The following is a 67,962-nucleotide window of genomic DNA, read 5'->3' on the forward strand; positions in this document are numbered from 1 at the left end:
CATCTCAGTCTGATCCTCTCGTCACTTCTGGCCTCTTGCAGTGGCCCTTCTGCTGGTTTCTCGGCTCCCATCTTTCCCCTTACAGTTTGTTCTCTCTCCACACAGAACAGCCAGCTTGTTTATGCTAAAATGGAATTTCTATCAGGTGGCACCTCTGCTTAAAATCCTTTCACGGCTCCCCACGGATCTTAGAACAAAACCCAAACGTCTCAGCCTGGCTTATAACACCCTCCTTGACATGGCCTCAGATGTCATCACCAGTGTTCTCCCGTCCTCACTCCTCTCTTGACTACACAGACTTCTGCCCTCTTCCTCAGACTGGGACTCACACTCCCAAACTCCCAAGGCCGTGCACCTGATGATTCTTCTGTTCGGAATTCCTTCCCCCATGTGATACATGGCCTGCTTCCTCACTTTTCACATGCTGCTTCCTCAGAGAGGTGGTCCCTGACTACCTCACAGGGAGTATCTGGGGAGGTCTCTCTGAGGTGAGGCAAAAGATGAGTAAGAAGGAAAAGACCTGATGGAAGAGTGTTCTTTGTTTTTTTTTTAAGGTTTTATTTATTTATTTGACAGAGATCACAAGTAGGCAGAGAGGCAGGCAGAGAGAGAGAGAGGAAGGGAAGCAGGCTCCCCCCTGAGCAGAGACCCTGATGCGGGGCTCGATCCCAGGACCCTGGCATCATGACCTGAGCTGAAGGCAGAGGCCTTAACCCACTGAGCCACCCAGGTGCCCCTGGAAGAGTGTCCTTGACTATTGCAAGGGCAGTCTCCTTCATAGGTTCTCTGCTGTGTTCCCAGTGCTCTGCACTTAGTAGGCACTCAAGAAATCCTTTTCACATGAATAAATTTGGAGGTTGTTGACAGGATATGAGGTACAGAATTTGGGATAAGGTGATAAAGATATTTTCTGTGGAACACCTTTGCTCGAACATCACCTTCTCAGCAAGGCCTTCTTTGATCACTCGAAAAATGCAACCTGACCCCACAGATTTCCCCTTATCTTGTTCTGTTTCTCTCCATAGCACTGATAGTTGTTACATACATATATGCTACACGTATTTACATGTATCTTTAATTGTATATTCACCTATGAATATAGAATACACACAATGTATTTAAGACATTTATTATATACAGATGTAAATTAGTTACATATGGACACTAGCTATCATGTTATGTCAACTGTGTATTTATATGTATATTTTATTACATACAATTTATATTATACAGTCACATGTATTTATCATAATAAGTATTTATATGCAAAACTATGATTTTTACTCATTTGCTGTATTTATGGTCTATCTCTCTCGCTGGACTGTCTGCTCCGTGAGGACAAGGAAAGAGTCCTAGTGTGCCTGGCCCACAGCTTGAACTCCATAAATGTCAAACGAATAAACCCTTTTGGCCATCTGAGCCTCAGCCTTCCCATCCACAGGATGGGTGTGCCTTTACATCTGGAGGCACCCCACGTTCCACTCTCTTTTCCCATCCCCCAGAGCACAGCTCCAGGAATTCCACAGCTCAGGTTCACATTTTCCCATACTCTGGGCGCAGTAGCCCACCACGTGCACCAGGCACTGGCCAGACAGGACTACCACCCCCAGCATGCCTCGCGCGCTCGGGAAGTACCACAACCTGTAGGGGTGTCTGGGTCTGACACGGGCGCCGACGGCACGGCAGCAGGGGCGGGCGTCCCTCTAGCTAAGCATCTGTGGTACATCCCCAACCGGGGGCCCTTCAAGGCCCCGCGCTTCCGAGCTCCGCGCAAACTCTGGCTCTGGTACGACGGAGGTGGTTTGCTCTTCCGTTGCCCCGTGGCTTCGGCTCATCTCCAGCAGGAAGGCGAGGCTTCCGCCCGGCGCAGGGGGTGAGCTGGAGCACGGTGCCCCCAAACCCTAGACAGCATTTGGGGGAGGGGGCTCAATTTGGGGGATCCCCTAATGGGCACAGTTGGAGCTCTGGGCCCGGGGTGGCCGCTTTTGATGGGTCCCTTAGGAAGTGGCATTTGGGGACACCGGGACGGGATTTAGAGTCTGTTTTAGGGAGTATCACTGGGAGGCAGGATTTATATACCCTTCGGAGGCAGGCTTTACACCCCTCGGAGACAGGGTTTTGGGGGATGTTTGAGGAGACCCTTAAGGTCCGTGTATGAGTTCTCTGTCCATGAGGCAGGATTTGGGGGTACTCCCCAAAGGGAGATGCGAAGTTTGAGGTTCCTGAAGTCAAGGTGAAATTTTGGGAGAGCTTGTTTCAGGACAGGTCCTGTGACAGTGGTAACGTTCGGGACCGACGTGGCATTGTGGACGTATCCATGGCCTTTGTGACCTCTGGTTCTATGATGCGGTCCCCCACTCCCCGCCCTTGGGTAGTCGGGGCGAGGCGACTGGACAGGTCGGAGCCCACACGTTTTTAGGGAGAGGGGCCCCCTACCCCCTCCGGGCCAGGCTGTGGAAGGCACGCTGGAACCCAGTGTGCTAGGCTCTTCCCGAGGGGACAGCGTGCTACCGGGCCTTAGTTGCCCGCGGCTTTTTTCATTATTCATGAGGAGGTGGGGCTATTGAGGAAGCCCATTTTTGCCTCTTTCGCACCTGGTCCGGGGGAAGTATCGGCTTGTGAATTATTCACAAGGGGGCGGGTCAGCGTGCTGGAGGGATGTGCTGAAGGGGCGTTCTGCAGTCCGCCGGGCAAACTAGATCTCATTGATTAATCGGAAAGGTGAGTAGCGCCCCGAGTTTTCTGTGGCTTTTCTAGGGGCGTAATTGTGCATAATTCATGAGGGGCGTAGCTTTTACGGTTTCATCTGCATGACCTGCTGTTAGCTTTCCCCTACAGGTTCCAGGATTTAAGTAACCCTTAACTCTAGCGAAGGGAGGAGGCCGCCTACACTGTTCATTCCTTATGGCCCAGTAATTCCAGGTTATCAACACAGGCTCTAGATTCAAATCCCATCGATCCTTGCCAGCTGTGTAATCTTTGGCAGATCTTTCTGTGAGCCTGAAAATGGGTATGGGCATAATGATAATCAGATGAGTTTACACTCATTTCACACTTTATTAGCCCATTTAATCCCCACAACAATCCTAGGAGGTAGGTTATTATTATCCCATTTTATAGGTGAGGAAACTGGGACACCGGGAGGCTAAGTAATTTGCCTAAAGTTAGTCACAGTCAGTGAGTGGCTGAGCCAGGATTCATACCCAGTCAATCTAGTTCCAGAGTCTGTAGTCTTAATCAAATACCACAATGTCTCCCTCCACCCCCATCACTTTAATGGCATGTACTACTACTAATATTAGTCATATAGTACTTGTGTCTGGCACTGTTCTAAGCCCTTTCTGCCCATTTACTCATTTAAACTCTGATCACAAGGTAGGTTACTATTGTTCTCATTTTATGGGTGCGGAAACAGTGGTCCCGAGAAGTAAAGTGTCTGGCCCCAGGTCACACAGCTAGTCATTGGTGGGTGGAAATGATTTTTGTGAGGGTTCAAGAACTCTCTAAGAAGGTCACCTCTGAGCTAAGACCTGAAGGCCAGGAAGGAACCGATTTCCTGCTCTGCATTCCTGAGATCAGTGGCACAATGCCTGGAAAGGACACATCCCCATCATATGCGATCTGTTAATATGATCTGTTGTTATTTGAGAGAAGTGTGTTGAGTGCTTATTGTGTACCTGAGGCTTTGGCATACAGTTGTATCTCTGGTGGCCTGGTCCTCTTGTCCTATCTATTCAGTGGACATTGGTGGCCTTAGCATTCTGTTTTCCATTGTCCTTCTGGGCGGTTGGTTGTCTCAAGACGTTTTTTTCTTTTTCTTTTTTTCTCTCTTTAGTGCTGTGTAAGATTTCATTGCCTGGTCAAGACATTGTTTTTTAAATAATGCCCCAAGCTGGGAGTTTCTGTTGTGACTGAGTATACCCTCAGCCATAACTAATTTTATATTAATATCAATATATATCTACATAGTTCTTTTATATTAATATAGAATACTTAAATTTAACAGCGCCCTGTGTTAGCACTGCTAGCTCACACCACGATCCATATTCTCTGATTTTCATAATAACACACTTTGCCTTTATGAGGTAAATGGGTTCTATTACTATCCCCATTTTACAGTTGTGGAAACTGAAGCACCTGCCAAAGGCATATTAGTCTAAATTCGGTTGGGCCAAGGCTGCCCTGGTGTTAGTCAGGGGTGGGGAGAAGGCGGCTACACTTCCCCTGGGTTTCCCCTGTGGCCCTGCAGCATCGTCTTTCATTATTCATGAACAGGAAGGCGTGGCTGTGTTGCCTTGGCTGGAGTACTATAATCCCTGCTAGCTGGGCAGGGCTGTCTTGAGTGTTTCTGTCCATCCAGCTTCATACATAATTCATAAGCAACTAGGTGGGACCTTTCTTGACCTCTCTGAGTTTCCAGGTTGAGCTGCCGCATCATCATCATTCATTATTTATGAGCCGGGGGAGTGTGTTTTCCCTACACTTTTTCCCTGCTTACAGGGTAATAGATGCGGCAGTAGGCGGGCCTCTACCTTTTGTTCCAGCCCACCGGGCTTCATGCATTATTCATGATAAGATGTGGCCTTGGTCTCCTTGGCTTCCGGGCTGCTGTGAGATCATTAATTATTCATGAACAGGGGCGTGGCCTCCATGTTTTAACATTCGCTTTTTGGTTGCAGGGAGTTAGTCCACCAACCACCCGGCCTCATGCATAATTCATGATCAGGAAATGTGGCCTTTTGAGGTCCTTTCTTAGTTATCTTGGCAACCTGGCTGCAACAATGAATTCATTATTCACGTTCCATGGGGCGTGGCATCTATGGTTTTTGTGTTTTGGTTTTTTTTTTAAACCTGTCTTCCTAGTTGCTACCACTTTCGCCACCAGGTGGAGATCTTCCTCTTCGAATGGGTCACAGCGGGCAGGGACCATTTATACATGATTCATGAATGGGCGCGGCCTGCCTGCATCCGGGTTCCTGGGGGGTGGGGCTCAAGGTTTTGTTCCGGCCTCGGGCTCTCCGGCCGCCATCTTGTGTCGGCGGCGGAGGTGAAGGAGGTGGCAGGGTCGAGCACTACCACTACGGCCGGGGGAGGAGAAGGCGGCCCAGGCGGCGGCGATTCTAGGCGGCCCAGGCGGCGGGGAGGAGGAGGAGAAGGAGGAGGGTGGCGGCCGGGCTTGGCTTCGGCTCCTAGAGGAGTTGGCGGCGGCGCGACCCGGGGAACCGGCATTGGTAACAAACGGCCTTTCTCAGCGCCTTGGCCGGGGCAGGGGTTTCGGGAAGCATTGGAGGAGCTTGGGTCGGCGCTGGGCCAGGCTGATGTCGGGATGGGCGGTGGTGACTCGGATGCTAGGGATCTGTGGGGAGGGGGACAAGTCTTGGGGCGGGGTCGACATTTCCCATCCTGGACCAGCCCTCGGGCTCAGAAATCTGACCTTGGGGTCAGACCCCCCCCCCACCCCAGGATCTGATCTTAGAGTCTCAGGCCCAGTATCCCTAGTCAGGGACCGGGACTCTGACCTGAACCTTGTATCGCAAGTCAGAATGTCCCTCAGTCGCTAACAGAGACTTAATAGGACTGACATTCCTGGGCGAAGCCCCCCCACGAATGTGTGCCATGAAAGCCTTACCGCAGAATCTTCTTTCAGACCCTCCTAGTCCTTCAGTATTTGTTCTCACAGCTTCCAAGAGGGGCTAGACCCCGGGGGAAGGGCCTTCATTTCTGTAAGTCTAATCTAGCAGCTTCTTTCAGATAGTTCTCCCTCCTCCCCCAACTCACACAGGCATTATCTGCTCTCAGAGCCTCCAAGGAAACTAGACCCTGTGGAAAGACGATTTGGGCCTGGCCTCCATGTCAGAGACCTATTCTCTACATCGCCAACCCCAACCTGGCCCTAGTATCTTCCATGAAAAAGCCCTCTGGACCCAGCATTTCTTTCTTTTTTTTTTTTTTAAGATTTTATTTATTTGACAGAGAGAGATCACAAGTAGGCAGAGAGGCAGGTAGAGAGAGAGGGGGAAGCAGGCTCCCTGTTGAGCAGAGAGCCCGATGCGGGGCTCGATCCCAGGACCCTGGGATCATGACCTGAGCCGAAGGCAGAGGCTTTTAACCCACTGAGCCACCCAGGCGCCCCTGGACCCAGCATTTCTAATCAGAGGTTCTCTTCAACGTTTACCTTTAGAGACTCTTTTGCTTTTAGAGGCGTTCTCTACTTTAAGGGAATGCCCTTTTTTATAGTTTCAGTATTCTCTCTGGAGACTACCGCTCATGGGCCTCAGCAGCTCCCTGGTCACACAGTCCTCACTCCAGGATGTTCCATCACAGATTCCCCTGGCCAGCACTGCCTTTGCAGACCCTGTTGCCTTCCAGCCCCCTCCATCAGACTCTCCTCATACCCCACCCTTCACTCAGCCACTGCCTTCAAAAGCCAACCAGTGTTGCACCTTCGCTCCCAGATCCCTTAATATCACATCAGTCATGCCTCAGAATCTGCCCTCAGTCTTTCAAGGCCCCTAGCATCAGTTAGAGGGCTTTAGGTTCGTAGGACCCCAGCATCATTGTCAGATGTCCCTTCCCCCAACAGGCCCAGTTGTCTTCATTCAGAGTAGAAAACCTCCTTCTCAACATCTACTCAGAGTGTCCGTGGGATTCCACACAATTGTCAGAGAAACCCAACCCTACTTGGAAATCTAGCCAGTATCTGCTTGCTGAACTTTTTAGGACTAGAACTGTCTGGGCTCAGCCTCCCGTTTCCACTCTGTTAGAGCAGCTGCTGTACCTAGCGTGTACCAGAGATCAACACAAGGCCTTTGTGCTCCATTAGAAATCCCTCCCCAGCCCTACCCTAGGACTCACCATTCACCTTATAGCCTCCTGGGACTCTGACATCAATGTCAGAGACACCTCTCTCCCTGCACATCCCTGTTATTTTTGGTCAAAGGTTTTTCTGTGCCAATAGCATCCATCTGCAGAGACCCCTAAGGCCCGAGCATCCTTCTGATGGACAACACACCTAGCCCCGGACCCCAGCATCTTTCTGCAGCCTCCTTGGGTCCCAGAATCCCTCACCTGTTCCTCGTGTAGCTTCCATGGGGCCCAGCCACTGCCCTCCTATCTCCTTGAGCAGCCTCAGGGGACCTCTAGTGCAATTTCCTGGCCTTTCCCTAAAAGATCCTTTCCAAAGACTCAGGTATGAGTCTTAACAACCTGGCCTGGCCCTGCCTGGCTGCCTCCCATGACTTCTGTCCCCTTCTCCATCTCCCTCTGAGCCTCCATGGGCTCAAACAACTACCTCCTGACTCCTCTTTCGTGTTCCCAGGGACTTGTCAGTTAATCCCTCCCAGGAGGCTTGACAGGCCCCAGCTTCCTGTGCCTTAGCTTCTCCATCTTGATAACCTGACCCTGTGTCTGCCCCCTTTCAAACCTGCTCCCAGACTCCTACCTCAAACCTTCTTCTCTGGTTTGGGTGGTAGAGAATGCTCAGGCTTCAAAATCACCAGTTTGGAGACCTCAGGCAAGTTTTGAAATTCTCTAAGCCCCAGTTCGGCTTTGCTGAACAATGGATCATAAATGCATCCTAAGTGGGGCCTGAGCATATGTTGAGGGAGAAAGGGTATCGATTTTGCACTGGGGGTGGGGAGTTTTTAGCTTGTCTCTGGGGTTACTGCCCCAGAATCTTGCTTGCCTTGAGACTGGGCTGTTCCAAATCTCTGCAGTTGAAATCTTTTCTGGAACAGTCACCCAAAACCTGCTTAGACCCTTGCTGGCAGCAACAGGAATCCGGAGATAAAAGTGCAGATATTAAAGATGTCTCTGACCCTGGATCATCACTGATTTAGGAAGCAAGGGAGATGGTGTGTCCCCGACGAGCAAACCAGTGACAAGGCAAAGAAATAAAAGTAATGGAGGCCACTGCAGGTGTCCAGGGAGGAGCTTACTTACGTCTTCAAGTCTATGAGTTCTGACCACAGAAGTAGACTTTTTTAACCTTCCCAGCAAGTCCTTGGGGATGCTTCTGTTTGTCCCTGCTTTTGGAGAAAATGGGGCTCAGTAAATGAGATCCCTTTCCCAGGTCAGAAAGCCAGTAAATGGAAAAATTATGATTTGCTTCCGTACTAATTCACCAACTTTTTCTTGTCTAGGTTAGTGCTTTGCATTCCCAGTATTTAGGCTGGTTGGCTTCAGGGCCCTAGCCAACCTCCTGCCTTCTGGGTCCTCCTCCCTCACACCTCATCCCTTAGCCCCATGGGCTGGGTCTTGAGCTTGGTCCTGACTCTCTTCTCCCAGGAGGCATTTGGCAAACAGGCTCGCACCAGCTGCGTGACTGTGGGCAAGTGATTGAGTTCCCTGAGCCTTTGTTTTCTTACTTGTGATGTGGGCATGAGGTTATCTCATTCCGTAGGCATTGTTGGGATTAGACAAAGCCTTTTACCCTGTGATTGACAGGCAGTGAGCTCTTGGTAGATGATAGGGTGCTCCTGTCTTCTTGCCTAGCGTCAGAGGGTGACCGGTGCCGAGATAGAATCTTAGGTGCACTGGGTGTGCTCAGTGTGATTGGGAAGGGGGGTGGGTCAGAAAAGGCCCAGTGTGGGAGGACAGTGGCTTAGGAGAGCATTGGTGATAAGGGGAAACGATTGAGGGTCCTCTTGTCTCCGCCATGTGGATCCAGTCACACACACAAATTTCTCTGCCACAGCAGGCTCTATTGTTCTCTCTCTGAGACCCGGTGTGTGATGTTCGGCAGGTTAACTTGACCTCGTGAGCTCAGGTTTTCTCATTTGTCTGGCAAGGGTGCTCAACCCTGGTTGAGGGGATGAAATGGGACTAACACTAGGCGGCAGCCTAGGCTTCAGGGTCCACAGATCCTGGTCAGGGCCTGGCCACTGTGTTTGTGGGAACCTTAGTCAAGTCACCAAGTGTCCCTGAGTGAATTTTTTTCCTCCAGTGGGAGTTGGGGGATGACACAGTAGTAGTCCAGATCTCAGGAAGACACCGTGAGGACAAAGTGAAGCAAGGCTCATAACGTCCTTGGTCTAACATCTGGCCCAGGGAGGATTCCTAATCAATACTCATCCACCATCTTTGTTAACCTGTTTCAGGGTTCCACATGCAGACAGGGCTCGGGATGTGTGTGTGTGTGCGCGCGCGCGTGTGTGTGTGTATGTGTGTGTATGTGTATGTGTGTGTGGTTTCTCCCTTGACCTCTTTCATTGGCCTGGGCCTTTCCCTTCCGGCTGGAGGGGGGAGGGCTGGGGTGGGCTTTGGGAAACTCTCCTCCCTGAGCGCCTCCGGGGCTGGGTCTCTGGCAAGGTGTCTCCCGCCATCATGCCACCCTGATGGAAGTCTAAGCTGCGTTTCCCTCCTGTGCCCCTGTCGCCGGGGTTAAGGGGGAGGAGAATGGCTGCTTGTGGTTGCCTGCCTGCTCTGTGCCAGGCTCTGTGGTCTGGGCTCTCTTTCATCACTTCGGCAACTCCGTGGGGTAGGTAAGTGGCCCTGTCAGCCCTATTGCACAGGTGAGGGAACTGAGCCCACAGGTTAATGCTTAAATGAGGTCTGTCAAGGAGTGGCAGGGTCTGACCTGAGCCTACACCCTCCTCTGACTTTCCCACAAGGACATTCTTCATGTCACTCCTCTCACCCCGCAGGACTGGAGTCTCTCCCTCATGCTGGGCTGGGGAGAAAGGCGAATGGCCTAGTGGTCAGCAGCATGGATTGCAAGCCAGACCACCTGGGTTCAGATCTTAGCTCTGACAGCTGTGTGACCCTGGGCAAGTCACCTCACCTCTCTGTACCTGCCTCCTCTTCTGTAAAATGGAGATACCAGCCCTTAAGTCTTCCCTTCCCCCCGCCCCACGGTCACCACTAACCAACTGCAATACTCACATGCCCCAGGCTCACCTCTGACCCTCCTTTTCCCTTCCAGATGTCCAGCTCGCCGCTGTCCAAGAAACGTCGCGTGTCCGGGCCTGATCCAAAGCCGGGTTCTAACTGTTCCCCTGCCCACTCCGTGTTGTCCGAAGTGCCCTCGGTGCCAACCAACGTAAGTGTCTTCTTCCTGGACCCTGGCAGGCAGGGTGGTGGGAGTGGTGGGTGGGAGAGCCTTCTGTATCACAGTGCATCTGTCCACACCCTCCTCTGTATCTCCCCAAACCTGTTCCTCTCCTCTGTGCCTAGGGAATGGCGAAGAACGGCAGTGAAGCAGACATAGATGAGGGCCTTTACTCCCGGCAGCTGTAAGTGGGGCCTTGGTTGGACCAAGCAGCGGAAGGGGTACTGGGAGGACAGGGTCTGGAGGGCCAGACCTTGACCCGGAACGCCCCCAACCTGGCAGGTACGTGTTGGGCCATGAGGCCATGAAGCGGCTTCAGACCTCCAGCGTCCTGGTGTCCGGCCTACGGGGCCTGGGCGTGGAGATTGCCAAGAACATCATCCTTGGTGGGGTCAAGGCTGTCACCCTTCATGACCAGGGCACTGCCCAGTGGGCTGACCTCTCCTCCCAGGTACTTCTTGGCAGCCCTTCTCCCTGGCAGAGGTGCCAGTCCCCTGGGCTCTGCCTCCACTCCCTTCCTCTCTGGCTCCCCTTTGCAGTTCTACCTGCGGGAGGAGGACATCGGTAAAAACCGGGCTGAGGTCTCCCAGCCCCGCCTCGCCGAACTCAACAGCTATGTGCCTGTCAGTGCCTACACCGGGCCTCTGGTCGAGGACTTCCTTAGTGGCTTTCAGGTACCCTGGGGGCGTACCACCCAGCCTCCTGTCCAGTTTTCTCTGAATCTGTCTTTGCTTATTAGTTCTCTGGTAAATGGGCTGGCCTCTGTGCCAGGTTTCGTGTTGGGGATGCAGGTGGGATTTAGACTCTGGACCTGCCTTTTCCGGGGGCGGGGGTGTGGATGGGCAGACCCACAGAGCCTGGTGGTCATTGGCACGTGCTGGAGTCACACTTCCTAGTACGGGTCTCCAGTTGAGGTCACTCGATTTCCTGTTTCGTTTTTTTCTTCCTTGCGGACTTGGGACCCATAGTAATACCTAATTCTTAGAGTTTTTTGAGGGCTAAGTGCTTAGAATAGCAGCTGGCACATGATAAGGGCCATCTGGTTATTTGTTAAATAAAAATTTTGAGCTGGAAAGAGGAGCTGTGGGAGCTGAGATTCTGCCCTGGGGCATCCCGCCTCAGAACCTGAGGTAGTTGTAGGAGTTCCTCCCGGTGGGGAGGGCAGGGGAGGGAGGGAGGGCATTCGGGCAGAAAGCAAAATCCCAAGGCACGTGTTTCAGCAGGCATTGTCTGGAGAATTGGGAGCAAGTGGGTGTGGTAGGAGTGAGCTCAGACTTTGGCTGCTGAGGGAGGGTTACTTCTGTGTCTCGCTGGGTGAGGCAGGGTTGTAGGCAGGCTGTGGTGGGCGTTGGTGCGTAAATGAGTCAGCTGTGCTCCGAGCTCTGCTCCTGGCTGCCTCATTACCCAGCCAGCTACTGTGCCTGCCCTGATGGAGGGATTGGCCTTTCTCTTTCCTCTGGGTTTCACCCTGGCTGAATCTGCTACACGGTAGGTCCTTTGTGAAAGTCTCTACTGAGCCAGGGGAGATAGTTCAAGTCCCTGGCACGAACATTCCTCCATTATTCTTTCCCCTTTGGCCCAGTGCCGGGCCCGTGCCCTGAGCCTCCACCTCTCCACAGGTGGTGGTCCTCACCAACACCCCCCTGGAGGACCAGCTGCGGGTCGGTGAGTTCTGTCACAACCGTGGCATCAAGCTGGTGGTGGCAGACACGCGGGGCCTATTTGGGTGAGTGCCCCCACCCTGGTTTCCCGACCCCTGCTGGGCCCGGGGCCGAGACCCCTGAGCTCTCACCGCCCTGCCCCTCAGCCACTCGGGGTTTGGATTCTGTGTGTCCTCCTCTCCCCACGTGACATGAGCGCTGTGTGATTCCCAGCAGTGATGGGCAGAATTTGCTCAGCAAGTATTCGCTGTATCTCGAGGGACACGCGGGTCCCCGGGAGCATGGGACTCTGGGGCATCAGCCCTGTTGCCTCCCTTTACAGGCAGCTCTTTTGTGACTTTGGAGAGGAAATGATCCTCACAGATTCCAATGGGGAGCAGCCTCTCAGCGCTATGGTTTCTATGGTCACCAAGGTGAGGAGACCAGCCTCAGGGCTCCGGGCAGGTGGATGGGCAGCAGCAGGCCTTCCGTCTGCTCCTGGTACCCTGAACCTGCCTCTGAGGCTCACTTCTCCTTTAACCAGGACAACCCCGGTGTGGTCACCTGCCTGGATGAGGCCCGACATGGGTTTGAGAATGGCGACTATGTCTCCTTTTCAGAAGTACAGGGCATGGTTGAACTCAACGGAAGTCAGCCCATGGAGATCAAAGTCTTGGGTGAGCTAGGGCTGTGGAGGAATTGGGTGAGAGGATATGACCCTGGGCTCAGGGTGAGGGGAGACAGACACATGCTGGGTGTCTGAGATGAACCAGAGACAGACCTAACCCCCCTCCCTGCTGGGGTCCAGCCAGAGCTGGTGGGCCTGGGGTAGAGGTGCTGTCTTGAGTTTGAGCTGTTTGTAGAATAGGTCTCTGGTGTCTGCGCTGATGGGGAAAAGGTCTCTGGCGTTTGAACAGAGCAGATCAGAGGATCCGTTCTTGTCTGAGCTGATGTAGACAAGGAACAGAGAATGTCTTCTAGTGTAGACTTGGATTCAAGAGCACAGGGTCTCGTGGGTTCTGAGCCTGGGTCTTGGGCAGAGTGGAGATGGTTTCTGATGTCCGAGTAGAACCTGGCATGGCGTCTTGGCTCCTGATGACTGGGCTCCCTGAAAATCCATGGGTTTTTCCCTTATCTTGAGGGTATTGTGGGCTTCAGGGAGAGTGGGTAGCCTGACCTTTTTCTTGTCTACATAGGTCCTTACACCTTTAGCATCTGTGACACCTCTAACTTCTCCGACTACATCCGTGGAGGCATTGTCAGCCAGGTCAAAGTACCTAAAAAGATCAGCTTTGTGAGTGTGGTGGGTAGTAGAGGGTGGGGGGTGGTTCTGGGCATTTCTAGGCTCTGATGCCCTGCCCCCCACAGAAATCCTTGCTGGCCTCACTGGCAGAGCCTGACTTTGTGATGACGGACTTTGCCAAGTATTCCCGACCCGCCCAGCTGCACATTGGCTTCCAGGCCCTACACCAGTTCTGTGCTCAGCATGGCCGGCCCCCTCGGCCCCGCAATGAGGTGGGTGAGTGGGTGGGCCAGCCAGGGCAGGTGACCTTGGCACCGAAGGCCCGCTGTACCTGTCTACTTTTCCTCCCCTTTGCCCCTCCCCATCCCTCTTCCCACAGTGGCCTGACAGGTGCCCTCTTGGTTTCTTCTGCCCCACCAGGAGGATGCAACAGAGCTGGTGACCTTAGCCCGGGCCGTGAATACACGAGCCCTGCGAGCGGTGCAGCAGGACAACCTGGATGAGGACCTCATCCGAAAGCTGGCCTATGTGGCTGCTGGGGATCTGGCGCCCGTAAACGCTTTCATTGGGGGCCTGGCTGCCCAGGAGGTCATGAAGGTCAGCGTGGGTGGAGAAGCTCAGGGTTGGGGGCGTGGGCCAGGCACTTCTCTAACTCCATCACTTTTTGTCCATCTGCCCCAGTTAACCACTGACTGCTTCCTCTCTCCTCCGCAATCCCCAGGCCTGCTCTGGGAAGTTTATGCCCATCATGCAATGGCTGTACTTCGATGCCCTGGAGTGTCTTCCTGAGGACAAAGAGGCCCTCACGGAGGACAAGTGCCACCCGGTATGTGAGTAGGGCCCACAAGGAAGACGCCACTGGGGGCATTTCTGGTGAGGCTCCCTCTGACTCTCCTTCCTTTGCACTCCTCAGCGCCAGAACCGTTACGATGGGCAGGTGGCCGTGTTTGGCTCCGACCTACAGGAGAAGTTGGGCAAGCAGAAGTACTTCCTAGTGAGTGATCCCCTTAGATGTCCTCTACCTGCACCTCCCAGGCCTCTGGCCACCTATTCTGGAGTCTCCTGCCTCCCAAGGGAGAGTCTTTTGGTTCTGGTACCTCTGTTGTGTGCCTTTTGCCACGGCCTTCCCTCAGATGGCTCTGGGTTATTTCTTGTAGTTCTGGGACTTGAGGATGTGGCACTAGCCCCACTTCGCCTCCCCTGCTGTCTTCAGGGGTGGTGGGGAGTGAGGAGTAAGTGTATCATCACACTCACCTGTGTTACCCCAGCCAGTCTCTGTCTCTCTTCTCTACTGCCTCCTAGGTGGGTGCAGGAGCCATTGGCTGTGAGCTGCTCAAGAACTTCGCCATGATTGGGCTGGGCTGTGGGGAGGGCGGAGAAATTGTTGTCACAGACATGGACACTATTGAGAAGTCAAATCTGAACCGGCAGTTTCTATTCCGGCCCTGGGATGTCACGGTGAGTGGGGTGGGGGGAGGGGGTGGGATTTTGTCCTCTGGCTTTCCTCCTGTCTTTTGTTTCCATTTTTTCTGGAAAGGAGGGAGGCCTTTCCACCTTTTTCTTCGACTCTTTTTCTCAGCTTCTCTGCGTCACTCATTCAGCAAACATTTCTTGAGTATCCTTGCACTGGATCTGCAATTTTTCATCTTTCTCTTCTTTTTTTCTTTTTCCTTGATCTCTTATCCGTGCTGGTTGGGACAGTGTGTTGGGGGTCCCCTAGACCACCCCCAAGTTTGATGATTGACTAGGAAGACTCAGGACTCAGCTTATAGCTGTATTCATGGCTATGATTTCTTCCAGCAGAAGGATGCAGAGCAAAATCAGCAAAGGGAAAAGGCACCCTGGGCGAAGTCTGTGGGAGACCAGGCACAGGCTTCTGAGACTCCTCTCCTAGTGGAGTCGCACAGGATGCACTTAACTCCCCTAGTAGCGAATTGTGACAACACGTGTGAAATGTTGCCAACCAGGGACGCTCATTAGCGGCTCAGTGCCCAGGGCTTGTACTAGGGGGTATATGTACATACCTAAATTCCAGCTTCCCAGAAGGGAATCAGGAGTTCAGCAGAAACCACACTTTGCATAAACAGTCTAGGCACAGTGAGCCACCCTTATCAGGTAAGGCATGGGGAGAACCCTCCCCAAATTGAGGTTCCCAGATGCCAACCAAGGGCCAGCCTTGCCAACAGGCCTTCCCTAGGAGAACACTTGTGCTAGGTTCACTCTCCCCTGCCACATGGACCCTGGGCCATACACAGCTCTAGCTGTGAAGCCTTCCATGCGGACAGTGCCATGTGTACCTGCCCAGGATCTGTTCTCCTTTACGTTCATGGACTTTGTCACCAGGTAGCCATTGGCCTAGGCACTGTGCTCGGCACCTGGGATACAGCAAGGAAATAAAGGTTCTAAGGTTCTAAGGGAGCAAGGGCAGACCGGAAGCAATCAACACAGTGTAAGGGTGAGGTTTGGGGTTTAACGTTGATAAGCGCCCAAGCAAAGGAAGTTGGACATGCCCGGAGGATGGGTTGGCAGGTTTGATGGTAGGGGTTAGGGAAGGGCTCAGTTCTGCAGACCTGGAGGGTGGAAGGGTGTAGAGCACCCCCCACCCCCCAGAGCATTCCAGGCCAGGATCCTGATGGTGGGGAGAGGGATAGGAGGCGAGCTAGGGGAAATGGGGGCCAACTCCTTTTCCCCTCTGTGGAGGGGGTGGGGAGCTAGGGGAGAGTTTTGAGCAGAGGAGGGATGTGACCTGACCTGGGCTTTGGTAGGATCCTGTTTTGTTTGAGAGGATGGATTCCACCCCTGAGTCCTGTTATCTGAAAGAACAGTACATGTTGGGTAGGCATAGAAAAGAGAGTGGCTGGCCTCTTGCCTCGGATCTGCATTTGTTCACAGTTTCCCTTTCCACTGAGCCCCTGCCATCTCTGTCACAGCTTTGGCCATGTGGCGCTGTCGGCGACTGTCTCCTAAATCAAGGAGCCTTCTGAACTCAGAGCCCTGGTTCTTCCTAAACTAAGTAGTCCATGTTTAGGAGAACGGTTGTATACAGGTTTGTTGGGTGAATACACGAATAACTGAGCCCCATGTTCCCATCCCGGCCTTGTCCCCCTAGAAGTTAAAGTCTGACACGGCTGCTGCAGCTGTGCGTCAGATGAATCCACACATCCGGGTGACAAGCCACCAGAACCGTGTGGGCCCTGACACAGAGCGCATCTATGACGACGATTTCTTCCAAAACCTGGATGGTGTGGCCAATGCCCTCGACAATGTGGATGCCCGTGAGTTTGGAGGCGGGTGAGGAGGTCGGGGCAGAGGTGGTATGCGCGCGCGTGTGTATGTGTATCCGCTGTCTTGTTTTCCTGTCCTCTATTGACGTTCTTTTTTCACACACACACACACACACACACACACGGTCTCCCATCCCCCACCCCTCCCCATAGGCATGTACATGGACCGCCGCTGTGTGTACTACCGTAAGCCGCTGCTGGAGTCTGGCACACTGGGCACCAAGGGCAACGTGCAGGTGGTGATCCCCTTCCTGACAGAGTCCTACAGCTCTAGCCAGGATCCGCCTGAGAAGTCCATCCCCATCTGCACCCTGAAGAACTTCCCCAACGCCATTGAGCACACCCTGCAGGTGATCAGCTATGGGGGGAGAGGGGAGGGAGCAGGCTCCTTCTTGGCCGCTAGGCCCCCTCAGGTGTCACCAGCCTAAGCTCAAGATGAGCTTTCTCTTGAAACCTTCCTCCCTCACTTCCCATCCAGCAGCCTGGGTTTCTAGAGTGATACATTCATTTTCTTTTATTTTGAGAAGTTGTCAACGTGTAGAGATACACAAAGAGTGGTATGATGAATACTCAAATATCATTCCTCATCCAGATTTAATTGTTGTTCAAGTTTTTGACACATTTTCTTAGATTGCTGTGTTTTTCCTTTTCTGCTGAAACGTATCACAGATATCACAGCACCTCAGTCCTTAATTGAATATGCTTCTGCAAGGGACACGTGCTCTGTATAACAGGGTCTCTCGACCTTGGCATTATTGGCACTTGGGGCCAGATATTTCTTTGTCGGTGGTGGGTGGCGTCCTCTGCACCAGCCAGCGCTTAGCAGCATCCCTGGCTTCCACCCATGGGATGCCACTAGCATTCTCCTACAGTTGTAGCAATTGGGAATGTCTCCAGACGTTGCCAGGTAGCCCCCTCCCCTCCCCAGGGTGGGGGCAGAATCGCTCCCAGGTGAGGACTTCTGCTGTCTAATCAAAACCCTGCTTTCATGCTGAGCGAAATTAATGGTCGTTTCTTACTGCCTCCTGCAGTTACCTGGGTCTTTAATGCCCCTCTTCAGGTGTCCCCAGGTATTGCTCAGAGTGGCTTCAACAGCTAGTTTCTCAGGACGATCCTGTTTGTGTGGTGCGTGTGCGCACAGCCCAGAGCTCCTGTCATCAGACTGACTTTTTTACAGAGTGAACACACCTAGGCGTCTGGCACCAGGGACATGACCCAGAACCTGAGGCGGACCGAAGGAGAACTCTTGTGCTATGAGAATGACCCGGTAGTCTTTGAGAACAGACTTCCGAATGTTTAGTCAGGAGTGTGGGGGTGAAAACCAAATAGGGAAGAACCAGTTTCCTTGGCCACTTTCCCTTCTGCCTGGAGTTCGAGAGTGGGCATGTTGATATTTGTGTCCCCATTGTGATCCCATGGGGTCGTGTGTGACTGGACACGGACAGCTCTCCGTGCCTGACTCCTCTGAAATGGGGCTGAGAGCGGTGTTGGCCTCTTGGTGTGGAAAGCACTTAGTCTTTACTATGTATCTGTAGCAGGTTTAGGAAACTCTCCGTTACTTCGTAGTTGCTTGTTTATTTTTTCCAACCCCACTCTGTAGCTGTTACTGTTACAGTATCTGTTTTAGAAAGGAGGGTGCAAAGGTAAGTGTTGCTGCGTGTTTCTGAAGTCCTCAAACTAGGTACTAGGTAGCAGAGCTGGGGATTGAACCCAGACTCAGGCACTAGTGAATGCATTTACTGTCCTTAGGAATTTGCATAGCGCAGAGCATCTGTCTTATTTCCAGCTCAGCCCAGAGCCTGTATGGTGGCGGCTGTTTTTGATTTGGATCTGAATTTTTTTTTCAGTTATGGTAAAACGTAACTAATTTTTTTTTAATCGAGATATATCTCTAGTAAGGCATACAGATCCTAAAGAATAATTTTTTTTACACATACACTAGTGTAATCATTGCCCAGATCAAGTTAACTGGTTTTTAAATTAAGGTGCCAGAGGGTGGGGAAGGTTGGGGAGCCAGTGGCAGAGGGCTTCCCTGTTCTCCGAGCAGCAGTGTTCCAGTTGGATGCATTCGCTGATGGTCTGTCTAATGACAAGTCCCCGGTTGTCAGCCCTCACTCCATGTTGTTCATCTGCTCTGTCTTGCAGTGGGCGCGGGATGAGTTTGAAGGCCTCTTCAAGCAGCCGGCAGAAAACGTGAACCAGTACCTCACGTAAGTATCCAAGCGCCCCTTTGGCCTGTCCCCTGCCTGCCCGCCAAGGCGTCCCGCCTGCTTTCCTCACCAGTAATGCCTGGCACCAGGCCTGCTTACTTGGCAGATGAATTGGGGAAGGCTCAGGGTCTCGTACTGCTGGGGGTCAGGGCTAGCTTTCCGTGGAGGAAGTAGAGTGGTGTTGGAGCCCACTGCTAGGGCCGAGGTGTAATCCTGCCCCTCTGACCTCCTCCAATTCCCAATAGAGACCCCAAGTTTGTGGAGCGGACCCTGCGTCTGGCAGGCACCCAACCCCTGGAGGTGCTAGAGGCTGTACAGCGCAGTCTGGTGCTGCAGCGGCCACAGACCTGGGCCGACTGCGTGAGCTGGGCCTGCCACCACTGGCACACCCAGTACTCCAACAACATCCGGCAGCTGCTGCACAACTTCCCTCCCGACCAGGTAATGCCCGCCTGCTGGCCCCATTGGGCGTGAGGCCTTTTCCCTACACAGGAACCTGCTGCGGGCTCTCCCCATGCTCTTTGCAGTCAGGAGGCCGGCTGCGGCAGGTACCTCAGGTACCTCAGGGCCTAGGGCTCTCCGCAGGTGAATTAAGTCTGACCTGTTTTTCCTGTTGCCTTGCCTTCGAGCAAGAGACTTGTGTCCCTGTTTCTTTTGCCTGTGGCTGCTCTGAGTCCAGCTCAACCCCCAGGGCCGTACTGATTACAGAGGAGAAATTTGGTAGTCACTCGGTAGTCGTAGTAGTCGGGGGCACAGGAATGTGCATGGGTTCGCCTCCTGGCTCCATTTGCACTGGAGCAAGTCACATAGCTTCCTCTGCACCTTGGTCTTCCCACATGCAAAGTAGGCGGAAGAGCAGTCTACCTCATGGGGTTTTGTGAGGATTTACTGGTACTTACTGATAGTAAGTTAGTACAGTGCCTGGCAGTCCGTAAGAGTTTGTGAGGTGGCTGCATGTCTTGCACAAAGCAAGTGCCCGGGAATTGGTAGTTGTCTGCTCAGCGAGGCCCCTGATTCAGCCTGGTGTCGGAACCTCCATCTATAGGACTCTACAGTCTGGGTCTTTCATGACTGACTCCAGGGCCCTGCATGTACCCAGCTAGGAGTTCGGCTTGTTAGAGGGGCCTCTGCTCTCAAGTCCTGCCCCTCAGAAATCTCTTTGCTCTTTTCCTTTAGCTCACAAGCTCGGGAGCTCCATTCTGGTCTGGGCCCAAACGCTGTCCACACCCACTCACCTTTGATGTCAACAATGTAAGTCTCTTCCCTGGGGTGTCTTTGGGTCAGGCGGAGGGTGGGTGAGAGGGAAGGAGGCCGAGACGCGTCAGGAGAGAGCCGATGTCCTCACCCTTCTGGGCCCTGCCTTCCCCCAGCCCCTGCATCTGGACTACGTGATGGCTGCCGCCAACCTGTTTGCCCAGACCTATGGGCTGACAGGCTCTCAGGACCGAGCTGCTGTGGCCACACTCCTACGGTCTGTGCAGGTCCCCGAGTTTACCCCCAAGTCTGGCGTCAAGATCCACGTCTCTGACCAGGAGCTGCAGAGCGCCAATGCCTCAGTTGGTGAGGGTGTTTGGCCAGTCGGCTGCCCAGGCCAGCTTCCCCACCAGTTCTCTGCCCCTGGCTCTGCTCTGCCACCCCAGGCCCGAGACTTCCCCGCACCTTCCTTTGAGCCTCCCTTCTTCCAAAGTGTGGAGAAGGTCGGTTGGTTGGGGCAAATTGTCTCCCTCACTCCTTCTCCCCACTTTTTGGTCTTCTGTGTGTCTTTGCCTTGCAAAAAAGAACTTCTTTCTGTTTCTTTTGTTTATGTTTCTCCGGGAGCTGTGATCTCCACCAGTGGTCTCTCTCCCTTGACATCTGGCCCCTGTGTGCCTCTGTACGCCTCTTCACCCTAATACTGCCCTCCATGTTATCTTTCCTTGGCATTCCCTACCCATCTCCCTCTGCACGTCTCTCCTCTTCAACTTCCCATCCCTTTCCATCTCTTTCTTCCAGCTCATGCTTCATATTAGGTGAGGGCCCAAATAGTGACCTTCAGGCTTTTCAGGCCATAGAGTGTCTGCGGTCAATCACCTGTCACGGTCGAAGTACAAAAGCAGTCATATACAATGTGTAAATGAACGTGTTTGGCTGTTTTCCAGAAAAATTTTATTGATAGAGCAGGTGGTGGGCCGACTTTGGCTCAGCGCCATAGTTTGCTGACCCCCAGCCTGTGGATTTGATCTGTCTTGCCCTTCCTACCTCTCCCTGTCCATGGCCTAGATACCGCATCTGCAGCTCTGTGGCTCCCCCTGCATTTACCTTCCATGCTCCCCAGTTCCTCTCCATCGATCTTCTCCCTTCTCCTGTTATCTCCCCATCTCCCTTCCCACGTCTCTACCCCCTCATGTTCCTCTCCGTATGTTTCTTCCCATCTTTCCTTCCACGTTTTTCTTCACTTCATCCCTTTATTTCCTCCGTTTTTCTCCTTGGATACATACGTATATACATGCATATCGCTGCCTAACCATACGTGAGATCTGTGTAATGTACATAAGGTATGTGTGAAATGTGTGTAAATGATATATATATGAAATGTGTATGAAATACATCTACATGTCTCATGCCCCATTCTGCTCTTCCTTTTTTCCCTTCCCCATATCTTTCCTCTATCTCTGCGTCTGCGTATTCCCCCCAATATCCTCTCTGTATATTTTTTTCATACCCCTGTCGCCCCCCACCCCCAGCCATATTTTCCATGTCTCTCCACCTCTTTCTATAACATTCTCCCCAAGATCTACAGCTCTCCTATCTGGATCTGTCCATGTCCACTACCTCCTGATGTCTTCCTTAGTGTCTCTGGAGAGCTCTCTCTCTCTGTATACCTGCCCCCATTCTGTCTCCTTCAGGTTTGTGCTCTCTTGTCCTGCTCTACCTCTCTGCCTTGCGCCTCCTCTCTCCCAGGATAGCTTTCTTTTTCAGGTCTTCTCTACCTGAACATCTTTTGCCCTCCCAGCCCCCGCTCCCACCCCAGCTCCTGTTTCCACCTCAGACACTGGCCTGGGATCTAAAGGGTCAATGGTGTCCCTTTCTTCCTGCAGATGACAGCCGTCTCGAGGAGCTCAAGGCCACACTGCCCAGTCCAGAAAAGCTCCCTGGATTTAAGATGTATCCCATCGACTTTGAGAAGGTGCTGGATGGGGGCCCTGGGTGGGTAGGGGGATGGCCCAGACAGAACGGGTTTGTGGGGATCTGGAGGCAGCCCCAGGCCTCTACCGGGATTGCATCATGGGCCTGCCACATGGCCCTGAATGTATAGACGTTCCCAGCCTTGCCTTTGTGATCTCAAAGAACCCAGCAGGTAACTGTAGTGGAGGATACTTGTGTCCCCAGGGGCCAGGAATCCTTTTCCTCCTCCGACTCTGATCCTCTCGCCATCTCCCCGCTCTTCCCCTTCTCCCTCCCCCACTCATAAAAGGATGATGACAGCAATTTCCATATGGATTTCATTGTGGCGGCATCTAACCTCCGGGCAGAGAACTATGACATTCCCCCTGCGGACCGGCACAAGGTGAGGGGAGTCTGGACCTGATTCCACACCTACACCCAACCTCACACTGCACCCCTCCCCCAGGCTTGAGTTCTCCAAGTTCCATTCCTTCTTTGTAGGCTCTGAGCCTCCTCTACCTTAACTATCACGTGTCTTGATCCTTCCTGCCTCACAGAGCAAGCTGATTGCAGGGAAGATCATCCCAGCCATTGCCACGACCACAGCAGCTGTGGTTGGCCTTGTGTGTCTGGAGTTGTATAAAGTGGTGCACGGGCACCGACAGCTTGACTCCTACAAGAATGGTTTCCTCAACTTGGCCCTGCCCTTCTTTGCCTTCTCCGAACCCCTTGCAGCACCCCGTCACCAGGTGAGGGCCTGCATCAGGGCTGGTGGGTTTGTGAGTGCGATGTTTCTCTGTAGAGCTGGCTTTGGTTTGCTTTCATAGCCTGTCACCAGGTGAGGGTTTCTGTGAGCGTGCACCTACTCCCTTTGTGCACACATTATTCGTTTATTCATTTAACCTATTCTGTGCTAAGCACTGAATCTGCCTGTGGAAGCCCTTAGAAAAGATGGGATCTTCTAATTGTATTCTGAGAGATTATTAATAACATAATGATAGCAACTGACATTTATTGGGTGCTTATTATGGTAAATACTTTCACTTGCTTCATTTGTTAATTCATTTCAAATATTTACTGAGCACCTGTGTGCCAGGTATTCTTGTAGGTGCTAGGATTGTTCATTTGTGCACTAGATTCTATAAATAACACGATAAATGATCTTAGAACCTCCAAAAAAGACCACGGTAAGGAGGACTTGAGTACCAGGTGGCAAGGGGATGGGTTGGGGCCTTATAAACATGGGATGGTCAGGAAAGGCCCTGCTGAAAAGACGATCTGTGAGCCCAGATTTGGAGGAGGAGAGGAAGCAGACCACACAGGCTCCTGGAGGGAGTGCATTCCAGGCAGAGGGATGAGTCTTTCCAGGGGTCCCAAGGTAGGAGCATGCCTGGCATGTTTGAGGAAGAATAACTTGTTTGAGCAGAGGGAGAGAGGATGGAAGGTAGGAGATGAGAACAGAGCAGGCTCCCAGTGACTAGGCCATGTTGGTCATCAGTCACCAAAGGGCATCAGTGCTCAGGGTGCGACAGAAGCCACATGTTTTTGACAAAGGAGGCTTGCAGTCTAAGCATGTTAGCCTGAGCGATGGGGGGTGGGGGGGTGGTGAGGACAGGACTGACGGGGCCAGACCCTGTGGTGGCCTGCAGCCCATCAGCCCAGTCCTTGTCCCGCAGTACTATAACCAGGAATGGACGTTGTGGGATCGCTTTGAGGTCCAGGGGCTGCAGCCTAACGGCGAGGAGATGACGCTCAAACAGTTCCTGGACTACTTTAAGGTGAGGCCCCTCCCTCACTCATCCCACTGGCAGGCAGAGTGTGCAGGCCAGGCTTGCTGGGCCATCTGCCCCCATGACACTGCTGTCCCCCTTCCCCCTCCTCCAGACAGAGCATAAATTGGAGATCACCATGCTGTCCCAGGGTGTGTCCATGCTCTACTCCTTTTTCATGCCAGCCGCCAAGCTCAAGGAACGGTTGGATCAGCCGTGAGTTGGGGGGGGGCGGGCAGTTCCACTTGCTGCTATTCCACCCCAGTTCACTGCCCTTCACCTCTGCCCCCACCTCCCCACCCTCCTCCCTCGCTTTTTGCCTCCCTGACCCTCTGCTCCCCCGCCCCCCAGGATGACAGAGATCGTAAGCCGTGTGTCGAAGCGAAAGCTGGGCCGCCATGTGCGGGCGCTGGTGCTTGAGCTGTGCTGCAACGACGAGAGCGGCGAGGACGTCGAGGTCCCCTATGTACGATACACCATCCGCTGACCCCTGTCCGCGCCCGTAGGCTGGCCCCAGCTCCCCTCCCCACCCCCAGCCCAGGGCTCCCATTGGGCCTCTGGCAGTGGCCCAGCTAGCCACGCCTGGTGTTCCCTCCTCATTCCCCTCCCTGTACCCCTCATGCCGCTGCTTTCTACCTTGTTTGGAACCTGAATCCTAATAAAGAATTATTAACCCAGATGAGGCATGCCCTGCTGCTTCCAGGGAAGGAAGGGACTTCTGGAGTGGTTCCGTTCAGGTAGTAACCCATAGGGCTCAGCTCCACCCCAGCTACCAGTTGCCTGGGCAGAGAAAATGTGGGAATTGTCACTTCTTCCTCCCATCCTCCCCACTTGGGAAGGGACGGAGGCATAGAGCACAGGTACCTGGGTCCGTGTGACTATATTTGAGCTGGATTCGAAGCTCTAGCTTCTAACTCCCTGCCATGTTGATTTTGAGAGGTGGTAGTGAGTCGTGTTTGAGCAAACCCTGTAACTTGTCTAACCTTGTTCTTTCCGTGAAGAAGAAAGTCACCTGTGACCTGTCAGCCAGGGCTTGGTCAGCATGGCTTAGGTCCCTGGAGAGACAGATCCCTTCCCATCTGGCTTATTAGCACTGAGCCCTTGGACAAGTCTTCATCCTGGTTCCCAGCACCAGGAATGCCTATGGAGCCCTTGTTCAGCTTCCCAGCTGCAGGGGGGCCTGAACAACTCTGTTGGACTGAGGAATGTCCATGATTATGCAGACTTTGCAGTTTTTAATGAAAATATTTGGCTGAGAACATCTGTGGAGGAAAAGCCCCTTTCCCACTCCACCCTGCTCCCTCCTCAGGTCTGGTCTGCTTGTCCCTAGGCCTCCTACTTTTGAGAAGGGAGCCAGCTGTGGGTTGTTGATTGGTTGGAGCAGGCTCACCACAGTGCCGCCCCCACCCCGCCCCTGCCCTCAGGACTGCAGAGCTGCCCATGCTTGTCTTTGGTCTTGACTGAGGGCTCCAGATAGTTGAAAGCACCAATCAGACTCGCCATCTGGTGCCTGGGGTTGCCACTCATACCTCTCCCTCACCCAGCCAGAAGCCCAACTTCTTTCTCCCACTTGAAAACAGACCCCTCATTCCTTCATTCATACCTAGGTACTGGGAATAGCACAACCTATCCCTGAACCTGGCCTGACACTCCTCACAGCCTGCCCCCACATCTGCTGCCTCCCAGGCCAGCTCCAGACCCCAGGCACAGCCTATGCCCCTGTCTGCCTTCCTCTCATGATTATTTTTTCCCCTGGCCTGCTCTGCTTAGGTGACCTCATCCTTCCATACTTCCTTTTTATTCCCCTCTAGGATGTTGGAGACTGAAGTGCTTTACCTCTGGCATCTATTAAGTGGTGATGCTAACTGTTTAGGTCAAGTGGAGAGGTTTTCCTGCCAGAGATACTTTCTCCATTGCTGGTTAAGAGTTCCCCAAACACTCCACACCTTGGTCCACTGCCTCTACCATCTGACACTTGAACACAAACTTCTGCCCCGGTTCGATACTATCCCAGCTCCTTGTCCACTATCTCCCCCCATTATAACTCGTGATTCTCCAGACATTTCTGTCCCTTTGTTCGCCGCCGAACTCTGGATCACCTTCCTCTCATTCATACCTGAAACGCTTCTTTATCAAGAAAAGCTTCAGCAGGAACCCCTGAATCCTGGTTATATCTCAGTTCCCCCCTATGTGCCATTTTCTGTCCTGTTTGGCTACCATTGTAACACCAACAAGACAGAAGACCATAGTTCAGTGGGCAGGGTTTGGGTCACTTCACTGAGCCCCCTGCACCAGGCAGGCACAAAGGGAAGGGTGTCACACGGTTGTCTCTTGTCTTGACCTAGAGCTATTTGCCATGGAACATTTGCCCCAACATTTGTTGAGTGCTTACTATGGGACAGGCAATATTCTAGGCATAAGAGACAGCAATGGATAAAAAAAAAAAAAAATCCCTGCCTTGAGGGATGTGCGTGGGTGTGTGTGGCGGGGGCGGGGGTGCCTCATGTTCTGCTAGGGTGAGACCCAGAACAAACACAAGTAAATTGTAAGAAGTTGACAAGTGTTACTCAGAAGGTTTGTAGGGCCAGGTCTGGGGGTCTCAAATGGGATGCCGGTAGACATTTTTAAATAGGGTATTCGGGGAAGGCTTCATGAAGGTGACGTTAAAGCAAAGACTTGGAAGACGTGAAGGAATGAGGCATGTGAGTATCTAGAAGAATATTCCTGGCAAAGGGAACAGGAAGTGCAAAGTCCCTGAGGCTGGATTGTGCCTGCTTTATTCAGAAACAGCTTGAAGGGAACAAATGCGTCTGGAGAGGAGAGGAAGAAGGGTAGGAAATGAAAATGAGGTCAAAGAAGTAATGGACCTGATGGTCTAGCCCACGGTGGACTTCTGTCTTTGTCAAGTATTTCCACTCCCATCACGCTCTGATAACCCTCGCTAGTATGAACCTTACTAGAATACTCTAACCGGTGTGATCAAGGCTGCCACACTGGACTGGGGTGCAGTGTAAGGATGTCCCAGAAGGCCTGCCAAAAGCTGCCGCCATTTGAGCGGGGCTTGTTGACAGTGTAGGAGTTTTCCAGGCATAGAGGAGTGAGGGCTTAAGGTGTGCTGGCAGTGCTTGACACACAACAGGCGCTCAATAAATAAAACAGAAAACCGCAGACCCGGGGAGAGCCACGGGCGGGGTTCTGGCAGACAAGAGGTAACTGAGAGCTGGCAGGGAAGAAACCCAATTCAGGGTGCATACGCAAATACTCGCGTGAGGTGGAAAAGAGGTCTCCTCCCGACCCAAAGCCCCAAGCATGCGCAGTAACGCACCCTCCTCTTTAAAGGTCCGCCTTCCCTCTTTTCTCAGCCTAGGCTCCACCCCGTGCGTCTTGTCGGGAGGGGGGTTGGGAGGGGGTTAGAGGAGGGGCGAAAGACGATTGAACGCTCTTTTGACCAATCATTTTGCAGAATATTCGGCCTGTGGCGAGAGAGGCGCTCCGAACAAAAAGAAGTGTCCGCCCCCGGCGCTGAAAGCCAATGAAAACCTGCAGAGGCGTGGCACGGAGCAGTGAAATCACGCCTCTTCAGCTCAGCCACGCCCTTCATTCTTGCTCTGCCTCACCCCAGGGGGCAAATCCGATTGGCTGGACGACAACCTCAAAGGGCGGGGCCGCACACGTTCACAGTGGGAATGAGCTAGGGGGGGGGGATGCTGGGCGGGGCTAGACTCTGTCCTATCTAAGGTGGTAAAGGCCAATGATTCTCCAGGCCGCCTATCCTAGAAAAGTCATCTTCTCGCGAACCTTTAAAATTCCTGCCTTCCGAGGAGGAAGTCCCTCAAGGGACTCAGACTGACTGCCTCATCTGTCTTTTTCCTCCTTGCCAAAGTCCCGTTTGCCACCATGGGGATGTACCAAGTGAGACCAAGTAGGGGGGCCGAGTGGTGACCGGCACGCTGGTTACCGGCTGCTGCCCACCTTGGCACTAGTAAACTTCTAGCAAGATCGGAACTGAGTACTAAGCAACCTCTACACTTCCCCCTGGCGCCGTTCCAGGGCTGGCGCCACATTCCCCGGTGGGCGCGCAATGGCCGGGCCCCCTCCCGCTGCGGACGGGTCTTTTGGTACGTGCAGTCCGAGGTGAGTCCCCTCCTTCCCACTTCAGCCTTTTCAGCGCGTGCGTGCGCATGCGCGGAGCGCGGCGCGCGCGGCGGTTGGGCCGTTGGGTGTTCGGCCCTGGGATCCGCCGCGTCTCCGCAAGCAGTCGGCTCTGAACCGCGAGCCGCCGTGAGCTCTCGGGTTCGAGCGGGCGCCAGCGAGCCCGGGGGCATCGCCCGCAGCGGCCAAGCTCATGGCCGGCTGAGCGGGACGCCGCCTCCGCCTCAACCGCCGCCGCCGCCGCCGCCTCCTCCTCCTCAGCCGGCGGCGGCCCGGGCCCAGCAGCCATGGCCGAAGACTACTGGGACGGGCGCCTGCGGCGAACAGGAGGAGAAGGAGGTCGCGCGGCCTCAGCCCGGGCCGCCGCCCCAGGCGCCGCCGCGCCGGCCCCGCGGCGCTGAGGTTGCTCGCGCGCCCCCGCCGGTGAGCGCGTCCCCGAGGCGTGGGGTGGGGGCTGCCCTTCTTCTTGCAGAACCAACCCAGACCCCGGGCGGTGCCCAGGGGTCTGGGCTGCACCCCTGGCATGTGCCCCCTCCCCCAGCGAATTTCCCAGAGTGCACCGGGGCGGGGGGTCATTCGGGGCCTCCCTGACCTTGGCCCCGCCCTGGGCCCGGTCTGGGAACTGGGGATGGGCAGTCCTGTGGGTGCTAATGGGGAGCAGGGTGATCAAAGGACTAGAGGATGTGGAAGTGGGTGGTGAAAGACTCGAGCTTTGCTAATGGCCTGAGCTGTGGAGGGGTCGGAGCGTGTGATAAGTCTTAACCGCTGTGTAGGGCTTGAGGCCCAGCGTGTGCTAATGGGGGGGGGGGCAGTGAAGGGCCCCGACGGTGTGTGATAGGGGGAGAGCATGTTAGGAATGCTGAGGTATGCAAACAGGGTTATAGGTGTGGAGAGACCCCCGTGTGTGTTAATGGGGGTTAAGGTGGTAGAAATAGCAGAAGGTATGCTAATAGGATCAGGGCTCTGAAGTCCTGTGTGTGTTACTGAGCATCAGGATGGTGTCAATACTGTGTATTCATCCGTGAGGGACTGCAGCATGCAGGGGTCCAGAGAGTGCTCATGGAGGTCAGGGTAGTGGAAGAACTCGAGTGTTGAGTGTGTGCTAATGGGGGTCATAGCTGTAAAGGGTACGTGCGTGTGTTAATAAAGGTCTGGGTAGTATGAGGCCCAGGATATGCTAACGGGGACAGAGTGGTGGAAGACCTTAGCCTGTGCTACTGGGTACCAGAAGTTACGGATATATGTGGGGTGGGAGGGCACAGTGGTGAGGGAAATGTCTTAGCACTGTAAGGGGTCCAGTATATTAAGGATCAAGATGGGTGTGTGTGTGTGTGTGTGTGTCCGTTCGTCCGTCCCCAACCATCCATGAGGACGGGATGTGAGACTCCAGGATGCGATAAGGGACAGTTACATATGAAAATCTAGTGACCATTGGTACGGGTTTGGAGCCTTGGAGGTGCTTAAATGTGTGCCATTGGGGGAAGAGTCAGAGCCGTATCGGGTCTGGAAAATGCTAGTGAGCGTCAGAACGGTGTGAAGACAGTGTGCTTTTGTCCATGGGGGACTGGGGTGTGTGGAGGTTCCAGGTGGTGCGGTAAGGAGAATCGGGGTTGTGAAGGGGTTCAGGTGTGAACCAACAGGCATTATAGGTGTGAAAGATTTGAAGCAAAGAGAAATAAAGGACAGGAATATGTGAAGGTCTAGGTGTGATAAAGTGGATTCAGAACCATAGAGGGCTGAAGTGTGTGCTAATGGTGCTCCAGGCAGAATGAAGACCCGGGTGTGCTAATGAGGGTCAGGCCATTATAGAACACTGTGTTGGTATGTCCCTGGGGAATGGGGCTGAGTGAAGGGTTCAGGGTGTGCTAATGGGGAGGCACTGTGTGAGGCCCAGTGTGTGCTAATAGAGGTCAGGGTGAAGTGAAGGTCCAGCTTGTGCTGATGGGGGGTGGTGGGGACAGGGTAGTGAGAGGACCAGAATATGGGTTTACTGATAGTTATAGCCGTGGAGGGGTCTGAGTGGGCAAAACAGGTCAGGGATTGGCAAGTTTCACTTCATGTTAATGAGATTCAGGGCAGTGTGAAGGTCCAGTGAGTGCTAATTTGGGTCAGCTGTAGAGGGTCCCAAGTGCATGTTAATAGGGGTCAGAATCATGCACAGGGAACAGCGTGTTAATGGGGGTAAGTGCTTTGGAGAAGCTAACGGGCAGCTTGGCCTAGGAGGCACCCAAGAATGTGGTGGTGAGAGTTAACTTAGAGGGGCCCAAGCCTATGCAAACAGTTCTCTGCTCTGTTGGGGCTTCCTGTGCTGATGGGGTTAGAAATAAATGGGGAAATTACAGGTGCTGTTAAAATGCAGAGAGCCCTTCTTGAGGGGCCAGTTTGTGCTCATAGGGGTCTGGACAGGATGAGGATGTTGTGTTCTCGGTGCGAGTTGTGTGGTGACCGTGATGACTAGAGTATGATGGCTGTGTCTTCAGTGGACAGTGTGGTGTGAGGTGATGAGTGCCCTTGGGTGTGAGAGTATTCTGAGGATGGGTGTATGTCCTCGGAGGGTCAGGAAGGACATATGCCCTTTTTTTGAGTGGAGTTGTGTATCCAGTTTCTTGTTCCTTCCTTTACTATTCTGAACTCTTAAAAAGCTCAGAAAATGGAAATAATAATATTTAAAAGTTTTATTGTATATTAATGTTCAAGTGTCTCTGTTCACAAAGGTCTACCCAGGGCACCCCTGCTGGGAATGTTGCGTGATACACAGATTTTGTATCCTGTCTTCCTAAAATCCCCCCAAAACTGAACTCTGGAATATGTCCAGCTCTGGGAGTTTCCAGTTAGAGGTTATGGACCCTGGCTCCTTCTGGCTCCCTCCTCGTCTTCCATCCAGCCCTACTTACCATCCCCCCAGATGCCCCATTCCCTGCCACTACAGGCAATGCCGACTGAGTATTCGTACCATGGATGCAAGACTGCCTTTGAGGCTGGCCATGCTTCTCCTTCTTCAGCTTCAGGTCCAGTGTTTGGCCTACTGGGTCAGGATTTTTGTGGTTCTCCTGGGTTCTCTGAGTGGACCTCATCCTCTTTACTGGGGTCTCTCTGCTAGGCTGGCACCTCTGCTCCTCCTGGGGGTAGTGAGGCCAGGCAGGCAGAAGCAGGGTGTAGGGACCAGTGGGGTAAGCGCCTGATTTCAAGGTAACAGATGACCCACTTCTCTCCTTGAATCCAGCCCCACCTCATCCTCCCACCTCCTCTCTAGCTCTACTTCCCTTGGGCCCAGGGCCATCTTAGGCCCGCTGTGAGTCCAGATGGTTCCTAGGCCAGGTCTTTCCCCCACCTTGCTGGCCTGGAGCCCAGGAGGAAGCAGAAGAAGGCCAGCCTAAGCCTTTTGGTGGCCCTGTTCCCTCCAGCGGCCCCATCTAGGTCATCTTCCCGCGATGCCACTGTCCCTGGGCCACATTTTCTGGAGTTGTTCACGAGTAGCAGACCTACCCTGCCCATCTGGGTGGGGATTGGTCTTAGGCCCTCAGCCCCCTGATTCATTAATTTCTGCCATAAGCACTTTTTGAGCGTCTACTCTGTGTCAGTCACTGTTCCAGGTCCTCAGGATATAGCCGTGACCTAAACAGACAGAAATCTACCCTGGCGGAGCTGATCTTCTAGTTATGGCGGTGAGGAGACAGACAGTTAAGAATATAGAAACCAATAAGTAGGTGGTATCATTTCTGAGGAGGTGATAAGTGCTGGGGGGATAATTAGGCAAAGTAAGGGGGAGCTCAGTATGGTTGAGATTTTAAGTAGGGTTATTTGTGGAGGATTATCCATGAAAAAGGTGGTATTTGAGCAAGGGTCTAAAGGGGATGAGGGAGTGAGCTATTTTGCAATCTGGGGGAAGGGTATTCCACGTACCAGGAGCAGCCAGTGCAAAGACCCTGAGGTGGGACTGCTGGTTGTGGTTGCACAACAGCAACTGGCAGTAGTTGTGGGGGGAGGTGAGTCCAGGAAGCTAATAGGGGTGAATAGGATAAGACCTTGTGGGCCACCCTTGAGGACTGGGACATTTATTTGGGGTGATAAGGGAGTTGTGCACTCTCAAGTAGAAAAATTTTTTATAAGGCCTGGCTTATAAAAATCTTGAGTGGGACCCATAGGGTCCCAACCTGGTTGAAACTTTCCAGGAGCCCTCAGGACAGCTGGTGTCTATTGAGATTCAGCCCCCCCCCAACAACCTACCCAGTGGTTGGGTCTGGGCAGGACTCCCCTCTCCACACACCCCTCACTTGAGTAGACCATTGGGGTAGTCCACTTAGTCACCGTGACAATGGTTGCTGGGGAAGGCGGGTGGGTCCTTATGGTTGTGGGGAGCATTCTGCCTTGGCAGTTGGGGGGTGATGTGGGGCTGGTGCCGGCGGAACATGCCATTCTATGGGCGAGTCCAGGGCCGTATTGGTGGCCCTTCAGTCCTGGGAGAGCGCCTTGCCCCACCCACAGCTGGACCCATCACCGCCACCGCACCTGAGAATGCCTGCTGTGGAGGCCTTTGTTCCCACAGTGAGGCTGCCCCTATAGAGGCCAGCAGTCCACCAGTTGGGCCCTTGCCCTCAGCCAGCCACCCAGGCCTCAACACCCAGGTGCGCTCCTCAGGAGCGGGGTCCCCAGGGGCTGGCTGTAGGTGGGTGGGCACTGACAAGGGTCCCCATCTGTGCCAGGTTTCCGGGAATCCCAAGTGTTTCGAGGCCTCCACAGGGGTTTGGTGGGCACTGACACAGGTTCATGTCAGTGTACCTCACTAAGTTGTCTTGGGCTTTAGGGGGCCCATGATGGTCAGGCAAGTGCTAACGTGGGACCCATTCCCATCTATCCCTCCTGCTCAGGTCGCCATGGATCGGATGAAGAAGATCAAGCGGCAGCTGTCGATGACACTCCGAGGGGGCCGAGGCGTGGACAAGACCAATGGTGCCCCTGAACAGATAGGCCTGGATGAGAGTGGGGGTGGCGGTGGCAGTGACCTTGGAGAGGTACCCACTCGTGCCGCTCCTGGGGAACCTCGCTCCGGACGGGGTCCACTCAGTTCTGCACCAGGTAGGTCCACTGATCACTCCTGCCCCCGGCACTGGTCCCCAGGAGCTGCCTCCCAGCCTAGTTCCCCTTAGACTTGTATTATTTCCGTTTTCCTTTCTCTATTTTCTCCCCCTCCCTGCCATCCTCTCAGCACCCTCTATCTGTCCATCTGTGTCCCTCTCCTTGGCTTTGTGCCCAGGCCTGAGGGGGAGGAAGAGTGCCCTGCCTGCTGCAGCTGCCCCAGCCTTCCCTTTGCCCTTCCCCTGCACTCCGCTATGGCCCCCTCAGGCCTACGGGTGCCTGCCTGCCCTGGGCCCACCTTCCCAGGGCCTTTGGCTACTCTGCTGCTGCCTGCCTCCTGGCCGTGGGCCAGCACCAGTCTCAGCTCACCCCTGGAATGGGGGTGCTCCACTAGGTGACTATTGCCCCTCCACCCCTACTCATCCCGCCGCGACCTGACTGAACCTCCCTGGGCCTTGCCGCCCTCGCCTGAGGGACTCCAGGCGGCTCAGGGGGCTTGTGTGTACGTGTGTGATGAAGCAGTGTGTTCTGCAGGGGAGGGGGTTCCTGGGGCTCTGGACCTCAACTGGTCTGCCCTCCTCCCCCTGTCCTCACTACCAGAGATTGTACATGAGGACTTGAAGATGGGGTCTGATGGGGAGAGTGACCAGGCTTCAGCCACGTCCTCGGATGAGGTGCAGTCGCCAGTGAGGGTGCGCATGCGCAACCATCCCCCACGCAAGATCTCCACTGAGGTGCTTAACCCTGTCCGGCTGGTGGTGGGACGAGAGAAGAGGGTGGAACCTGGGAAGGTGGCACTCATGGTCTTCCCACCTGTCTTGCCTGCTAGGACATCAACAAGCGCCTGTCGCTCCCGGCCGACATCCGGCTGCCTGAGGGCTACCTTGAGAAGCTGACCCTCAACAGCCCCATCTTCGACAAGCCCCTCAGCCGCCGGCTCCGCCGCGTCAGCCTGGTGAGCGTCTCCTGCTTCTGGCCTCGCCTCACCTCACCTCTGCCCATTTCTCTCTTCCCTGGCCCCTCCCGTGAGCCTGCTTCAATCTGCCCCTTTACCCCACAGTCTGAGATTGGCTTTGGGAAACTGGAGACGTACATCAAGCTGGACAAGCTGGGTGAGGTGAGAGACAATCGGGAGGCCTGTGGTGGGGATAGGGGGCCGCGAGAGCTTCCCGCAGCCTCCAGCTCCTTTCCTGTCACTCTTCCTCACACTCTAGGGTACCTATGCCACTGTCTACAAAGGCAAAAGCAAGCTCACAGACAACCTTGTGGCACTCAAGGAGATCAGACTGGAACACGAAGAGGGGGCTCCCTGCACCGCCATCCGGGAAGGTACAGACACCCAGGAAGGCCGTCCCAGGCTTCCCGGGCTCTCCCCATGGCTCCTCCATACGTGCCCCACGGTGAGAACAGAGACTGGGTGTTTTGAGACTTCGCTTCTGACACTCTAGCCTTCAGGAGAAAGTGCCCATGGTGCAGATACCTAGGTCATAATCAAGGTAATCAGGGATCTGTTCCTGTTCGGAGAAGATGCCAGGGAATTAGAAAGCAGAGTGCTTGCTTTGTCCAGTTCTGAGAGCACCCGTGGAAGTGCTAACGTTTCCTTGACATGACAGTTTCTAGTCTGTCCCACGGAATGAGCTTGAATTGCATAGAAGTTACATGTGCAAACTCAATTTCATAGAAGCTGCGAGCCTTTGTACTGAGGGTTGAAGCAAAACCCCTTTCCAGAAAGCAAAGACAGGTTGTGAATATCTAATGTCACATAAGCCTGGGACTGTAAGCCCAGGTTCTTGCTTCTTGCTCCAGACTTCTTCTCTGAGCCTTAGTTTCTACATCTGGAACATAGGAACACCCCTCCCTAGCACCGGGTGGGATAGAGCCAGTGGCTATGAGCCGCCACCCCAGCGTGCACGGGGAAAGAAAGGAACCTTGGGCTCATCCCTGTCTGGTCCTCATCCTCGCCTCTATCCTGAGGGTGGGGTCCTAACTCTTCCCCCATCTCACTCCCATGCTTCCTGCAGTGTCCCTGCTCAAGGACCTCAAACATGCCAACATTGTCACGCTACATGACATTATCCACACGGAGAAGTCCCTCACCCTTGTCTTTGAGTACCTGGTAAGGTTGAGTGGTGGTTGGTCCTGGAGGGAGGTGGGGAGATGGCCACTGTCCCCTCTTTTCTCCTGTATCTCCTCTCCTCTCCTCAGGACAAGGACCTGAAGCAGTACCTGGATGACTGTGGGAACGTCATCAACATGCACAACGTGAAAGTGGGTGTGGGGCAGGAAGCGGGGGCACACGGGGGCCCCCACTCACCCACTCCACCCCACAAATCTCCCAGAAACAGACTTTTCCCGTTTGGCTTTTTTGCTGGGAGCCCTTGGAGGGCATTGGGACCCTGTCCTCTTCCGTGAGATAAGGCTCTGGGCTCAGTGTCTGTGTTTGGGAGGGGGAGCAGTGTCTGCTGGGGGTTGGGCTGCTGGATATACTTTGACCTCCACCTGCCCTTCCTGGGTCCCTAGCTGTTCCTGTTCCAGCTGCTCCGTGGCCTGGCCTACTGCCACCGGCAGAAGGTGCTACACCGAGACCTCAAGCCCCAAAACCTGCTCATCAACGAGAGAGGAGAACTGAAGCTGGCAGATTTTGGTACCCTGGCCTCCCCCTTCTTCTTTCCGTGACGCCCCAGCCTTATCCTTTCATACCCTCCTTCTTCATGACCACCTAATCTCAGTCCCCTTCAGCTTCTCCAGGCTTTGCTTAAGATGCTCTCCATCCCAGCTGTCCTCTCCCCCAGACTGCCCGGGACCTCCTCAATTCCAGCTGCCCCTTCTCTCAACCTCCCAGGCCTGGCCCGAGCTAAGTCGATTCCAACGAAGACCTACTCCAATGAGGTGGTGACACTGTGGTACCGACCCCCTGACATTCTGCTTGGGTCCACGGACTACTCTACCCAGATTGACATGTGGTGAGGACAGGTGGAAGTGTGGCAGGAACTGTGTAGTGAAGGCGGTGGCTTGGTCACAATGGCCAATCAGCTGACTGCCTCCCTTTTCACTGTGCCCTCCCTGCCTAGGGGTGTAGGCTGCATCTTCTATGAGATGGCCACAGGCCGGCCCCTCTTCCCAGGCTCCACGGTGGAGGAACAGCTGCACTTCATCTTCCGCATCTTGGGTGAGGAGGAATGGGCCCTAGGAGCCGTGGGGACATTTAGTGACGCCCTGTGGATGCTTAGGGTAATTCTTCCCCACCAGGAACCCCAACCGAGGAGACGTGGCCAGGCATTCTGTCCAACGAAGAGTTCAAGACATACAACTACCCCAAGTATCGAGCCGAGGCCCTTTTGAGCCATGCACCCCGGTGAGACTGGTGGGTAGGTGGGCGAGTGTTAGGGGCCAGAGTGCCCAAACTCAATTTAAAGCAGGTCCCCTTGTCCTTGCTGTAGACTTGACAGCGATGGGGCTGACCTCCTCAACAAGCTGCTGCAGGTGAGTCCACCTTCTTGGGCCAGCCTCGGGGGTTCGGGGATTCTAGGGGTGGGGAAACAGGGGAGCTCCAGGGGCATGGTCTGGGATGGGGAGGAAGAGAGGCCTGCTTGTTGAAGGTGTTCGGTACACTGCCGCCGCCCTCACCACCCCTTGCCCTCCCCACACCTGTCCCCCACTCAGTTTGAAGGTCGCAATCGGATCTCCGCAGAGGATGCCATGAAACATCCATTCTTCCTCAGTCTGGGGGAGCGGATCCACAAACTTCCTGACAGTGAGTGAAGCTGGTGGGGGGCTGTGGGGAACAAGACGCTGGGCAGGTTGTGCAGGGCTCTGGTTGTGTCACCTCTGGGGTAGCACACCCTTGTTCAGACATGTGATGCATTTATTACAAAAATTAACTTGGTTTTCGGTTCCTTTTTACCTTTCCTGGGAATTTTCAAACATACATAAAAATAGATGCAACATAACTTTCCCTTTTTTTAGTAAGCATTTTCTTATAAAATGTATATGAAATGCACAGATCGTAATTATACAGCACAGTGAATTTTCACAAACTCAACACGCCTGTGTAACTGGCGTACGAGCCAAAAAATAGGATATGAGGGACACCTGGGTGGCTTAGTCTGTTAGGTGTCTGTCTTTGACTCAGGTCATGATCCCAGGGTCCTGGGATCAAGTCCTGCATCAGGCTCCCTGTTCAGCGGGGAGTCTGCTTCTCCCACTCCCTCTGCCTGCCGCTCCCTCTGCTTGTGCTCGTGCTCTCTCTCTCTCTCTCTCTCTCTTTTTCTAACCATAAGGAAAAGAAAGAAGAAATAAGATATGAGGAGCTTCCCTGAAGGTGCCCTCTTATTTTGTTTAGTTATTCCTAACCCCTTCCCAAGGATTACCACTAGTTGGACTTCTAACAGCATGAGTTTTCCCCATTCTTGGTACTATGCAGAAATGTAATCACACAGGGTGTTCTCTTTTTTATTTCAAAGATTGATTTATTTCCGAAAGAAAGTGTGAGTGAGGGGCTCAGAGGGGTAGGAAGAGAAGTCCTCAAGCAGATTCCCAGCAGAGCGTGGACCCCAACATGGTCTCGATCCCAGGACCCTGAGATCATGACCTGAGCCAAAACCAAGAGTTGGACGCTTAATTGACTGAGCTGTCCAGGCACAAAGATTTATTTATTTTGGAGGGAGTGTGTGGTGGGGAGGGGTTGAAGGAGAGGGAGAGAGAGTAGAGTCTTAAAACAGCAGAGCCCGACACGGGACTCAGTTTCAGGACCCTGAGATCATGACCTGAGCCAAAACCAAGGAGTCCCGACGCTCAGCTGACTGCACCACCTAGGCGCCCCTTTATGTATTTGGGGGCACCAGGCTGGTTCAGTCAGTGGAGATATGACTCTTGATCTTAGGGTTGTGAGTTTGAGTCCCATATTAGGTATAGAGGTTACTTTAAAAAAAATAAATAGGGGCACCTAGGTGTCTCAGTTGGTTAAGCATCTGACTCTTGGTTTTGGCTCAGGTCATGATCTCAGGGTAGTGAATTCAAGCCCCCCATTGGGCTCTGTGGAGTCTGCTTGTCCCTCTCCCTCCCCTCTGTCCCTCCCCATACTCCTCTTTCTATCTCTCTCTCTCTTTCTCAAATAAGATTTTTATTTTAAAGATTTTATTTGACACAGAAAGCGAGCACAAGCAGAGGGGAGTGGCAGGCAGAAGGAGAGAGGGAGAAGCAGGTGCCCAGCCGAGCAGAGAGCCCGACATGGGGCTCAATCCCAGGACCCTAGGATCATGACCTGAGCTGAAGGCAGACCCTTAACTGAGCCACCCAGGAGCCCACCCCAACAAGATCTTTTTAAGAAAAAAATAAGTAAAATTATATATACTTATCTATTCGACCAAATAATATGAGTCCCCAAGTATTCCCAACAGGTCATCAACTTGTGGCCAATCTGGTTTTATGTGTATTCCCTCTGATTATTTTGAATCAGATCCCAGATAAGTCATTCATCTATAAATTTCAGCATGTGTCTGTAAAATATTTTTCATAACAATATTATATACCTTAAAAAAATGGCCCACTTCCTGCATCTCCCCACTAGATTAAACTAAAATCCCAAGCACCATCATCTAGACTCAGCAGGTGGTAATTGCAGTACCATTATCACACTTGACAGAATTACTGATTTTCTGGCATCATGTAATAGTCCATATTCTATATTCCCTAGCTGTAGCTGGTTTGTGTGTAAGGATTGTTTGATAGGCGAAAGTCAAGCCTCTCAAAGAAAAGGCAGCTTTTTCTAATTCCCCAATGGGGCCATGTGGGAGGTGATCCTGGATGGCCCTGTGGGTCATTTCCCAGTGTCTCTCTTCATCCATAGCTACTTCCATATTTGCACTAAAGGAGATCCAGCTACAAAAGGAGGCCAGCCTTCGGTCTTCATCAATGCCTGACTCAGGTAGGTGTGGCCCTCGCCCTCTTCCCTGCCCCAGCCACCTACCTGCTTACCCACCAACAGCCATCCGCTCTGCTTCCCCCTCCAGGCAGGCCAGCTTTCCGCGTGGTGGACACCGAGTTCTAAGCTGAGTTCTAAGCCACAGACTGAGGCCCCAGCAGGCAGCAGCTGGAGGGATGCCACTCCCCTCACAGGGCAGCCCCCAGCTGCATCCTCCTCGCTTGCTGCCTGCCTACCTGCCTGACTCATGCTCTCCTGCCCACATGTTCCCTGCTGCCTGTCCGAACACCCGACCATTGGCCTGTCAGCCCACCCATTGGCCTGTCTGCTGGGTGCTAACAAAGCTCTCATCGCTCCTTCGCCTGGTTTGTCTGTCTTGTCTGTCTGTCTGTCTCTCTCTGTCTCGGTAGTTGCCGGCGGACAGCATGGCCGTGCCAGCCTCCCACGCTGAGGCCAGGCCTTTCCTCCCCTTCCCATCATACCCTCCCCCAGGACCACTACCCCACGGCCAGCCAGGGGTCCGGAGCTAGCCCGGGCTGGGGATCTCGACTCAGACAGGATGTGGCAATGCCTTGGGTCTGAGGCTTCCCCTGCCTGCTTTCTTGCCTGCCCCACCTGCCTCATGTTGTGTGGGCCTTTTTTTGTTTGTTTCATTCATTGTTGTTTTTAATTATTTTAAATGAGGTTTTCATTTTTTAAATGCAATATCTCTGTATACAGACTGGCTGGGCCCCACCCCCTGAGTGTGGCCCTCCCACAGTATTTTGTGCAATGAAGCCCCGCTCCCAGCCTTTCCAAGGCAGGGACACAGCCCCTATTTGGAACCCTGACCATCACCAGACCCTGGGGTCGGCTAAGGGAAAGCATGCCTTGACCATTCGCCTTCCTACCCCCCTGCCCGCCATCCTCGGCCGCAGGGGGACCTGCGGACTACCGGAGACTCTCTGGGAGGTGGACGAGGTGGGGGGCCCCCACTCTTTCCCTCCTGCAGTCCCATAGCTGGGGCCTCCTTCCTTCTCAGGGTCTCCTTAGCCCAACCCTCCCGCCCCTGTCCCACTCGGTGCTGTTGAGTAGGGCCCTGCCAGGAACTGACCAACTCTTCAAGGAGCCATAGTGTGTATATGTGCACAAGCAGGGGCAGAGGGGTGCATGGGGTCCGGGCCCAGGTGTTATCCCTGAACCCCTGGGGAGGGTGAGGCAGGGCAGGGACAGTGTCTGGGGTCAGTCCCAGATGGGTGGTTACTTCCCCGTCCTCCACTCTAAACCTGGGGCCCTCAAGTGGGGTGGGAGGGCTGGGGTGGGGGCCCTCCTAGTGGGGTTTGGGGGGTTGGGTTCCTGAATGCACCATAATCGCTGTATGAAATATTAAAAAGTCTAAAGTGAAAAACCTGATTGTAAGTCCCTGCAGGGGCGGGGGTGGGCTCAATACGTGGTGAGTTCTGGGACCTTGGAGAATTTGTAACTAGTCTCCATCATCTAGGAGAGCACTGAGGTGGGCCAGGGACATGGCATGACTATGTCCACGCAGCAGTGGAACATTGTGTTGAAGCAGGTGGGGCAGGCTGAATAGAGGATGAACTAAAAATCAAGCAGAGAGAAAAGAGTGAGATTTACCCAAGTGTATGAGGAAGCCAGATAGTGGGTGGGGACCAGTGTATGTAGAGGGGCTGTTTGTTTGCAAGACACTTGGGAAGGCCCAATAAAACCAGGAGGTAGGGAAGAGAGGCCCAGTATGACCACATGTCAGAACTGGATACCATGAGGCAGGCCAGTTGAAGAGGGAGGTGGGAGAGGAGGGTAAATTTTGGACCACTGACTAGGTAGGGGAATCCTTTAAATGGGTTAAATTCAGAGAGGGGCCACCAATGGATGGAACTAGAAGTTTCGATTATTGGTGTCCAGGAAGTAACAGAAAGCATGGACATGGGTGAGATAACCCTGAGAAGGACGTGATGCCTACTCCAGGTAATAAGCTAAGGCTGCTTACTGTAGTCCAGTGGTGGAGGCCCGAGGACCACTAATCATTCCACTGTGCCCCTGTAAGCATTTTGGTGTTATTTCAGCCTGCAGCCATATGGTTCCATGATGGTTGCCATGTTCCCAGAGATGGGAAAGCAAGCGAGGAAAACAGGACATCTGTCCTGTCTTATTACCTTGTAACAGGGCTGAACCTTCCACAAGCTCAACAGACTTCTGGTGCCATTCTGTGGCTAGAATAAGATGATATGGCCGCCTCTGGCAGCAAGGGAGGCTGGGAAGACGAGGACCTTGTAAAGGGAGGCAGGATTGCCAGGCCAGACTTAAAAGGACTAGAATTCACACAACTGCTCTGGGAAGTGGTAGGGTCATTGGTGTGTGTGGAGGTGGGCCTTTGGAAGGTGAGGAAACCAAACAGTCTGGGCCTGGGGACGGGAGACCTCTTGCTGAACTGTAGGAAGGACAGGCTACCCAGTAAGTGGGGAGGAGAAGTCTGCAGAGGGGCAATGAGGAGAGGCAATTCAGAGGATCTGACAAGATTCAGTTGGGCATGAAGACCAGCTACTTGCCATATGCCAGACTCCGTGCCATTATAGAGACCCCAGGGTGAAAGGGCTATTCTCATCTCCCTCAGAGTTTACACAACTGAGCTGTAACCCCTCAGCTGTGCCAGCTCTGGGCTAGGGGCTGGAATCACAGTAATAGAGACATAATCCCTGCTCTATAGAGGTTAACTGAAAATTGAGGTAAACTATGATATCCAGTGGATGGGTGGGGCTTGAAATTGTGCAGAGAGAGGGTGTTCTGGACACTCCGGATCCAGGGAGCTGTATGCACCAGCCTAGAGGTGTGGGAAGGCAACCGGTGGTCTTGCTTGTGGAGGTGGTGATAAGGAAGTCACTGAACCAGAGCCACCATCAGCCTGTCTTAGGGAGTATATAGGACGGTCAGGTGGGGGCAGCCAACAGGCAGGTAGATACAGGAAGCCAGAGCGTGAAATATTCAAATTACCAACAGGAGGAAGGGCTGGAAGCCCCAGCAGATGAGGATGGCAGAGCCTAGTGCAGTGGTTCTCAACCAGTGATCTCCATCCCTGATGAACACTGGCAATGTCTGGAGACACTTCTGGGAATGAGACAGGGGATGATAACTTGCTATTCGGTGGGGAAAGGGCAGGGATGCCGGTAAATATCCTACAGTGCTTCCCACAACAGAGAAATGTCAGTGGCGCCTAGGTTGAGAACCCCTGGCCTGGTGCAATGGTTCAAAACTTTTTGGTCACGATCCCCTTATAGTGTTAAAAATTGAGGACATCTAAAGAACTTTTGCTTATGTAGCCTCAGAATATTACACCACACAAGCAAGAAAGAACGACAATGAAAAGTATTGTGAAGATAGTTTTGACTTTGTGAACCCTCCTGAGGTCTCCTGAACCAGTAAGAAGACTGGAACCACAGTTTGAGATCTATGGCCTGGTGCTTAAGGTCACAGCTCTGAGTTCGAACCACAGCTCATCCATTTACTAGCTGGGACAAAATGAATTAACGTTTCTGGTCCTCAGCTTGCCCCATTGAAGTCCAAAGGCGACAGGGATATTTATCTGCTGCCTAAGGCTACTATTTACGTGCAATAAAGCACTTAAACAGGGCCAACTATTACAAGTTATCACTGCTATAATGCCAACAAATACACTGGGCTCGAGGCCGACTTGCCTTCAACACGTTTGTCAAAATAAATCTAATTCAGGCAGGGAAACGCCCGCAGGCCTGGGTGGTGATCTTTCTTGTACCAGGTTTTGATGGACGAGAAAAGCAGTGCTGTGAAGGTAGGGCGTTCTGGTCAGCTTAACAAAAACTCTCAGGGCAGGGGCCGCTGTTACCCAGCAAAGTTCGGGACCGAGAAAGCCCGGAACCTTTGTGTCCCTGAGCATTCCCCAAAATGTCTTCGTCCATATCGGGGACCTCCGCCTGTACCTTTCCACACAACCTTTTACCCAAACACAACATGGCGTTAAAATCCTACAAGGCACCTTAGTCTTTCTTGGTTCCCAACTGGAGGTTTTACCCCTCCCATTAGCCGCAGAGATCACCGCCCACAGTTCGATGCCTGCCTAGCCCCTCCACGCGTCCGACCGCGGGGTCCCTTTCCAAGATGGCAGTAGCCCCCTGGCCATTTGGGGGGCTCTGTTTCCGTTTCCGGGATCAGAATCCGGAAGTGGCCGTTGAGGGGCCTCTTCCCATCTCCAGATGCGGTAGCTGTAAGAGGAGGGCGAACGGTGATGGCGGCGGTTGCAGCGAATGTGGCGGCTGCGGCCGAGGACCAAGAGCCGCAGCGCGAAGCTGTGCCGGGCCTCGAGAGCCAGCGGCTCCAGATCGAAAACGGCGAGAATGGACGAGGGCGTCCACTGCGGGCCGGCGAAAGCTGGTGAGGCTGGGCTGCGAGCGGATCCTCGGCAGAGGGGGACAAGCGGGGGCGTAGGCAGCTGCGGGGGACGTGGCGGCGGAGGTCCGCAGAACTACCGCGGGGGTGGGGGAGTGGCCTCTGGGGCTGCGGGCGGGAGGGGCGGGGAAGTGCCTGCGAGTGGATCGCCTTGTCTGGGAAAGGGGCGGGGCCTGTATGGTGGCGCCCAAGGCCTGAGAACAGGAGAGGATTTGTTTGGGAGAGGCGGCGGGGGCGGGGTCGGAGAAGAAACGGCTACGGGGGTGGGGCCGGGCCTGCGTGGTGCAACTCGGAACCTGGGAAAGGGCGGGCTCGGCGGCGGAGGCCGAGGGGCGTGGTCTGCGCGGTGTTTAAGTGGCATCTGGCGGCAGGGGCTGCCTGCGGTTGCCTGGCGCCTGAGAACTAGGGAAAGCGGATGACGTCAGGCAGAAAAGCGGATCCGAGCCTTAGGGCTGTGGGCGGGAGGGAGGGAATCGGAGCCTGCGCGGTGGAGGGAGCTGGCGCCTGGGAACGAGGCTTGTGACGTGGGCCGAGGGGCGTGTCCTGAGGTCGAGGAAAGACTGCAGAGGGGAGGTGGTGCCTGTGAAGCAGAAAATGGCGCCTGCGAATGAGCAAAGTTTGTGACGCGGCGAGGTTTTTGCCTCTGGCCGAGGCCTTCTTCCCAGGACGGGAGAAAGTGCAGGTGATTGGCACGGGAGGGGCCTTCGATGTTACATCTGTTTTCTGTTTTAGTACTGTTTTGTTTTTGTAATCAGGAGAAATAGCTATTTAAAAAAAAATGTCAATGCGTATCTTGATAAATCCGCTTGTTTTACTGATTTCTTGGCTAACCAGTGCTTGAAATGTACTGTTTCTGGGTTTATTTTTTTTCTCGCTGAGTTGCATCTCATTTTTAAAATTGTGATATACGTAAGACCTAACAAGATCGCATAAAACGTTTACGTAGCCCAGGTTGATGGACATTCTGTAAAAAATGCACGGCCTGTGCTCTTCAAAAATTTCAAGGTCGTGAAAGACAAAGGATGAAGAACTGTTCCAGATTAAAGGAATTAATGGAATTTAAAGAGTCATAACTAAAATGCAGTGTGGTCCTGGATTGGATCCTGGAGCAGAGAAAAATAAATTATTTTTAAAAATCAGGTTTTTTCTCATAAAGTTAATTTTCTCTTCTTTTACTGTAAACGATGTTAATGGGGAAATTGGTGAAAGTTGAGACTTGTAGATTAGATATCAGTAGTGATAATTTCTTGATTTGGTTAATTGTACTGCGATTATGAAAGAGTATCTTTTTTTTAAGGGAATACATACCGAAATTTTTACGGATAAAGAACCATCTTGTAAGCCGCTTACTCGCAAATGGTTGGAAAAAATAGCGTACATAAAAATGTATGTAAAGAAACAGTGATGGGGCGAATGGATAAATGTTAAATTTGGGGAATCTGGATGAAGGGTATATGGGAATTCTTTATATTATTTTTGCAATTTTTTTCAGTCTATATCAAAGTAAAAAAAATCAAAGAATAATAAAACAAATTTGTGAATTCACCATTCAGCTTAAAATTCAGACCGTTAGCTTAAGAAATCCTGTGCCCCTCTCGGATGAAAATCCCTCTCCCTGCGCCACTGTTAGCCTGAATTTTTCAATTTGTTAACATTTTTCCATTTCTGTATGCATCCGTAAGTAGTATTTGTGGTCTAAGCTTTCATTTTATGGAGGATACATGTGAAATCATACTAGGTGCGTACCGTGTACCCTTCGCATCATATCAGGTGGTACATGGTATCCACATGACGTCATTGGTGACGTTAGCCTTGATCATTTGGTGAAGGTGGTATCTCTGCCCTGTTTCTCCACTATAAAGGTACTCTTTTTTTTTTTCCTTACACGGTAATTCTTTTAAAAACATATTTCTGTCCATCCATTCCTCAAAACGTTTTAACAACTTCCCATCTCGTGTAGTGTAAATGCTACAATTCTTACAATGACTGGTGAGGCTGGTCCCGGGCTCTGATTGCTTCTCGGATCTCGCCTCTGATTTCCAGCACCCCCCCCACCCCCACCCCCAGCTCTCTCCATCCGGCCATATTGGACCCTTGCAGTTCCTGTAATACCGTGGGCATGCACTCACCTGAGGGCTTTTCTGAGTGAGGTTTGCTCATTTTAGACTTCTCTAGTCACAGTGCTAGTGAGATATATGTGTCCCTGTTACTGGGGAGTAGGACAAGCTGAGGTTCTCCAAATAGGGAATACGAAATCTTTTTTTTTTTTTTTTGAGTGTTGCGCTGTAGCTGTTCAGCAAGGAAAAGCCTCATTCCATCCTGAAAATAAACAATTACTGGAACGTTTTTTATAGTTCATTTGGATGTGTTCAGAGGGGGTTGGGGGCTCCCGTTCCTGCTTCATCCTGCCTTTACAGCCTCCTGATGACAATACCCTTTAAAATTACCTCATGGGTATGGGTTTCCTTTCGGGGTGTCGAAAATGTTTTGGAACTAGATAGAGGTCGCGGTTGCACAACACTGTGAATGTACTAAATGCCACCGAACTGTTCATTTGAAAATGGTTAATTTTATGTGAATTTTTAAAAGTATGTTCTGTCAATAAAAAAAAAATTACCCCACCAATGTTGGTTCAATATTGAAGCCAGTTCATCTCTGCAGTTGTGGCTGATAGATAACATGAAGCCTTTTTCCTTAACTCCATTTTGAAAATGCTTATCTACTTAGGTGAGAGCAAAGCATCTCAAGGTTCTTTAATTTGCTTTTCATTTTATAGGGGTTTGCTGCAGTGGTCAGGAAATTTGTGTTTACAAAGCATTTCGAAGTCATGGACGAATAATCCCTAAATCATTTAATACCAGTATTAATATTTTGCACCTTTTTTTGTCAGCTGGCAGATCTGGGCAAGGGCAAGTAATCTGGCCATCTGAACTGATTTAATTTCTAGGAAAAACTTGTATTTTAAGAGTAAATTGAAATCTGTGATAGTAAAGCTTCCTTGGCAAATACCAGTTTTTCTTTTTAAGAATGAACTATCTACAAACATAATTAAATCAGGGAGAGTGGAGGGGGTTTCTAGAAGGTTTGTGCAGGGTGTGTGTAGTTTCCTAACAGGTAAGCAGGCAAGGGGTTCTTCGTTCAGGTAAAGGAAGGAGTGTGGCAGAGTGGATAGTGATGTGTGAAGGGAAAGTGACAGTGTTCCATTCGATGTTAAGGGCTACCTCAGAAATGCTGAGGGTTTTCTGTCAGTGGAGAAGTCTGCACAGCACTGGGGACCATTGAGTGTAATGAAGACCCTAGAACGCAACCAGCAATTTTCACCATTTGCTTGGTGACTGCTGCAGTAGCTCTTAAACAAGGTGGATATGCCTTGACTTCTGGAACTAATGAAAGACTGAAATAAACAATAGGCCTCTGGCAATTCCCTTGTCATTGAGTTGGTACCTCTAGTGCTTGTTCAGACTTTTCATGAAGGGAGGGGGGGAGGGTTTGGGAGTTTAGAGTCCTGGACTGGGGCATCTTTTGGTAGATAGTAATTGCACCAGTCTTTGTTGCTTGAACATGAGTGTGCTTTTTAGCTTGAGAATACGCAATTACTGAAAGATATTTGCAATTCTAATTATGATTAATATAATTAAGGTAGGAAGATAAACTTGCTTTTTGATTTGTCATTTTTCAAAAATACCAAGTTTGTTAAAGTGTACACTTACCGTGATGAGCACTGGGTAATGTATAGAATTGTTGAGTCACTGTATTACACACCTGAAACTAACTGTGTTAACTTTACTAGAATTAAAATTAAAAACCCAATAAAATTTAAAGAAGATGTAACATGAACGAGCTTTTATAAAAATTTTAAGTTCTTTGAAATTTGGAGAATTTTAATTAAACCTAGTTATGCCTTTTGCCATTCATTCCTTTTATAGGGGAACAGAGCAAATCTTTGTGTTATCTCCCAGAGGTGGTTTCGCCATAAAAGAACATTTAATAGTATTATTATTCTGAATTGGGGAAAGACAAATCAAAAATAGTTGTTGGGGGAAAAAAAGATATAAATTGAAGTAAGGACAAAAAATACTTATAGTCAACTTTGTAAAAATGCAGTGATAAATAACAAAGATGATTAGAACCCTAACTTTTTTGATGTTAGAAAACACCTAGAGTTAATAATTTGGTGTTAAAAAAGGACCTTATGATCTGGGCATAAAATAATGACGTTTTACAGGAAAGGCCCAAATTCTAATTTTCCTCCTTTGGTGCGTTATGGATGTAAGAATTTACAGTAAAGGATTCATTTACATGCCTCTGTGTATATCTATTTAGGCCTATACAGATATATAAGTGACAAACTTAGAACAACATAGTACTACGTTTACTGTCTGAATAGGCTGACAAAGCTTTTAATAAACAAATAGGAAACCCTACCTCCTCTTTAATATCCGTATTTCTGTTTCTCTCTGATTTTTGTATCTAGTACAGTTGACCTGTTACGTATATTGTTATCTTAACCAATATAACCAATTTTTTCAGACATGAGAGAAAACCAGAGGACAAAGAACTTTGTTGAGTGTTTTTTTCCCCCATAAGCACATATTTCGTAAGCACTTCAGGAAATTTGAGGAATTTGCTCACCTCTGCAGTGTGTTTTTTTTTTTTAATTGCTTTATAGTTGATACACAGTGTTACATTAATTAGTTCCAGGTGTATGCTACAGAGTGGTTTTAATGTTAATTTTCCTTAAAAATCTGCTCTTCATTCAAGGATGAGCAATGCCTCCCCTTTCAAGGAAAAGCTTTAGGGAAGACGTTAAGGTCATAGACTGGCCAGCAGAGGCATTGAAAGCCACAGCAGGGAGGGGTGGGTGTCAGTGATAGGGTGTTCCAGAAGATGGAAGGTTTGCGGCATGCGCCACTGGGGCAGGGAGGGTGTGTGTTCCTGGTATGAGTGATGTGCAGGGGGGTCAGTGCAGCAAAAACAAACAACAGAACCCCACCAAAATGTGTGCCTGTCTGGGTGATGCATGACTGTTGCAAGGTTTTCTAGCCCTCCATCCCTTCACCTCCCTCATCCTTTTATGAACACAGGAAAGGTTGCCATTTTAAAGAATCCCACTGAAAGGGTTAAATTGCTAGAACACTAAACACTACAGCGTGAGAGGAATAGTTTTAAAAATTGTTTATTTGAGGCAGTTAACTCTGGGACAGCCTCTTACATGTCACAAATCCCATAGCAGAGCAGGTGTGTGAGTGAGTGTGGGACAGGGGTTGTGTGTCTGTGAGCTTTGAGGTCCAAGCCCTGGGACTGAATCAGTAACGACTAACATTGATTTAGCATTTTTACTCTATGTCAGGTCTTTCTGGTCTTGAGAATTGCCCTTGACATTTTATAGAGGCCGCCTTCAGCCGTCCTAAATGTTTATCCTAGGTGTCATGCATATGAGCGTTCCTCTTTTAAAAGAGAGCTGGTCAAGCTATACACTTTAAAATGGTTCAGATGGTAAATTTTATGGTATGTGCTGCTTTTTGCCACAATTAAAAAAAAAAAAAAAGAGAGGGACGCCTGGGTGGCCCAGTCAGTTATACGTCTGCCTTCTGCTCAGGTCATGATCCTGGGGTCCTGGGATCAAGCCCCGGGTCAGACTCCCCACTCAGTGGCGAACCTGCTCCTCCTCTCTCTACTCCCTGCTCCTGCTCTCTCTCATTATCTCTGTCTCTCTCTCAAATAAATAAATAAAATCTAAAAAAAAAAAAAAAAAAGAACGAGCTAGTTACCATAAGCTCGGAGATCTATTAAAAAGCCGAAATAAATCCTCAACACAAAAGTGACGAAAAAATGGTGGGATGCAGTCTTTGAAGGAATTCTTTTAGCATTTTAAAATCTTCTCAGTTTCTGAGCAGGTTTCCAGAATTTAATAATTCATTTCTTATTCTCCCTTTATATATCCTTTATAAACACTGCACACTTAATGAGTGGCTAAAAGCTCTACAACATTAGCTGTAAATAACGGACAATTTTCAGCCTAATTCTTTGTTCTATAATAAAACCTCATATTTCCTGGCACTCTGGATGTGGGTTTGTGGTTTGTTCTGTCTTGTTTTGTTTGGGGTTTTGCCATTTTCTGTTTTTATTTGTTTTTATTTTTATTTTTTTAAAGACTATTTATTTATTTGACACAGAGAGATCACAAGTAGGCAGAGAGGCAGGCAGAGAGAGGAGGAAGCAGCCTCCCTGCTAAGCAGAGAGCCCGATGCAGGGCTTGATCCAGGACCCTAGGATCATGACCTGAGCCGAAGGTAGAGGCTTTAAACCACTGAGCCACCCAGGAGCCCCCATTTTCTGTTTTTAATTAAATCTCTTTTAGTGTCCTCAGAAATTAGGTAATCTGTTTAAACCTGAGTTTTGCTGAATACATTTTGCTTCTGATTATTTTTATATGATGGTGAAGCTTTTTTAAAATTTTCATGTTAAGTTCTGGGAGAGATTTCCCTTTTTTATTGAGCTGTAATTGACACATATCCTGGTATTATTTTAGGTGTACATGAAATTTGTCATGTCGACTAACCATGGGAAGTGGTACCACTAACTCCAGGTAACCATGTGCCGCCCTTGTTCCCCATCTGGTCCAGGTTCCTCGTGGAGCAGCACTGGTACAAACAGTGGGAAGCGTATGTGCAGGGAGGAGACAAGGACTCTGGCACCTTCCCAGGCTGCATCAATAATGCTGACCTCTTTGAAGGTACCAGGCCTTTCCCTCCCCACCCCAGTCAAGCCCTGGAGTTCTTATCCCCTCTGTCCTTACAGCCAACGATCATAAGCATCTTCACTGACCTATGTCATCGGGGAGATGGCCAGAGTGACTTACCACTTTCCCTCCCTGATTCTTCCTCTGCCCCCGGCAGACCAGGTAAACTGGCACCTCAAGAAGGGTCTAGTGGAAGGTGAGGATTATGTGCTGCTCCCAGTGGCGGCTTGGCATTACCTGGTCGACTGGTACGGTCTAGAGCATGGCCAGCCACCCATCGAGCGCAAGGTACGGTGGATGCGGCAGGTACTCGGGGCAGGAGAAAGGCCTTGGAGGCTCGGGATGGGTCTAGACTCATGTACGTGTGTCCCCTCGTACGCTGTGTAGCAACATCCTGTCTGCACTCCTCTCCCCTGAAGTATCTTGGTGTGTGTACGTCTGTGTGCACGCTCCTCTGACCTCAGAGGTTGTCGTGCCTGTGTCTGTGTGTCTGCTGTGTGGGTACACCCGTGTGCGCGCCCCTCCTCCTCCCAGGTTGTGGAGCTGCCCAGCGTCCAAAAGGTCGAAGTGTACCCAGTAGAACTGCTGCTGGCCCGGCACAGTGATATGGACACAACCCACACTGCTCAATTCAGCCGTACAGATTCTGTTGGTAAGTAGGAGGGCCACAGAGTGAGTCGGCCTTCCTGCAGCTCGGTGACCCAAGACAGCTGGGGCCTTGTCTGTGGCTGACTGGGAAGGCAGCAGTCGGGCTTTGGAGGACCAGGAAGGTATCGGTTTAGTTGGGCAGAGGCCCTGAGGGCATGCCCTAGAGTCCTGAGGGGGTGTGAGCTGCTCTCCCGTGGCTAAGACGGTACGCCAGGGGGTCCTTGCTGGGGGTGGTCTCGGGTCCCCAGCCAGCATCTGTCACTCGGAGATGGCTCAGGCACACAAGGTATTGACCAGGCGTGCAAAGTCTGAGGACGGGTCAGGGGCTGATGCCGAGATGGGTCGATCATTCAGGGTCTCAGGAGGATCCTCTGCCACCTTCCACAGACCTTGTTCTGCGCACCGCCCGAGAGCAGTTTCTGGTGAGCCCCCAGGAAGAAACACGGCTGTGGATCAAGAACGCCGAGGGCTCTTTTGAGAGATTGTGTAACACACGAGTCACAGTCCTCGACGCTGCCCTCAAGACTGGGCAGGTGAGGGTGGGGAGGGCCCTCCTGCCCACCAGTGCTCTCAGGTTGGGGGAAGGGAGAATGAGGTGCCCATAGGCCCTCCATGAGCGCCTTTCCTGCTTTTCTTTCTCTTCCTCGACCCAGGTGGTCATCATGGAGACCCGAAACAAGGATGGCACTTGGCCCAGTGCCCAGCCACAGGCCGTGTAAGCCCCTAAAGTGTCTGGGTCAGAGTGGGGTTCCCCTAGTAGGCAGGATGACTGCGTTCATGAGCCCATTTCATGTGCACACCGTTGACCTTCAGCTGATAAGCATTTCCCCTCCGCCCTAGGAACACTGCGTTGGAGGAGGATGAGAACTTCCAGGGCCAGCCAGGCATCTGTGGTCTCACCAACCTGGGCAATACGTGCTTCATGAACTCGGCCCTGCAGGTTGGGCAAGTAGAGCTGTGTCTGGCACAGCCGTGGGGGTGGGCCTCAAGTGACGAGGATTGGGTTGGGGGACTATAGGGCAAGGGGTCAGGTGGGAAGCTTACGCTCCACAGGTCTGACCTGACATGCCCGCGGTCCTCCCTGAAACATCAGTGCCTTCTCCCTCTGCTCCCCTCTGTTTTGGGTTCTTTTCTCCTTTGTCACCACGTTCTTCCTTTTCTCGAGATGCTGCTGCCTTCTCTCCCCTGCCTCACCCCCCCCTTCTGTCTCCTTCCTCTTTGCTTCTTCCTCTCTGTCTCCACCTTGGTCACCCCTCTCTCCTCTCCTCTGCCTCGTTTTCCTGGGCCCTGCCTTCTGCAGTGCCTCAGCAATGTGCCACAGCTCACCGAGTACTTCCTCAAAAACCGCTACCTGGAGGAGCTCAACTTCTGCAACCCGCTGGGCATGAAGGGTGAGATCGCCGAGGCCTATGCAGACCTGGTGAAGCAGGCCTGGTCCGGCCACCACCGGTCCATCGTGCCTCATGTGTTCAAGGTGTGACTCAGGCCTGGGCTGCCCCTACCCGTGCACCTCCCCCACCACCGCCCCTGCCCCTGCTCACGCCCTCTCACCCTGACCGCCCTGCCCATCTTCTCAGACCAAGGTTGGCCACTTTGCGTCCCAGTTTCTGGGCTACCAGCAGCATGACTCGCAGGAGCTGCTGTCGTTCCTCCTGGATGGGCTGCATGAGGACCTCAATCGCGTCAAGAAGAAGGAGTATGTGGAGTTGTGCGATGCTGCTGGGCGACCAGATCAGGTGGGCACTCCTCAGAGACTCCTGTGCTGAGAGCTCCAGTAAAACCACCAGGGCCTCAGCTTCAGGGATCCTCTGGGCTCCCTGGGGCCTCCCACACCCTACCTGACCTCCCAGCCCGGGCCCCAGCCCAGAGTTGCCCCTCACCCAGTCTCCAGCCCAAACACACCCCAGCCTGACTGAACACCGCCTCCGGAGAGCCCTGGCTGTAACTCCGTCCCTGCACTTTGCCATGACCCTCACCTTGACTTCAGCTTCATGCATACCCACCTCAAGCTGCAGTTTCCCCTTCCCTGGGCAAACCTTGTCACCCACCATGACATTGTCAACAGGAGGTCGCTCAGGAGGCCTGGCAGAACCACAAACGGCGGAATGATTCTGTGATTGTGGACACTTTCCACGGTCTCTTCAAATCCACGCTGGTGTGCCCTGACTGTGGCAACGTGTCAGTGACCTTCGACCCCTTCTGCTACCTCAGTGTCCCGCTGCCTGTCAGCCACAAGAGGGTCATGGAGGTATTCTTCGTCTCCATGGATCCTCGCCGCAAGCCAGAGCAGGTATGGGGTCATGGAGATGTGGAAATATGATGAGGGCTGTAGTCAGAGTTTGAGGATTCTGCCGTACCTTGACGTGGCCCACACTGACTGACCACATGCCCTTCTGCTCTTGTGTGGATACCGTTTTCCCCCACAGCACCGGCTCGTGGTCCCCAAGAAGGGCAAGATCTCGGATCTTTGTGTGGCTCTGGCCAAACACACTGGCATGTCGCCAGAGAGGGTGAGGCTCTGCAGGCACAGGGAGGGTGGGACTGAGGGGCAGGAAGGCAGAGGGCCCGGACGAGCCCCCACTGCATTCCATTCCCAGATGATGGTGGCCGACGTGTTCAGTCACCGCTTCTATAAGATCTACCAGCTGGAGGAGTCTCTGAACAGCATCTTGGACCGAGATGATATTTTCATGTGAGTGAGGGCCCCGGGGATTTAAGGGTACCTCAGGAATCTCCTCCTCTTAGCCAGCTTCCCTGCCCGCCTTTGGCTGGACTCACAGGCCACCCGCCTTGTGCAGGGTTTGGGTCATGGGCCTTAGTAGGGCAGAAGCCTTGGGGCTGTCAGGAAGGTGGGCAAGACATCCTTACACAGGGGGTTCCTGGGTGTTTTTTCCTCGTATGTGGTGGAGGCTCCAGTTTCTTCATTTTAGTCAGCAGTCACCGAGTATCTCCCGTGTACCGGGTGCTTGATTCTCCTTCCTTACTCCTGTTGCAGTCCTCAGAAAACCAAAAGGAATTTTTGAAATAGGGAACACTAAGATATTTTCCAAACATCAGAGTATTCAGAACAAATTTGAAATCTTTGGGTAACTAAAATAGAAAGTGCAGGGACGCCTGGGTAGCTCAGTTGGTTAAGCATCCGGCTTGTGATTCAGGCTCAGGTCACAAACTCGGGGTTAGGAGATCAAGCCCTGCATCGGGCTTTGTTCTGAGCAGGGAGTCTGCTGGAGAGTCTTTTCGCACTGCCTTTTACCCCACTTGCACTTGAGTGCGTGTGCTTTCTCTTTTCTCCCACTCGCTCTCTCAAATAAATCTTTAAAAAAATAGAAAATAAAAATAAAACAGTAAGTGCTACATCTTGAGGAGAGAAGATCTTTTTAAACCAAGGAGGGTTTTCCCAAAACAAAATGGTTTTAGATCCCTTCGTCGCTAAAAATTTATGTCACTTTCCTCAACGCTTTCTTACACCAGAGCGCTCTGTAAAACGTCAGGCAGAGTGTTGGGCCATCTACCAGTCTGTAAAGCACAAACCATGGGGTGGCTCTTCAGACCCTTTAAAAAACTATTTTTAGGCCGTGAGGGGTGAGTGGGTAGAAGAGCTGGGGCAGAGTCCCCAAGTCCCTCTGGCGTGTCCTGATCAGGTGTGACCCGGCATTCAACCCCCTCCCCCCCCCTCCCCCAGATACGAGGTGTCAGGCAGGTCTGCTATTGGCGAGAACACCAGGGAGGATGTCGTGCTTCCCATCTACCTGCGGGAGCGCACTCCAGCCCGGGACTACAACAACTCCTACTACGGGCTGATGCTCTTCGGGCACCCTCTCCTGGTGTCGGTGCCCCGTGACCGGCTCTCCTGGGATGCCCTCTATCATATCCTGCTCTACCGCCTGTCGTGAGTCTGCCTTTTGGGGTGCGGGGCAGGGGAGGGAAGGTGGAGTCTGAATTCAGACCTAGGTGTTGAGCTGCTTGTTGCCAACCCTCTTCCGCTTCCAAAGCGAAGCTTAACGTGGCCAGAGAGGAACTTGGAGGGTTTTTTTTGCTCGGTCTACACCTCTGGCTTTGCCACTGCCTCTCCTGGATGTTGGGGATAACCGGGGTCAACAAAATGGACAAAACACACATACCTTTGTCCTGTGCATCTCGATTACCCTCTCCTTGGTGAGGCAGGGTTATTTGGATTTTTACGAAGAGATTTCCACTGTGCCCTAAAATCTGGAGGCTTTAGTGAGGCAAACAGCGGTGGGCTCTCTGGCTTAATCGCTCCTTCGTGCTGCACTAACAAGTCCATTGCTCAGAGGCCTGCTGTGATCAAAGTTGACAGTTGATGGGGTGTTTATTTAAAGTGGCTCACCATGCTTAAGGTCCATACTCCTTAGCCATGGCTCACGAGACCGTACCTGGTCGAGCCACCTCTTCCTGCATTTCTGTGTCATCTCTGGAGACCTTCCAGGCTCAGCATGAACAGCTGCTTGTGGGGGGCTTTGCCAGTGGTTTCCCATCAGAAGCCAAGTGGAGTCAGTCCGGGGCTCTGGCCTCCCGGCCCCTGTGGCCCTCCTCAGGAGTCTGCTCTGCTCTCTTGGCAGGCGCTATGTGACCAGACCCAGCTCGGATGATGAAGATGACGGAGATGAGAAAGGTGAGGAGGGCTAAGGAGAGAGGATCAACAAGGATGACGGTCTGTACAAGCTGGTCCAGGGCCCAAAGGAGGGGTGAGGGTCTGGGGGAGGTCTGCCCGCATGCACATGGCCGCTCAGCCTCCTGGGGGCTCACCCAGACCCGCGTCTGCCACCCTCCCCTGTCCTGGCAGACATGGAGGATAAGGACAACATCCCCAAGCCTGGACACGTGGCTGGGAGCAGCTCCCAGGATTCTGGGCCAGAGCAGGCCGGGCCCAGCTCCGGAGTCGCAGGCGGGAGCCGGGCCCCCGTGGACAGCTCTCCTGGACCATCTCACTGGCCCCAGAGGGCGCGGCGCAAGCACCTGTTCACCCTGCAGACCGTGAACTCCAATGGGACCAGCGACCGCTCGACCTTCAACGAGGATACCCATGGTGTCTCCTTCAGCTGTGAGCCAGGGTTGGGAGGCGGGTGGGGGGTTTCCTTGGCAGCAGGGCCCATGACCACCTCCCTCGCCCCCAGCCCAGCCGTATATTGCCATCGACTGGGAGCCGGAGATGAAGAAGCGTTACTATGACGAGGTGGAGGCTGAGGTAAAGGAGCCCCCAACCCCCCGCCACCCTTCACACCCCCGCCCCCCCCCACCTCCTCTAAGCCATGACCACAGAGCTCCCAGGGACTCAGATTCCCACCTTCGGAGGCCATGACCTTCACTGTGGGGCACAGGTCTCCTGCCCCCACTCCCTTTCACGCACCATCCTCACTCCTGGCCATTTCCCACGCCCCGCTCCCGGCCTAGGGCTACGTGAAACACGACTGTGTCGGGTATGTGCTGAAGAAGGCTCCAGTGCGGCTGCAGGAGTGCATTGAGCTCTTCACCACTGTGGAGACTCTGGAGAAGGAAAATCCCTGGTGAGGGACTGGAGTGGGGTCTCTTGGGGGGATAGCTGGGTGGGACGACCTGGCCAGATTCCTCTTACCTGTGAATGTCCCTCCTTTGCCCCTCACTCGGACCCTTCCTGTCACTCTGGCCACCAGTACCCAGGCTCAGTCCCACCTGAGAGCCTTGGCCTTTCTGTACCTCCTTCCAGTCCAGTCATCTGCAGGACTGGACTCCATTTTGCTCAGGTCTCTGACCCAACGTCAGCTTATCAGAGCTCTCTCTTACTACCCTGTTAGAAGCCACTCCCCCCACGCCATCTCTCCTTGCGTTCCCTCCCCAGGCTCACTCTGTCTAGCCCAGCATTACTTTCCTCCTGGCTCAGTAATACCATTTGTTGGCATGTCCTGGATCCCGTTTGCATCATTCTTTGTTTTTTCCATCAGAGGAAACCCTTGAGGGTGAAGACTTCTAAGTTTCTGCTGTGGTCTCTTCTCATTGATGATAATGGGGGGTGGGGAGGGCAGGGACAGGAGGCACTCAGTAGCTCCTTGCCGGATAAACAAAATATAAAGGGACAACCAAAAAGTTAAAACCGGTCTCAAAAATTGGAGTGGCTTCTCCGTGGAGCAGGGGTGGCCACAGGACTGGGCAGTAAGTGGTCAGTAAGTACTTGGCAAGTGAGTGAGTGGATAAAATGGAGTAGAGGGACAGAGGCAGGCACTAAACAAGACAAGTGTCTCATGGACCTGAACCCAAAGCAAAACACATGCTAGTGTAAAAGTGTGACAGTACCTGATGAAGGACAGGGTTTTAACATGGGAGGAGAGCCTGACCGGAGTAACAGGCAGGCTGGAAGGAAGAACAGCATCTCTGCAGCCTGGACGGGGCCATGGGGGCCCCCCGGAACACAGAGGGGGGCAGCAGGTGCTCAGCAAGTGCCTGTGCTGACACAGGGCTCCTGTTTGCAGGTACTGCCCCACCTGCAAGCAGCACCAGCTGGCCACCAAGAAGCTGGACCTGTGGATGCTCCCCGAGACACTCATCATCCACCTGAAGCGCTTTTCCTACACCAAATTCTCCCGGGAGAAGCTGGACACCCTTGTGGAGTTTCCTATCCGGTCTGGGCAGGGCCCAGAGCAGGGTGGTTGGGGGAGGGGTGGGGAGCGGGGAAGGGGCGCGCTGGGAGTGACCCTGGCCTCCCCCACAGGGACCTGGACTTCTCCGAGTTTGTCATCAAGCCGCAGAATGAGTCAGCGCCAGAGCTGTACAAATACGATCTCATCGCGGTTTCCAACCATTATGGGGGCCTGCGTGATGGACACTGTATGTGCCGGGCTGTGGCAGAGCTGGCCCGGGGTGGGGGGGGGGGTCAGGATATCCCATGTGTGACTAAGATAAGTGAGCTGGTGGCAAGGTTGTCCTGGCACTCAGGGTGGGGAGGGAATGCAGGAAGCTCTTGGGGGGTCAGGGGAGCCGGTGTGGACAGCACCCTTCTCTTGTAGACACGACATTTGCTTGCAACAAGGACAGTGGCCAGTGGCACTACTTCGATGATAACAGCGTCTCACCTGTAACTGAGAACCAGATCGAGGTGGGATCTTCCTCCCTCCTTCCCTTCTCCCGACCCCCCACCCCGCAGCCCGCAGCTCCACGCTGACTCCTGTCCTCTCCCTGCAGTCCAAGGCGGCCTACGTCCTCTTCTACCAACGCCAGGATGTGGCGCGTCGCCTGCAACCCCAGCCCGGCTTATCTGACCCCCCAGCGACCCCTGCCTGCGGTTCCCCGCCCAACTCTGAGTTCATGGATGTAAACTGAGGGGCCTCCCGACCCGGCCCTGCCGCAGGGAAGGAAGCCATCTCTGCTCTCTTCCTTCCCGTACCCGCCCCCGTCCCCCCCTCCCCGCCCCCTTACCCGTGTTAGGCTCCCCGTGCCAGGCATCACAGGCTTAGTCGTGGCTACTGTTCTCTCGTGCCGCTCTATTGCTCTCTCCCGGGGAAGAAGAGGTCGTGTCTCCTCCCAGCAGTGTGTTCCCCGCCTGTGTTTGCCCCTTAGAGCATTACCCTCCCCTTCTCTTCTCTATTTATGGTTGTCCCCTTCCCTCTGTCCTCATCCTGGGGTGTTCTGTGGGGGTGGTGGTGGGGTGCACCTGAACACAGAGTGTATTTTCTTATCGAGACCCTGTACCTGCTGTGTATATATTAAAGTGCCAGTGTGTTCCTTGGTGGTGTGATTTCTTCCCCACACAGTCCCCGTGTGGGACCGGTGCTGCGCCGGGTGCTTGCCGAGTGCTTGCTGAGTGCCGTGTGCAGGGGGGTTTCTGCACCCCCGGACGCCAGACACGGTTCTCAGCAGTAACCACGTGCCCAAGGTTTTCCAGAGAATTTTACACGCCGACTTAAAATCCTCACCATGGTCTCATGTGGGAGTTGTCATCTCCAGTTCGAGATGGGTAAACTGAGGTACAGAGATGAATTAATTGCTCAGGTTCTGTCAGGAGATCAGCACACCTCGTTCGTTACCCTGGTGTTGGTTCCCGGAGGGGGCATTTGATCTCTCTGGACCCAAGACAGAAATCTTTCTGGGGACATGGCCTGCCCCCTACAGCAGATGTGGGAAAGGGACCCCTGGAACAGACGGGCATCCCTGTGGGCTAATGTGTGGTTTCTGGACACATGCAAAGATACTAGCCCGATCACCTTGCAGACTCCTAGTGGTGTCCTCCCAGGAGAACTGTGGAGTTGGTACCTGACCCAAACTGGCCAGCCCTACAGGACAAAGGTGGTGCATCTTTGTCATCCCTGTACTTAGCCCCTGGTGCTCCCCCACCAGGTAGGGTCCCTCCAACCTCATCCCAGAGAAGAGGGAGCTGGAACACCTACCACGGAACAGGAACAGCATAGCATGTATGGGTATAAGACACCATTTAAACACCAAGCATCTCCCGCCTGACCCCTCCCATAGGCATCAACTGCCCTGTCTAAGAAACGGCTCCCATGGGACCCACTGTGGGATGGAGTGATGTGGACGGATGTACAGTACGTGGGTGTAAACAAGCCCCCAGCTCCTCACACTGAGGAAGGGAACCTTGCGCCTTGGGGGTTAATGGACATTCCCACAGGGAGGGCCTCCACATCCCCCTGGCAAGCCCCTCTCAGGGTCACTCGGCCCAGTGTTACCACCTGCAAACCCCCCAGTCACACAGCTGACCCCGGCAAGAAGGGAGGTAGTTGCCGCGAAGAGCCCAGCTCAAACTGATGCAGGCAAAGATAAATATTGGTTCAGGTAGGGCTAGATCCAGGAACTCAAAAAAGCAGTCATTATTTAATCCTCACAAGGACCATGTGATTTGAACACTGTTACCCCCATTTTGCAGATGAGGCAGGCCCAAAGAACTGGTTCAGAATGGGCTTTAAGTGCAGAAAGACCTCATTTCATTACCTGTGCATCGTCAGTCCTGAACAAAGACCTGAAGTGAATCCATTTAAGATAACTTCCCTAATTTAACCAAAGATGTCTGGAAATGACAACATGCGGGGAGCCTTGGTGGCTCAGTGGGTTAAGCGTCTGCCTTCTGCTCAGGTCATGATCTCTGGGTCCTGGGATCGAGCCCTGCATCGGGCTCCCTGCTCAGTGAGAAGTCTGCTTCTCCCTCTCATTCTCTCTCTCCCTCTGCCCCTCCCCACCGCCCATTCTCCGTGTCTCTCTCTCAAAGTCTTTTTTTTTTTTTAAATGACAACACGCATAAGAATCAGAAGAGAATCATAAGAATCAGACTCACAGAGGTGCCTCACATTAGAATTCTCAGACAACAATGTAAAACAGCTGTGCTGACTCTGGTGCTGGAACTAAAGGTGACAGGAAGTGAACAAGAAGTATAAAACAAAAAGATGAAAATGAGTTGAAAAAGAGCCAAGTAGAAAAGATAGGCCTGAGATAGGTAATAACAAAATTTAAGAAACCAATGGATGAGGGGCACCTGGGTGGCTCAGATGGTTAAGCGTCTGCCTTTGGCTCAGGTCATGATCCCCAGGGTCCTGGGATCGAGCCCCAAGTCCAACTCCCTGCTCAGCAGAGAGTCAGCTTCTCCCTCTCCCACTGTCCCTCCCTTGCTTATACTGGCACTTCCTCTCTCTCTGTCAAACAAATAAATAATCTTAAAAAAAAAACAAAACAACAGTTGAGTTGAACAACACATTACCTGTAGCCAAGGAGCAAGTGGGTGAATTGGCTAAAGGTTAAAGCATAGGCACCTGGCTGGCTCAGTCGGTAGAGTACATGACTCTTGGTCTTGGGGTTCCGAGTTCAAGCCCCACATTGGGCACAGACTTACTTAAAATAAGTAAGTAAAGAGAGGGGTCGGGAGAGGGTGTTGGGGTTATGGACATTGGGGAGGGTATGTGCTATGGTGAGTGCTGTGAAGTGTGTAAACCTGGCGATTCACAGACCTGTACCTCTGGGGCTAATAATACATTATATGTTTATAAAAAAAATTTAAAAAATAAAAAAAATAAGTAAGTAAAATATATTATGGGTGGGGGCGCCTGGTGGCTCAGTGGGTTAAGCCTCTGCCTTCAGCTCGGGTCATGATCCCAGGGTCCTGGGATCGAGCCCCGCATCGGGATTCCTGCTCAGCGGGGAGCCTGCTTCCCCCTCTCTCTCTCTGCCTGCCTCTCTGCCTACTTGTGATCTATCAAATAAATAAAATCTTATTTTATATATATATATACATATATATACATATATGTATATATAAAATGGGTGTTTGAAGGAATGCATCTTCTAGATTTTAAGTTAGACTAATATTATATTTTGGTAAACTAGGGGTAGCCAGCCAACTAAAGAATAGGAAAGGTACATTTCTATCAAATGGAGGGAAATTTGATGATGAATAATCAATCCAGAAGGGAACATAGACCAAGGTGGGTGGATAGAGAGCACATACATGAGCATTTACAAGGTCGACTCTGTCCCTTCAGTTCAAGGGAGGGAACTGGGAACTGGGCTGCCACTTCGAGACCATGGCTGCCACCGAGCCAGGGAGGAGGGGGCGGGCGAGGGTGGGTGAGGATGTCCAAAACTTTCCTACGACTTTGAAGATGGCCTTCTCTTAGATGGATGCTTGCTCTGTTGCTGTAAAACTGTTTTCCAGGGCTCTGCCACGGCTTGTTCTGATAATGCTGCTCTGTGTGTTGGTTTCTGTTGGGGAGTGAGAGCTCAGAGCTTCCTAGTCTGCCATTTTGCTGTTGCCACTCCCCTTGTATATTAAGTTCTACGTGTTTCTTAACACACTTAGGTAGCATGTAGTTGGATCTATGATCTGACAATATCTGTGTTGTAACTGGGGGGTTTAGGTCTTTCAGTTAACATGATTATTGACATATTTAACTAAGTTGAGTCTCGTTGGGCTGTTGGTTTTCTATCTATCCTATTCCCCCTTCTCCTTTTTCCTCTTTTTCTATTTATTTTGGGTTAAGTATTTTTTTTTAATGATTCCACTTTAGCTATTTTGTTGACTTCTTATCTCTAACTCTTGGTTTTGTTTACTGATTGATTGCTTTGGAGTTTATAGTATACATCTTTAACTTCGAGTGAGACACACAACTTCGCATGTAGTATAGGAAATTTCTGATTGCGTGCTTCCATTTCTCCCCGCTCAACCATTAAGTTGTTGTTGTCATCAAGCATTTTACTTCTACATAGGTTATAAACCCCAAGATACATTGTTGTTTTTTTTTCTTTAAACAGTCAATTGCTCTAAAGAGATTTAAATTATAAGGAAAGAAATCACATATATTTCCCATGCCATACCGTGGTTACCATTTCCAGTGTTCTTTCCTTGGTGTAGGTCCTGATTTCCATGTGGTGTCACTTGCCTTCTGCCCGAAGGGCATCCTTTAACATCTCTTACAGTGTAGGTCTGCTGGTGATAAATTCTCACAGTTTTGGAATGTCTGAAAATGTCTCTGTTTCACCTTATTTTTTTAAAGCTATTTTGGTGGGTATAGAATTCCAGTTACACAGTTTCTGGTTCTTTCAGCACTTTAAAGACGTTACTCCAGGGACACATGGGTGGCTCAGTCAGTTAAGCGCCTGCTTTCGGCTCAGGTCATGGTCTCCAGGTCCTGGGATTGAACCCCATGTCAGGCTTCCTGCTCTGCTTCTTCCTCACCCTCTGCCTCCTACCCCCCCATTCATGCTCTCTCTCTCTCTCAAATAAATAAAATCTTTATAACAATTAAAAAGCATACTTGGGTGGCTCAGTCGGTTAAGCATCTGCCTTTGGCTAGGGTGGTGATCCCCAAGTCCTGGGATCGAGCCCTGCATGGGGCTCCCTGCTCAGCAGGAAGCCCTGCTTCTCCTTCTCCCATTGTGTGCTGCTCCCCCTGCTTGTGCACTCTATCTCTCTCTCTCTATCTGGCAAATGAATAGATAAAATCTTTTAAAATTTTTAAAAAATAAATAAAACAATTTAAAAAATTAAGATGTTACTCCACTGTCTTCTTGCTTGCATTGTTTTCCAATGAGAAATCTGCTGTCATCCTTATCCTTGAGTTTGTGTACCTAGCATGTCCTTTTTTTTTTAAAGATTTTATTTATTTATTTATTTGACAGACAGAGATCTCAAGTAGGCAGGGAGGCAGGCAGAGAGAGAGACAGAGGAGGAAGCAGGCTCCCCACTGAGCAGAGAGCCTGATGCGGCGCTTGATCCCAGGATCCTGGGATCATGACCTGAGCCGAAGGCAGATGCTTAACCGATTGAGCCACCCAGGCGCCCTAGCATGTCCTTTTTGGCCCCTGGCTGCTTCGAATATTTTCTCTTTAGCACTGGTGTTGAGCAATTTGATTATGATATGCCTTAGTGTAGTTTCTTCATGTTTCTTGTGTTCAGCTTTCTTTGAGATTCTTGGATCTCTGGATCTCTAGTGTTTGTCAGATTTGGAAACATTTTGGCCAGTATTTCTTCAAATTTTTTTTTCCGAAGCTCCCCTCTCTCTTCTCCTTCATGGACCCCAGTTACTCATATATTAAGCTGCTCGAAGTTGTCCCACAGCTCACTGATGCACTTTTTTAAAAAATTCTTTTTACTCTATGTGTTTCATTTTCTTTTCTTTTCTGTAGAATATTTTTAAAATTTATTTATTTATTTACTTACTTACTTACATAATCTCTCCACCCAATGTAACATGGGGCTCGAACTCATGATCCTGGGATCAAGACTTGCATGCCCCATTGTGTTTCATTTTCCAGTAGTTTCTATTGCTGTGCCTTCAAGTTGACTAATATTTTCTTCTGCAATGCCTCATGTGCTGTTAATCGCACAGTTGTATTTTTCAGCTAGGTCATTGTAGCTGCCCGGTGAGGGTCCTTTTTATATCTTCAGTGTCTCCATTTAACTTTTTGAACATACAGAATGCAGTCATGCTAATAACCGTTAATGACCTCTGATAATTTATCAGGGTCAGTTCTAAGTCAGTCTTGATTAATTGATGATTCTCCTTATTATGGGTCGCATTTCCCTGCAAAGACATTTCTGGTAATCTTTGTTTGGATCCTAGACATTGTGTATTTTATCTTACTGGTTGCCGGATATTTTTATTTTTTTATGAATCTTCTGGATCCTTGTTCTGTGATGCATCTAATTTTCTTAGAAACAGTTTGATCCTTTCAGGTCTTGGTTTTATGACTTGTTAGGCAGTTCCAAGGAAGTGTTTGTTCTGAGACTAATTATCCCCCACTACTGAGTCCTCTAGCCCATGACCTGTGAATTATGAGGGTTTCCAGTCTTGCTGGTTAGATTAGCCTCTATTCCCCACCCTGTGTGAATGCTAGGCATTGTTCCCTATAACCCTTTCAGATGGCTCTTTCCCTGGTCTCTGGCAGTTTTCTCACATGCATGCTCTGATTGATACTCCACTGACTGTTCAAGGAGGACCCTAGTCCTGTTTTTCCAGGGTCCCCTGGGCATCAGTCTCCTCTCTACTACTCTGTCCTATGGACTCCAGCCATCCTGGTTTCCAAGGACTCTCTGCTCTGTCTCTTTGAACCGAGGGATCTGCTGGGCTCTGCCTGCATTCCCCTCCCTACACTGTGGCCTGGACAATCCCTCTAGGCATGAAACTGAGGAAAACCAAGGCTCATCTCAATTGTTTCCTATCTCTCAGGGATCACTGTCTTTCATTTCCCGATGACCCTTATTTTGAAAACGATTGTTTCATGTGTTTTGTCTGGTTCTGTTGTTTCAGGCAGGAAGGTAAGTCTTGTCCCTGTTGCACCACTGTGCCTGGAAGCAGAAGTACTTTTCTTCAACGTTGTTAAATTGACTTAGCTGTTCTTTTTCTCACTCCCTGAGGTGGAGGCTTAGCCCATTAATTATTCCAACTTTTTGTCTTGATATATTTGTACTCTTAGGTACTAAAAGATAGAAATATGGATTGTAAAAACCTCACATACATTGATTTGTTACTTTTAACACTGTTGGATTCTTTAAATTCGTTAAATTAAAAAAAAAAGGGGGGGATACATGGGGCACCTGGGTGGCTCAGTGGGTTAAAGCCTCTGCCTTCGGCTCAGGTCATAGTCCCAGGGTCCTGGGATCAAGCCCTGCATCGGGCTCTCTGCTCATCGGGGAGCCTGCTTCCTCCTCTCTTTCTCTCTCTGCCTGCCTCTCTGCCTACTTGTGATCTCTGTCTGTCAAATAAATAAATAAAATCTTTAAAAAAAAAAGAAAAAAGTTTCCTTAACAACTGGACAAAAAGGGATATAAACACAAGTATCTATATTTTATTTTTTAATACAGTTTTTTAAAAGTTTTTATTTATTTATTTGAGAGAGAGAGAGCATGAGCAGGAGGAGGGGCAGAGGGAGAAGCCAGCTCCCCACTGAGCATGGAGCCTGACTCGGGACTCGATCCCAGGACCCTGAGATCAGGACCTGAGCTGAAGGCAGATGCTTAACCAACTGCCTGAGCAGATGCTCAACCAAAGTATCTATACTTTCAGAACATTTTCAGGAGCCTGGGTGGCTCAGTCAGTTAAGTGTCTGCATTCAGCTCAGGTCATGATCCCAGGGTCCTGGTATCAAGCCCCATGTGGGGCTCCCAGCTCAGCAGGAGGCCCGCTTCTCCCTTTCCCTCTGCCTGCTGCTCCCCCTGCTTGTGCTCTCTCTGTCTCTCAAATAAATAAATAAAATCTTTAAAGACATTTTCTTATACTGCCTTCTAAAAATTGTACGTTCTTTCAGTGCAGTAAGGAGCTAGGATAGAAAGCAATCTGGAAGTTAAAAAGAAACAAGGAAGACAGAAGAAAGCAAGAAAGGGGAACAGAAAAGTAGGACAAGTGAACAGTGCGTGGATGAGGTTTACAGCTATCGTTTCCAGAGAATGTGACACACAGCTGGTCACAGTCCACATGCATTTGCCAGCCTCCCACGGAGCAGGTCACTGCCTACATTAGCTACTCTATGAAACGGTGAAAGCACCATAGAAGAAAACGTAATTGTGAATATAGGTTTTTGGTGTTAGAAATGAACAGTCTGAAAACAGGGTTTCAAGGAACCATCCTCCCGCCCTACTCCACTGCCATGGAAGGACCCATGTCCCAATCCCTGAGCAGCTCTGGAATCTTGATTCTTTCCATTCTAGATCCTAACAAAATTTCGGTTTGGGTTTGCTCCAGCTGTTATACTCACCGGGGAAGGGGGGGTTGCCCCTTCCCTCCCTCGCTCCCTCCATCAATAGGCTTTTCTGTGCCCAGTTGGAAATGGGGGAGGCGTAGAAAGGATCTTTTCCTGTTTCCAGAAGGAGAGACTGTGCTGAAAGCAGTGGATTTTGTAGCCATTTGGAAACATTCCTGCCTCTTCCCAAGCTCCTGCCCTTGGCTTTCAGCCAGTCCTTTCTTTTTGGGACGTATGAATAGGGCTATGACTTTGAGTGAAGGTAAAATACGTGTTTCAAAATAAAATCTGTTTTTGATCCTATCCCAAAAGCAAAAATACTTTAATAATTATTAAAAACTGTCCTGCTCTGTCATAAATACAGTAATGCATATGGGACTTTGGGAATTCCAGATATATTCTCATTTGCCCTCGTGATAACACTATGGAATGCGGTGCTATTGTTGCCATGTCAACAGATGATGGAGTGTCTGCTGAGGTTCGGCATTCTGCCCTTGCCCAAGGTCATGTAGCAAACAAGTGGCATCTTTTAGCCAGGTCTTGTCTGAAGCCCCACTCTTTCTACTGCTCTATTCCTTCTAACATGTGCTAAAGAGGAATTTTATTTATTTTTTTAAAGATTTTATTTATTTATTTGACAGAGAAAGACACAGTGAGAGAGGGAACACAGGGAGCTCGAAGCGGGGCTCGATGCCAGGACCCTGGGATCATGGCCTGAGCCCTGAGCCAAAGGCCCACTGAGCCACCCAGGTACCCCAAGAGCAATTTTATTTGTTTGAAGAAAAAGTTCTTTCAGTCCCCCTACTGATTTTGATCATGTGTAAGCTTTAAAAAAAGGGGGGGGGAGTGCGCCTGGGTGGCTCAGTGGGTTAAAGCCTCTGTCTTCGGCTCAGGTCATGATCCCAGGGTCCTGAGACTAAGCCCGACTTGGGGCTCCCTGCTCAGTGGGAAGCCTGCTTCTCCCTCTCCCACTCCCCCTGCTTGTGTTCCCTCTCACTGTCTCTCCCTCTCTGTCAAATAAATAAATACATAGATAAATAAACCTTTAAAAATAAAAGGAAATGCAGTTGTATAATTTGAAGGACTGAGCTGTGTTGGTAGGGCCGACTGTTTACAGATTTGTTCACTATTTTAGATCATGTCAGTCCTCAGTTTTACTCCTTTGCACCCTGCCACGGTGGGATTAAGGCCATTCTAGTTTGTAAGCAGCTCTTCATCACAGGATGGTCCAGGGAGGGACATCTCTGGATTGCTACTCTCTCTCTCTCTATTTTATTTTATTTTATTTTATTTATTTGACAGAGAGAGTGTAGGCAGAGAGGCAGGCACAGATAGAGGGGAAAACAGGCTCCCTGCCGAGCAGAAAGCCTAATTCGAGGCTCGATCCCAGGACCCTGAGATCATGACCTGAGCCGAAGGCAGAGGCTGACCTACCCACCTACCCACTGACCTACCCAGGCGCCCCGGATTGCTACTCTCTTAAGGGTTCTGGCATGAGGTTTGAAAATCAGCAGTTTAACAAACCTAGCCTTCTCTAGGAATTCCACCCCCGCCCCCGTCCAAATTTCAGCTATCTGTGTAGCTCTTTGCTTTAACCCAGGATCAAAAGAGGAGGTGGTTATTTTATCATCCCTACAGAGACAACATCACCTGCGGGGACTGCTAGATGGAATTTGTCCAGGTCTCCATCCCTATCTTGGGTGTGTTTTGTGAACTCCCCTAATGGAAAAGCACAAGCCTGCTTCTCTGTTTTTACAGGACATAGAAATGCTGGAAGCTTCAGACTGGGTTGTTGTAGTCAGCTGAAGTGATCTTTTTTTAAAAAATTATTTATTTAAGTCATCTCTGCACCCAGCGTGGGGCTCGAACTCACTACCCCAAGATCAAGAGTCATGCGCTCTACAGACTGAGCCCGCCAGTCACCCCTCAGCCGAAGTAATCGTATTTCCAAGACAACAAGTTAAAGAAGGTAAAGAAGAGGGGCGCCTGGGTGGCTCAGTGGATTAAAGCCTCTGCCTTCGGCTCAGGTCATGATCTCAGGGTCCTGGGATCGAGGCTCAGTGGGTTAAAGCCTCTGCCTTCGGCTCAGGTCATGATCTCAGGGTCCTGGGATCGAGCCCTGCATCGGGCTCTCTGCTCAGCGGGGAGCCTGCTTCCTCCTCTCTCTCTCTGCCTGCCTCTCTGCCTACTTGTGACCTCTGCCTGTCAAATAAATAAATAAAATCTTTTTTTAAAAAAAGGTAAAGAAGATTATTTTGTGTTTTTAGAAAATGAAGAGTTTATAATACAATCACAGCCAAAAGTTTACATTTTTTCTGATGTTAAAACTCAGTGGGAGGAGCACCTGGCTGGCTCAGTCAGTAGAGCATGTGACTCCTGATCTTGGAGTTGTGAGTTTGAGCCCCATGTTGGGTGTAGAGATTACTTAAAACAAACAAACAAACAAAACAAAACAAAAATAAAAACAAAAACAAAAACAAAAAACTCAGGGCACCTCGG

The 67,962-nt window shown here is 51.6% G+C and overlaps 3 protein-coding genes across 10 annotated transcripts; all 3 read left to right on the top strand.

The window, feature by feature from the left end:
- The first annotated feature begins 1,755 nt into the window (after positions 1 to 1,755).
- Positions 1,756 to 24,015, top strand: UBA1 (ubiquitin like modifier activating enzyme 1). 3 transcript variants are annotated; one of them, XM_080794788.1, is made up of 27 exons: positions 5,033 to 5,231; positions 9,645 to 9,767; positions 9,923 to 10,039; positions 10,174 to 10,232; positions 10,331 to 10,499; positions 10,588 to 10,722; positions 11,668 to 11,774; positions 12,032 to 12,122; positions 12,233 to 12,365; positions 12,885 to 12,982; positions 13,057 to 13,203; positions 13,352 to 13,528; positions 13,653 to 13,757; positions 13,845 to 13,925; positions 14,234 to 14,389; positions 16,041 to 16,206; positions 16,369 to 16,565; positions 18,361 to 18,425; positions 18,671 to 18,866; positions 19,602 to 19,676; positions 19,796 to 19,985; positions 21,503 to 21,591; positions 21,880 to 21,972; positions 22,127 to 22,318; positions 23,246 to 23,347; positions 23,454 to 23,554; positions 23,690 to 24,015. In XM_080794788.1, the coding sequence occupies exons 3-27, from the start codon at positions 9,923 to 9,925 to the stop codon at positions 23,823 to 23,825; spliced, it is 3,177 nt and encodes a 1,058-aa protein (XP_080650914.1). In that variant the 5' UTR covers positions 5,033 to 5,231; positions 9,645 to 9,767; the 3' UTR covers positions 23,826 to 24,015. The 3 variants fall into 3 exon arrangements, with proteins under 3 accessions (XP_080650916.1, XP_080650914.1, XP_080650915.1); XM_080794790.1 differs by lacking the exons at positions 5,033 to 5,231; positions 9,645 to 9,767 and adding an exon at positions 1,756 to 1,873; XM_080794789.1 differs by lacking the exon at positions 9,645 to 9,767.
- Positions 24,016 to 27,384: 3,369 nt separating this feature from the next.
- On the top strand, positions 27,385 to 39,871 carry CDK16 (cyclin dependent kinase 16). 4 transcript variants are annotated; one of them, XM_080795820.1, is made up of 16 exons: positions 27,385 to 27,456; positions 32,359 to 32,566; positions 33,167 to 33,300; positions 33,396 to 33,521; positions 33,627 to 33,683; positions 33,781 to 33,895; positions 34,588 to 34,682; positions 34,772 to 34,834; positions 35,087 to 35,210; positions 35,409 to 35,529; positions 35,638 to 35,735; positions 35,816 to 35,921; positions 35,986 to 36,049; positions 36,230 to 36,320; positions 38,415 to 38,492; positions 38,578 to 39,871. In XM_080795820.1, the coding sequence occupies exons 2-16, from the start codon at positions 32,365 to 32,367 to the stop codon at positions 38,613 to 38,615; spliced, it is 1,512 nt and encodes a 503-aa protein (XP_080651946.1). In that variant the 5' UTR covers positions 27,385 to 27,456; positions 32,359 to 32,364; the 3' UTR covers positions 38,616 to 39,871. The 4 variants fall into 4 exon arrangements, with proteins under 4 accessions (XP_080651946.1, XP_080651947.1, XP_080651945.1 ...); XM_080795821.1 differs by lacking the exon at positions 27,385 to 27,456 and adding an exon at positions 27,522 to 27,913 and having other exon boundaries at positions 36,007 to 36,049; XM_080795819.1 differs by lacking the exon at positions 27,385 to 27,456 and adding an exon at positions 27,533 to 27,913.
- Positions 39,872 to 42,716: 2,845 nt separating this feature from the next.
- On the top strand, positions 42,717 to 58,009 carry USP11 (ubiquitin specific peptidase 11). Of its 3 annotated transcripts, none has more exons than XM_080831233.1 (21): positions 42,717 to 42,890; positions 49,532 to 49,641; positions 49,805 to 49,935; positions 50,182 to 50,299; positions 50,683 to 50,828; positions 50,949 to 51,010; positions 51,136 to 51,235; positions 51,596 to 51,769; positions 51,873 to 52,031; positions 52,361 to 52,585; positions 52,722 to 52,805; positions 52,893 to 52,987; positions 53,978 to 54,184; positions 54,876 to 54,928; positions 55,100 to 55,342; positions 55,431 to 55,501; positions 55,708 to 55,820; positions 56,760 to 56,909; positions 56,999 to 57,114; positions 57,294 to 57,382; positions 57,469 to 58,009. In XM_080831233.1, exons 1-21 carry the CDS (start codon positions 42,745 to 42,747, stop codon positions 57,604 to 57,606), a joined length of 2,730 nt encoding a protein of 909 aa, XP_080687359.1. In that variant the 5' UTR covers positions 42,717 to 42,744; the 3' UTR covers positions 57,607 to 58,009. The 3 variants fall into 3 exon arrangements, with proteins under 3 accessions (XP_080687359.1, XP_080687360.1, XP_080687361.1); XM_080831234.1 differs by lacking the exon at positions 42,717 to 42,890 and adding an exon at positions 43,473 to 43,587 and having other exon boundaries at positions 55,100 to 55,357; XM_080831235.1 differs by lacking the exon at positions 42,717 to 42,890 and adding an exon at positions 43,473 to 43,587.
- Positions 58,010 to 67,962: the final 9,953 nt, after the last annotated feature.

The sequence above is a fragment of the Martes martes genome (assembly GCF_963455335.1).
Source record: "Martes martes genome assembly, chromosome: X".
Taxonomy (NCBI): Eukaryota; Metazoa; Chordata; class Mammalia; order Carnivora; family Mustelidae; genus Martes; species Martes martes.

Excerpts from the sequence above, each read along its gene's own strand:
- UBA1 (XM_080794790.1), top strand. The coding sequence starts at position 9,923 with ATGTCCAGCTCGCCGCTGTCCAAGAAACGTCGCGTGTCCGGGCCTGAT. Across the intron at positions 13,758-13,844 it reads CGGAGGACAAGTGCCACCCG|CGCCAGAACCGTTACGATGG; the intron begins GTATGTGAGTAG and ends TGCACTCCTCAG. Across the intron at positions 23,348-23,453 it reads AGTTCCTGGACTACTTTAAG|ACAGAGCATAAATTGGAGAT; the intron begins GTGAGGCCCCTC and ends CCCCTCCTCCAG.
- CDK16 (XM_080795818.1), top strand. Across the intron at positions 34,683-34,771 it reads CCCTTGTCTTTGAGTACCTG|GACAAGGACCTGAAGCAGTA; the intron begins GTAAGGTTGAGT and ends TCCTCTCCTCAG. Across the intron at positions 35,736-35,815 it reads CTTCATCTTCCGCATCTTGG|GAACCCCAACCGAGGAGACG; the intron begins GTGAGGAGGAAT and ends CTTCCCCACCAG.
- USP11 (XM_080831233.1), top strand. The coding sequence starts at position 42,745 with ATGGCGGCGGTTGCAGCGAATGTGGCGGCTGCGGCCGAGGACCAAGAG. Across the intron at positions 54,929-55,099 it reads AGATGACGGAGATGAGAAAG|ACATGGAGGATAAGGACAAC; the intron begins GTGAGGAGGGCT and ends CTGTCCTGGCAG. Across the intron at positions 55,502-55,707 it reads ATGACGAGGTGGAGGCTGAG|GGCTACGTGAAACACGACTG; the intron begins GTAAAGGAGCCC and ends CTCCCGGCCTAG.